At 41.6% G+C, this 71706-nt stretch overlaps 3 protein-coding genes across 9 annotated transcripts in view; 1 reads left to right on the forward strand and 2 right to left on the reverse strand.

Annotated features, from left to right (window-relative positions):
* LOC116523035 (uncharaterized LOC112694756 homolog) overlaps positions 1–5008 on the reverse strand; it is a 6375-nt gene extending 1367 nt beyond the window's left edge. The window contains exons 1-4 of one of the 6 annotated variants that reach the window (XM_032238196.1): positions 4764–5008; positions 3833–3885; positions 2295–2432; positions 1301–1447 (exon numbers count right to left, since the gene is read on the reverse strand). In XM_032238196.1, the coding sequence (XP_032094087.1) occupies positions 1301–1447; positions 2295–2432; positions 3833–3838 (291 nt within the window). In that variant the 5' untranslated portion in view covers positions 3839–3885; positions 4764–5008. Of the gene's footprint in view, positions 1–1300; positions 1448–2294; positions 3156–3832 lie in introns of those variants that run through there. The other 5 variants (XM_032238193.1, XM_032238195.1, XM_032238194.1 and 2 more) reach the window with 5 other exon arrangements.
* Positions 5009–16000: 10992 nt separating this feature from the next.
* TLCD3B (TLC domain containing 3B) lies at positions 16001–22161 on the forward strand. Its single transcript, XM_032238206.1, has 5 exons — positions 16001–16125; positions 17311–17394; positions 19784–20009; positions 20194–20289; positions 21759–22161. Exons 1-5 carry the CDS (start codon positions 16001–16003, stop codon positions 22068–22070), a joined length of 843 nt encoding a protein of 280 aa, XP_032094097.1. The 3' UTR covers positions 22071–22161.
* Positions 22162–26027: 3866 nt separating this feature from the next.
* On the reverse strand, positions 26028–59924 carry MVP (major vault protein). Of its 2 annotated transcripts, XM_032236784.1 has the most exons (18): positions 59840–59906; positions 59660–59704; positions 59012–59146; positions 53896–54091; positions 52707–52830; positions 50182–50313; positions 49987–50081; positions 46436–46672; positions 42043–42168; positions 41781–41939; positions 36332–36570; positions 33754–33951; positions 32147–32282; positions 30849–31060; positions 29971–30087; positions 29255–29381; positions 27153–27341; positions 26028–26324 (listed from the first exon to the last, which is right to left on the reverse strand). In XM_032236784.1, exons 3-18 carry the CDS (start codon positions 59131–59133, stop codon positions 26202–26204), a joined length of 2532 nt encoding a protein of 843 aa, XP_032092675.1. In that variant the 5' UTR covers positions 59134–59146; positions 59660–59704; positions 59840–59906; the 3' UTR covers positions 26028–26201. The 2 variants fall into 2 exon arrangements, with proteins under 2 accessions (XP_032092675.1, XP_032092676.1); XM_032236785.1 differs by lacking the exon at positions 59660–59704 and having other exon boundaries at positions 59840–59924.
* Between the last annotated feature and the right edge of the window lie 11782 nt (positions 59925–71706).

The following is a 71706-nucleotide window of genomic DNA, read 5'->3' on the forward strand; positions in this document are numbered from 1 at the left end:
ATATATTTATAGCATGACTGGTATATTCTTGGATAATCTGGTTCCATCATAAAATGAAGGCCACTCAAGAATACACGTAGTCCTCACTTAATAATGGAAGTTGGGAGAAGCAGCCCCATTGCTAAGGGATACAGTCATAAAGTGGAACGTCATGTGGCCATGACAATTTAAGACTGGGGCAGACTTCTCCACCACTACATGTGAGATGGAACTTATGCGGATGTTGTTTGGGGATGGTTGCATAGGCATTCCTTTTATATGTCAGTAAATTTGTAGGAGGTCCCCAAACAGCAAAGCACAGAAGTGGAAGTTGGATCAACCAATCAACATACAGGATGTGCATCTCAGCACAAACACGCAGTTGGGATTTGGGAGGTGTTTGCATTGACGCATCTGCAGCCCTCTGCAATCTCCACTTACTCATCAACCCCTTTGCCGTGTAGTATGTGGCAATGGCTACAGGCAGTTGTGAGCAACTCTAAATCGGCAGTTGCGGCAGTCTCTCATTTGTTGTCATTAGGTGAATCTTGTGCAGTTACAGCATCAATGCAGTACTGCCGGCAGTTCGATTCTCACCGGCTCAAGGTTGACTCAGTCTTCCATTCTTCCGAGGTTGATAAAATGAGGAGCCAGATTGTTGGGGGCAATATGCTGATTCTGTAAATCGCTTAGAGGAGGCTTTAAAGCACTATGAAGCGGTATATAAGTCTAAGTGCTATTTCTATTTGCAACTTCTTGTCAGTTTCCTCATTGATTTTGCCCAGTGAAACTCAGCAGTGAAGGTCACATTACTGCAGGATGCTACAACGTTGTAATTACAAATCAGTGGCCAAGTGCCTGAATCATAATCACATGACTGCAGGACACTGCAATGGTTGCAACCAGGAAGACCTATTACAAGTGCCTCTTGTGCAGCACTGTTGTAACTTTGAATGGTCACTAACAATGGTCTTCAATGAGGACTATCTGTATAGAGAAATAAAGCTGCTCCCCAATTTAAATCCAACACCAGCCTTGCCCTTTGGATATTGTCTTGGCCCAAATCCAGAAAAAAACATAATTTCCAATCTTTCGATCCTACTGATCTACAGCCGTCTGGAATAATTTTGCAAAATTTAAAAAAGACACAATGTTTTTGTTTCAGATTGGACCAAAAATACATTTTCCCTTTTATGGACACCCTTAACATTTTGTAAAGGCTGGAGGTTTTTCTGTAGATATTCAACACAGCCCTAACAATTGATTATCTAACCAGCTATCTTCTTACTCAAGAAAAAAAAAGGGCATTGAGAAAACTCACATTAGCACAAGAACAGCAGTGATCTAGACAATGGGTTGGAGTGGGAAGGGCACAGTTGCATGATTCAGCACAAGCCATACAGCATTCACACATAGTTGGCCAAGACCGCTTCTCACAGGAACAGCAATTGGCACAAAAACCTCTGGCCTGAGAAGCAGTATTAAAAAAGCAAAACAAAAGGTATATCTTAATTGCAAAAAAAAAACAATTCCATCTCTTATTGTTGCTCACTGGTCAAAACTCATTTATACTCAAAACTCATTATATAGAATTATTTTTCTTGGATTTTACATATTGCAAGTTACAGTACCCCTCGACTTGTGACCACAACTGAGCCCAAAATTTATGTTGCTAAGTGAGACAACTGAGTTTTGTCCCATTTTACAACCTTTCTTGCCACAGTTGATAAGCGAATCATTGCAGTTTTTGAGTTAGTAAGATAGTTGCTAAATGAATCTGGCTTCCCTAATGACTTTGCTTATCCAAAGGTTACGAAAAGTGATCACATGATCCCAGAACACTGTGACCGTCATAAATATGAACCAGTTGTCAAGCGTCTGAATTTTGATCACGTGGTTATGGGGGACGCTGCAACGGTTGCAAGTGTGAAAAATGGTCACGAGCCACCTTTTTCAGTGCCCTTGTAACTTTGAATTGTTATTAATCAAGTGGTTGTAAGTCGAGGACTAGCTGTAATCCTTAAGTGTCTAAGCAGCAAAATGCATGTTGGCAATCTTTGGAGAAAAGCTAAGGTAAGACTAAGTAAGGCAACAGTGGAAAACAGATCTGACTATATGGAGTAACTGATGCAATCTGCGTGAATGAGAATCCAGTCAGGATTTCATAAGATTAATGCCTAAATGTATTATTTTTGCTCATTTTCTAACTGCTGAAATAAGAGTAGTATTAATATGGAAAATAGCTCAAATCTTATCTATCCTTTCTTCTCTAAATCCCCAACTGCTGACTGTCTCTTATCGTTTCTCCCAGTTACCAGTAGGCATTGTCTGAGGACCAGGACCAGAATGAGGAGCAGCAGGTAGGAGCCAACAACCAAGAAAACGATGGCAGGGAGGGGCAGGAACAAGGTGGCAGCAAAGGGGAGATCTGGTGGAGGATTCAGCGGTGGAGTCTGCAAGATGGAAAAAGTCAAAAGTAGGTTGACAGTAGGAGGGGTGAGGAGTAAAGGAGGTATAAAGGGAGTTGCATGCAAGACCATTTAAGTCCAATATCTGATTTTTATTTACTTATTTATTTAGTGTGTATCTCACCTTTATTATTCTTATAAACAAGTCAAGGTGGTGAATAATACCCAGCATACCTTTCTCCTCCTATTTTCTTCACAGTAACTCTTTGAGTGGGTTGAGTTGAGAGGAACTGGACCAAAATCACTCACCTGGCTTTTTTAACAAAGGTGGGACTTGAACTTGTGGTCTTCCGCTTCCTAGATTGATGCCTTAACCATTAGACCAAACTGGCTTGTTTGGTAAACTTCAACTAAACATTAACAAATCAATCAGCTTTGACTGGATGTCTTTATACCAAATGTATAACTCCTCCAATAATCAAAAGTTTGGAAGTCAGGTAATCTTTCAGCTTAATGCTCTAAATACAACTGTAGCACATATTATGATATGCTTAGTGCATTTTGTGTCATATGTTAAATATATGATATGGTTATCAATGCTTTAAACTGAGATTATTTCTGATTCAGTTCTACACAGGAATTATTGAATCTGTCATCTGTACCTCTATAACTGCCTGGTTTAGCTCTGCAACCAAAGACAGACACAGACTTCAATGGATATCAATAATTAGAACTGCAGAAAAAACAATTGTTACCAACCTACCTTCCATTGAGGACCTGTATACTGCATGAGTCAAAAAGAGGGCTTTAAAAATAACTACAGACCTCTCACATCCTGGACATAAATTGTTTCAACTTCTACCCTCAAAATGACGCTAAAGGGCACTGCGCACAACAACAACTAGATACAAGGACAATTTCCCCCTGAATGCCATCACTCTGCTAAACAACTAATTCCCACACCAGTGTCAAATTATTTACTAAGTAATTACTAATTATTTATTAAGACTGTATTACTATTATTCTTCTCATCCTTCATTTTACCCATGTCCTCCCTCTTATGACTATAACCATGTTGCTTGTATCTTTACAATTTATACTGTTTCATTTGTTTTTGGTATGATTTGATTCTTATTAGTAACCTATGAATATCACTAAGTGCTGTATCTTATGATTCTTGATAAAACAAAATTCTTTTTTCTTTTTATATACACTGAAAGCATATGCACCAAAGACAAATTCCTTGTGTGTCCAATCACACTAGGCCAATAAAGAATTCTATGATATTCTATTTCACAACCCTCAATATTCAAAATACTTAGGTTTGAACTATGGGCTTCTAAGATAAGTGATGTGTAAGTATATTTATGAAATGCAGTTCCATTCCTATGGCAAGCTAGAAAACGAGAATTACTGAACAGATCTAAGATAGGTGCTGCACTTACTGCCATTCCTCAGTTGGAAAATGTGTCTGGAGGCTCCATAGATTTCAAACAGCCTTAAGAGAAATAGAATATTGTCAATAACTTGCACCACATAAACATAATGGGACTGATAAAAAACCAGTCAGGACTTAAGACACAATTAATCCAAGTTCCTATTTGCACATACATACATTCTTCTCAAGTAGCATAAATCTGAAAAAAGGCAAGCCCTATTCAAAAGCAGAGTACCAGTGACCTTATTTATAACTTTTATATGCATCTGAGATTTTAATAATGAATTTGTAATGAAAATATAAAACATTTTTCAGATCCATTACGATTGCTGGATCCAAATTAAACCGCTGTCTTTACTGGGCGCAATTTCCTAGCCCAAATTGCTGCACAATTTCCCAAATTGCTTCCCCGGTGGTGAATATTAAATAAAAAATATCAAATAAAATATTATTAAATATAATAATATCTATATTAAATATTATTGATGTGTTAAATATATTAAATAAGATATTAAATTAAAAAAATCGCACCCTGGAATGGTGTTTTTCAATTTAGCCACTTTTAAGCTATATAAGACTTCAACTCCCAGAATTCCCAAGGCAGCAATGGCTGGCTGAGAAATTCTGGGAGTTGAAGTCCACATACATCTTAAAATTGTCAAGTTTGAAAAAAACACGGCGCTAGAAAGTACCAAAGCATCCTTAACCCGGCCTTTCTTTCTCAAGCCCCATAACTGGTTAAACCGTTTCCTATCACAGCATTCACCCTATGGATGTTGCTCAAGCAAGATGCTTAGGGAGAATCTATAAGCATCGAGATTGCACTATGCGCTTCGCGAGCCAATCAACAACCCCGCAAGGAAGTTGCCCCGATTTCCCTCCAGGAATACTTTAATGCTTCCCGAACTTCTCCGGATCGCTCCTTCTCTCGGCCTAACCTCACATGGTTGCTCCGGAGAAAAGGACCGAGTTAAAAAAAAACTGGATCTAAATTAAAATCGCGTTCCTCCGTCACCAAGGTAACTAGTTCCACCCCAACGCTATGGTAGGTTCCTACGGGTTCCCATCGCGACCAAATGTCTGAAGTCGTGTTGGCTCGCGGAAGAGTCCAAGGAAGCAGTGATGTCATTGAGAAATGCTTCCCATATATCAGTTCTGGGTCATCCGCCATGTGAAGCGGAAAACTCCGTTCCTCTTACGTTTTGGCAACTGCCTCCGAAGTGACGTCAGTGGGGAGTGGCAGGAAGAGGAGGATTTTTTTCATCGATTATCATAAAGGGGAGGGCAATATTTCAATGTTTATAGAGAACAGAAACTTTTCCTATTCCATCAGCAGCGTAAATTATATATTTATTCTTATATTTCTAAAAATTCAGGACAAAGGATCGTTGTTTCTTTACTGTTTAATCTATACAGAATGCATCAGCTCTTTTTTTTTTTTTTACAAACCCACCCAGCAACAAGACTGCTCTTGGGCGGGCCCTTCGAGCATTATGGCCACCAATCATAATCCCAGAATGATGGGGTGGGGAAGATACAAAATATGTGTTTCAATTGGGAGTTCGTAGCGGCCTCTGGCGGCTGTTTCTCTGCATGCCACGCCTGAGCATTTGCCTCGTTCTAAAGCAGCTCTCCGTTTTTACGGTACTGCGCAAGCGCTTACCACTAAAGATTCATTCTTTTAAGTAGAGAAATACAAAGAAAGCCACTTTCAGATTTCATTCTGACATTTTCCACGTTTCTCATTCTGTAGGTTTATATGCAAGTCTGCAAGCTACACCGGTTTTAACTTTTGCACGTTTGAGTCTTACAGTTAACCAGTCTTATCGATATTAGATCGGTGCAAAGTGAAATGGGCGGCATATAATTACATATAATCCTAAAATAATTATTTTTACTGTCTACATCAAGACTCTCTAGCAAAAATAATAATAATCCTAGAATGGAAACCCTTTTCAATGCTTTTACATATATGTGAAAGCTGTTTTTAAGGTGAAAATGGTTTCTTGGGTGAGGTTAATGCATTTTGCTGCCAAAAGCTTCGAAGTGCTAGTCATTAGATAGAAACTACGCGCTACCGTGCTCTGCCTAAGAAGAACTTTGTCTTATATGCAAGAGTTTTCTGCATGGTAGCATTGTCGACTTAATAACTCATATGGAAGGAAAATCTTAAAATGGATACAAAACAACAATTTCAGTACATTTTGAATAGTATATTGTTTATTATTAAATATGAAATATTTCCGATGTATCTATCAACATTAAATGTATTCTTAAATGATATTTGCTTTATTGATTTTATAGAGGTTTGATGGTGGTGAGGCGCCCTATAGTGGAGGCATACAAGTTTAATCCATTAATTTCTCCTATAGAAAGAAAAAACCTGTTGATCTTCCAGGTGGCCTATTCAATCACCCTGTGCGCCCAGAACATGAAGCCAAAAAGAAACTCAGGGAAACAAATGACATGGCGACGCCACTTCTGGTAGAACCATTGGTTCTTTTAACTTTTCCAATCTCTACCTTGAAGAGAGGCTACCATGTTGCGCATGCGCAAAAATCGTCTTCCCGCCTCTCGCTGCAGCACTTTGTCGTTGCTATGGGAACGGCAAACTTTCACCGTGGCGGCCACAGGGTATTCTGGGATCCGAGAGAGGCTCGTGGCAGGTGGGCGGGAGGGTAGAGAGGAGCGGGCTTTTCATTGGCCAGCATGTTTAAGGGCCCTGAGGCTGCTCCGCAGGAATTCAAGTGTGCCAAACACCACTCGTTTAATGAGCCCCCTAAACTGGCGGAGGCGGGGAGGAGGCGGGGCTCACGATTCAAATTGACTCAGTCGGAAGGGAGGGAGAGATGCTTTCCCGATCCTTAAAAGCCGTTAAGCCCCAGCACATCTGGCTATGACGTCACCTCAGGAAAGTGTTTAGCATTGCATCACTTTTCTGGAAGGTTGAATTCCTTGAAGCATGATTCCGACTTTAACAAACAAATGCATTTGTCTGGAGGGTTCAACTTTTCTATACTTTTTGGTGTTTTCTACGCTAACATGGTAGACTAATCATGTACTAATCATTTATTTAAACAATTTTGTTAAAGGTTACAAATATGAAGATAAAAAACTAATCCAAACGAAGAAAAATCTAAAAGGTAAAGAAAAAGAGAAGTGCAAAGAGATAGAAAAAAATAAAATGAATAAATGAAAAGAGGTATTAAAAAATGACTTCTCCCCACCGTTCTCCAGATAAGTAGAAACCGTATAGCAAATTAATACCTTCTCTTTTATTTCAATTTTAAAAATTATCTCATATCTCATTCCTTATCAATGATCAAATTATAAAAACTCAGGTTTTTTAAATATATTTTTATTTTGAATACAAATAATACAAACATAATACATCTAAATACAAAAAAGGAAAAATACAAATATTGCACCCCCAGACCAATTTTTCCTTATATTTCTACAAGTAAGAGATATACAATATATTCCAATTGTGCTCTTATCCCCTCTAAAACAACATATATTCTTGACTAAACTTATTCCCTTTGCCTTCCACAACACTCTATAAAATACCCTCATATTTCATTATAATTGTTTAATTGCCCCTTTTTAAAATTTAATTTCTGTTGTTAATTTATCATTTATTACATTCTCCAGATTTCATTATATTACTAATTTCTTTGAATATCCCAATTTCATCCCCAATATTTAGCCATCACTAATCTAGCTGTCATTGTAAAATTTATAATCAACTCCTGTTTGTTTCATTTATATCCTGTTTTTCCACCAGCAACATTAATGCAATCCTCTTGAACATATCTAAATTTACATTCAAAAGTGCTCTAATTTTCCTAAACACCATATCCCATATTTTTGTGCACTGCCACAATCCCACCACGTATGTTTATATGTTCCAATCTCTTTCTCGCACCTCCAATAAAATATTTGTATATTTAACATCTATTTGATTTAATTTACATGAAAACTCAGTTTTAATCAGCTAAAAGTCATGAAGAGTTACCACAAATAATAACTTATTTTAACTTTAGTCAACTGAATCCATTTTGTATTCCAAGTTATCACTTCCTCTAAAAAGAAAAGCAGAAGGAATCCCTCCCCATTTATACACACATCTTTAAAGCCTTATCATTCAGTCCTGGTCATTAATAGTAAACAGGAACCACAATGCATATATTTTAACCCTGATCAAATAAGTTCACTTAACTTCCATTTATTTTTTAAAAGCATAATCTTTAATCCAATCATATGATATCCCACAAATTGATTTCTTATCACTTTATCTTCTTTCAGGAACAGCTTCAGTAGTTCAACAAATCCTTTTTATAAAACCAAATAAGGCTTTCAAAAATTATTCTTCTGATTTGTTATTTGTATGTCCTCTTTAATTATTAAGACATTAGCTGGTTTCAAATGTAAACCCATTATAGCATCCCTTTCAATACCATTCTTGTTGCTTGGTATAAATCTATTTTGAAACCCACAGCATCTTTTTCCATTTTGAATCAGCCCTAGTATCTGTTCAGTAAAATCTGTCCTTCTATATCCTCTGATAAATTCATTTTTATTGTATCAGACAATCTTGTAACCACTTTCTGAGTACATTGTTCCCAAACAACCAGTTTCTTCTGTAGTCAAATATTATTGCTCCATTGTATTTAATATTTTAATTGTAAGGCTTAATTCTCTCTGGTTCCCTCTGTCAACCTTCAAAGTTCCCACATCATATGTTTATTTTCCAATTCGCATTTTTCCCCATGGGAGGATATTTTACAGTTAATTTGAAAACCTTCAGGTATTTTTAATAATATTCTAAAACACCCCACAGAAAATATTCTTACAAGTCAATCTAGCTCTTTAACTTTCAGAAATCAACATTCTAATCCCACTTTTGCTGTTTTCAAAAAATTACCATTTTTATTTCTAATCCTTAAACTTACATAAAACTTATTTCATTAAGGGTAGAAGTAAACTCTGCTGGCATGATGATATTTGCCATTCAGAAGATTCTTAACATCTTGAAAATCAATAACGAGAAATTTCCTAAACTGGTGGGATTCAAAAATTTTTACTACCTGTTCTGTGGGCAAGGTGTGGCTTGTGGGCGTGGCTTGGTGGGTGTGGCAGGGGAAGGATACTGCAAAATCCCCATTTCCACCCCACTCCAGGGCAAGGATACTGTAAAATCTCCATTCCCTCCCCACCTCACTAACCTGCTTTCCATCTCCTCCGGTGCAGGGCAACAGAAGAAGACCCAGCTGATCAGCTGGGACTTGAAAGGCAGCGAATAGATGGGGGCGGAGCCATCCAGAAATGGTATTTGCTGGTTCTCTGAACTGCTCAAAATTTCCACTACTAGTTTGCCAGAACCGATCAGAACTGCCTGAATACTACCTCTGTTCCTAAAGTAGATAAGAGAGGAAATGGGTCAACCATGGATTTGTTTGAAGGCGCTAAACCTGGACTTAGACAGAACGAGACCTGGGCAGTTTATGGCTGCCAGGCCACATCCAGCCCTTTGGCTGTCCCTCTCTGGCCCACATGAGTTCAATCGGAAATTAGAAATCAAATGTAAATTGGAGGGGCAGAAGAAGCCGAATCAGGTCTAGCTCTGCACAGTCATGGTGCACTCCTTGAATTGGCTGGTGATTGCAGGAGGGTAAGGGGAGAAAATTCTTGTCTGTGCCTGTGTAGCCTTTACCCCTCACCCAGAGTTCAGCTGATAAGAGTTTGAGGACACCAAATCAAGTTACATTGGTTTAGCCCTTCACCAAAGTCCCAGTTTCTCATGTGGTCCCTTGGGAATATTAATTGCCCAACCTGGGCAAGATGATTTCCCCACTGCCTTTTAGAATGTTCAAACCCATTGGAGAATTGCTATTTTGCAATCTCATTGAGGGTAGACTCTGCATGGAGCAAGCCTGTGGATGGTTCTAGTCCTTTCCTTGAACTGGAGTTTCAAGGAGTTCTTCCATTAAGTGGCTCCTCTTTTTACTGAGATCTTTGGTTCTGTGGGAACAGTCAGCCACTGCTTCCCCAGAAGTCAAGCATTAACCATTTCTCTTGCATTTAATAGTTTATTTAAAGATGCATAAGTCAGTGTCAGTGTAAAAACTGCAGAGACCATTTTATCCTTAAGTATTCCTAAATAAATTTCAAATAGATATAGGCCTGTGATGGCACAGTGGCCAGAATGCAGTTCTGCAGACAAAATCTACCCACAGCCATGAGTTTGATCCTGACTAGCTCAAGGTTGACTCAGCCTTCCATTCTTCTGAGGTTGGTAAAATGAGAACCCCGATTGTTGGGGGCAATATACTGATGTTGTAAACTGCCCAGAGAGTGCTATAAAGCACAATGGAGCAGTATATAAGTTTAAGTGTTATTTCTACTGCTATTCAATGAGTCTTATTGCCATGGAGGCAGATCTAGATTGCACCTTGACTCTTAATAGAAAAATGTAAATTTTCTTCCAAGTCTCCTGGTGATTTCATGAATCGCCTGTAATTTGCTTGGGAGGAAATAGAAAGGGATGCTATTGCCTTCTACTGGAATTCTTTCAACCACTCAGCATACCAAACACCAAACAGCCTTGATCCTGTGCTTCGTTTCTCAGTTCAGAGAAGGAGGCCAGGAAACTGGCTCTTTCACTGAGCAATTCAAAATTATCTCTTGCCTTGATGGCAGACAACGTCAGACCTCCTAAATTGCTATTCTCCATATTTGTATCAAGTAAACCTTCCCACCATTCCCACTGCCACCTTAATGGAAATGAAAAAGCACTATAAATAATACATTTGACAACCTAGTCCTAGTGTTATCAATCTGTGCGACATTACTTTGGGTGGCCACAAGCGGGTAGCAAAGCGAGGCTAACCACAACTCTTTGCTGCCATCTAGTAGTCATTAGGAGATTTGCAGCCCAGGTATCGTCCTAGAGCAGTCATCAGGTTGAAATCTAAGCTCTGTGATATAGTAGAAGATATGCTACAAGTACATTCCAACTATTAAAAATATGTTGGGACAACACTTAGAAATCATGACATATCCCCTATCCCCTTTCCCACAAATATTCAAATGCTAACATGGTCCACCAACTTTCAGTTTGGGAAATCTGGGAGCTGTAATCTAATACATTGGGGAGCACCGGGCTACAGTATATTACATTATATAATTTTTATGCTAGTCTTAACATTTAATTCTCCATTAAGGATAAAACATTTGAACAGTTGCTTCTGTGATTATGTGCTATCAAGTCATTGTTGACTCTTAGTGACCACATAGATTGTCTCCATGATGAAGTTTGCCTTTAGGTCTTCCAACATCACATCCATGCCCATCTTCTCTTTCCTTCCACATTTCCCAGCATTGGAGAGCTAGATCTTCATGTAATGTGTCCAGAATAGTCTGAGCCAAGTTATTTGTGCCTCAACCACTGGGTTGATTTGTACAGTGATCCATTGGTTTATTTCCTTGGCTGTCTGTGGTATTCCCAGAAGCCTTCAACACCAAAGTTCAAAAGCATCAATACTCTTTCTAACCTGATTCTTCAAAATCCAATTTTCACTTCCATAGGGTGTCATAGGACACACCACTGATTCTATGATTCTGGTTTTTGTAGCTATAAACATCGCAGCATTTGAATACCTTTTCCAAGACCTTCATGGGCAGTTTACCATTGCTGGACTGCAGCGTACTGTACTTTATGACTACTTCTTCCTTGCTGATAGTTGATCCTAAAAGGCAAAAGCTAACGACTACATCAATATCTTAATTGTCAAGTCTAAGGCTAGTTATTGTACCTGCTGTCATTAATTTGGTTTTCCTTATTTTAGTGCCATTGTTTTCATTGTGATCCTAGACTTTTATTACTAGAGCTTGTGGATTTTTTTGCATTTCAGTTAATTCTGTCATACTTTATCAAAATAACTAAAAATTTGTTATTAGCAGAAAGTCCATTAAGGCATCAGGCTAGAAAATGGGAGACCGAAAGTTCTAGTCCAGTCCTGCCATAAGTATGAAACCAGCTGGGTGACCTTGGGACAGTCACTCTTAATTCTAGGAAGCAGGCAATGGCAAACCACTTCCAAAAACTTTGCAAAGTAAACTGCAGGGACATGTCCAGGCAGTTGCCAGGAGACATAAAGCACATACATGTATTATTAGCAACAAACTGTCCTGCCCCTAAAATCCATTAACACACAAGAGAATTAAAAAACATAAATCATTGCTTCACTGGTTAATTGTTAGATCTCTTAAAGAAATGTAATCAGTGAAGTGTGTGTATGTGTGTGTGTGTGATTTCTCCATGTTTGCTTTTGCTTTCTGTAACTCTTAAAGCTTCATTGAGTTGAAATGCAAACAGAAACGGATAACAAATACATGCTTAATGTTTATATTTCAATAAATTATAGGATTAATATCTTAAAGGCATAATCAAGAAAGGTATTTTACACAAATTCCATGAGCATATCTAGGTCTTGGAAAATTGGCTCTTTTTGTCCTTCCTGGACTATATTCAAAACTCATCTAAATCCTCCAGGGCACTAAATTGATTGCATGTTGTGCTAAAATAAAACTAATCCTTTGCAACTCTACTTTTAACGCTAGTTGAGTTCACACAATAATTAAACCATTTGCAAATCATGGTTAGTTGCTTGAACTACAGTGAGTGGCTGTTCAATGCTCTAAACAATTGGCCACAATCGTTCACATACAACACCTTAAGGTGAAGTAAAGTAAATCACATTATTGCTGCATTAAGCAGGTCACTGTATATAATTTGGAGGGTAAATTAATATAGTATCTCCTGCCCACTTTCTTAATAATTCTTATCCCCTTGTTATTTTTCAAGTCTGAAGCAACAAACTTCATTTCAGCTTAGGTCAACAGTAATGTATTAGGGAAGGAATTTCCTGCTGCAAACATAAAGCATCCCAAATCAAGTGCAAGGCCTGAATTAAAGATAAAAATAAATATACCTACTAGGATCAGAGAATAGGGAATTTATTCAGGCAATGTGGTGAACATAGCTTGGACTATATTTATCTACTGCACCCATAATTTCTGCATCTCTGGTCCTGGCCAAAGTAAATCAATCCCAGTACCATTATTTTCAAAACAATTGATTTTTGTTGCAATTCTGTATTGACACATGTAGAGCAAGTTCCTACATGTGAAATGTGCTTAACCAGATAGCACTGGAAATAACTTGATCAAATTAATGAGATTTAGAGATTAGCAGTTTTTGCTAAACTTTGTGTTTTGTTACGATCAAAACTGCTGATTACTCCTTATTTCTCATTCCCCACACAAATACTTATTTTATTACACTTTATCACATTCTTCCTTCAAGAAATGTATCCCTGGGCGGTACCATGTCTTTCCCCAATTTAGAACCACAACAACCCTATCAGGTAGGCTGAGCAAAGATTTGACCAAAGAATCCTCATCACAGTGTAGGGATTTGAAATGCCATTTAATTATTTTGTGCTATTCTGATAACTGTTAGGCAGTCGTTTCTTCCACTGAATTAATTAACCAAATGTTCCAATTTGATTGCTTCATTACTATAAAAAGTAAAATCCTTCTATCTTATGATATTTCAATAGTGTCTTAATTAGCCCCTCAGGGAAGCATCTTGACAACATGAAGTACCCTCCATAGAGGACATATGGAATAACATGGATGTCATTTCTCACCTTTTCTGGGTTCACTAGGATGGCAGAGGAACTGGTGAGTCAATCAGCTAAGATCCAATATGTATACATTCCTTCTAAATTGGTATCAGAAGCAGTAAAGGATGAGAGAAGCTGGCTGGGCTTATATAAATGTATATTTGTATATTAGCCACGGCTTGCCTAATCAGTTTATTAAATAAGCCACAATTGGATGGGTTCACTAACACGCTGAGCTGTTGATCGTGTCTTAGAAACCACAATGCCCAACGCAAATCAAACAAATGACATTATGGATCAGTAATGTGATATGTGAACCCAACTGATCTCTTAACTGAAGTAGTTAAAGTTTTAATCCACAGTAGAAGGAGAAAGGAGGAGAAGATCCTCTCCCAGACACAGTGGTTGGCTATCTCACTGTGGAGGATCCCCCAGCTTCTCAGGTGATTAAATCCACTATTAAATGTTTGTATCAACAGGGAGGTCTTAATATTTCATCAAATCCCTGTTCAATTAATCCTTGTTTGGGGCCTAAATTTGGAGCAACCAAAATAATTGTTTTCTGTGTAATTTATGGGACGATAATTCAGATACTTGCCTGTTAGGCATGTCTTCAAGGTAACTGTATACAAATCCCTTCATATTTTTCTTATAATGCTGGGAATTGTTTAATTGTTTATGCCTCTTCCAGGTGGCATACAGATTTCACAATTCTTGATAGGCCTCTGACCTGATCCAGCAAGACAGGTCCCAATTATGTATTTAATCAACCAATATTTAAACAAATATTAATATGTTTAGTCAATGCCATCACAACCTCACTTTGTTTATAATGAGCTGGTTATTTAAGGGCTAAAAAGGCCATCTCCTTTGCTGGGACTATGGAAAAGACAGTGTATAATTGGCCTGTAAATTTCTGAACTAATTCATAAACAGAGCAAACTGATACTAATTTATCTGAGTTTTTTAAAACCTATCAGAGGTCTATTGATTCCTGTGGTAGAAGTGAAGGTGGAACTGGTTAAATAGCTCGTATAAATTGGGTCTCCGTGCATTTATGCCTAAAAAAATATTTAGCCAATGGAACAGTTTTGCTCTCCTGAAAAAGTGGGCTGTTGAGAGTGTTATTAAGAAACCAATAAAACCCACCATATGGAACTGATGCTCGAAGTGTCTTTGTGGTTTAGAAGGGAAAGCAATAAGACCAGTGTTGCTTAGACAGAAATTGGTTATCTTAACTGTTGAATCCTGTCCTTTACTCTGGCAGTTCTCCTACTTCTTCCTTCTGGGTTTGGTTGCTTATCCCAGTTTCTACTATATCCTGCGTTGGAGCCTGGTGCACATCGGGAAAATGGAATTCTGCTTTGCCGTCTATATAACTGCCAGGTGGGAGGCTTCCTGCAAACCTAGAAGAACCACAGGCTCAAATAGTAGGAGAGAGAATCCCCTCACAGCTCTTCCAGGAACGTTCACCCACCCAACCCGGCCACTTCTGCCCATCCCTGTTTTACAAAGCCAGCATGCTATAATGCTCACAGTCAGCCATAAGGTGTCACTGCTGATTTAGTTATTTCCTCCTGGTAGCCAATTGCTCTTTTACCTATCAAAGGTTGTATCAGGGTCACCTCTTAGTAGGTGGAAGATTATCCCTTAATGTGTTAGGAGGGGGAACAGGTTAGCTGCCCCATAGTCTCTTCCCCCCTCCCTTCACAAACTGAGCTGAGATTATAGGCTTAGCCAAATTTCCAGCGATCCTGCCAGAGAAGAGAAGAGGCAGAGCTCAAGGAAGTTAGGCTTTGGTGTTCCGGGGGTTAAATGATGATGCCTGATTAGCTGCCTTGGAAAAGGGGGAGCGATGCTCAACCGGCTTCCAGATGGGAAGAAGCAACGGATTAATTTAGCGGATTCTGCCATGGGATGTTAAGGACGCTGATATCTGGGTCTCCAACCTCATCCCTCTGAGATATCCCAAACCTCCAGCTCAGCCTTCCAATCCTGAATCAGATCCATCCTACCCAGCTTCGCCCCCCAACTGGCAGATCCTCCACAATCCTTCTCCACCCATATATAGATCTCATCTTCCGCCTCCCACCATGCCTTGCAAGCTGGGCCCTGAGCTTCTTTAGCTGTGATTATTCAACGGTGAGCTGTGCTACCCTGCTCTTCTTTCTGCGGGTCCATCTGCACAGCGCAGTCCACTGTCTCTTTAAGTTGCTCCCGCACTGTGCTGACAGCTGCTCCCCCTCCCTCCCTCCCTCCTTCCCTGACTGTGTCTCTCTCTGTGTCTGTCACAGCAGCTCTGCTAGGGACCAACCCTCCCACCGCCATCCCCCCTTCCCTCTCCATCCCCCCTCGCCCCCTGGGGGACCATGAGCCTTCCTCGTGGACACCCAGAGGGATCCCAGCCCCACTGACCCTCCCCATCCTCCGCTCTGCCCTCCTTCCTCCTCCTCCCCCCATCACCCCAACCCTGCAGCCTGAGCGAGATGTTTCACGCCTTGGTAGCAGGGACCATTGTCTTTCCTGGCCTCTTCCTGTTGTCCAAGAACGGCCTCAAGTGGCTACCGGGCCTGCGATGGGAGGAGGCTGACGCGGTCATCATCTCAGCCAGGTAACCACGGATGCAGGAGGGGATGCCAGTAGGAATCTAGCAGTCCAGAGGGTGGGCAGGAAGGAGGGAAGGAAGAAGGCCTCAAGGATGAGCTGCTGGGCACCTGGATTTTTATAGGTTTGTTAGTGTGATGTGGGTGGTTTTAAGGAAAAGAGGGGGACTGTGGGTTCTGGGGAGATGGAATGGGAAGGGAGAGGGATTTTGGGGGGGGGAGGGGGAGTGGTGTCCTCATCCCTAGCAAGCTTTTTGGTAGCTGCAAAAGGAGAGGTTAAAGCTGAAAACCAATTCTTGGACTGACTGGGAATAGAGTAGGGTGCATTGAGTTTCAAACTCTCTTGGACATGTACGGGATCTCTATAAATAGAAAAATGTGCAGGATTTTCTGGGAGAAGCATTATATTAAGGTCGTGAGCTAGTTGATGTTCCTAGGATCCCACAGTGGGAGTGGGATCATTGTAAGAAAAGCGACCAACACAGTGAGAGCTGAAAGGGTGTCACTGCTGTCTCTTGATAACCCAACAGTAGTGATAACTCAAGAATGTCAAGTCTTATCAGGGTATGTTGAGCCTGGGATTGAGGTGTCACCAAATGAGTTATCAGAGCCACTGTAAGTTTATTATGCAGTGAATTAAAGTACCCATAGCTCTGCGTTCCAAAATGGAAATTCTTCTGAAAATATGAGTCTTTCAGGAGGTTAGATGTTCTGTTGGGGTATAGTAAAAGATGCTTTCAAAAAAGTGCCATGTAGTGAAAACCCTGGGGGTGTCTTCTAAGATGAGACGGGGGACACCCAATTGTTCTCATCACTTAGGATGTTTTCTTTTAAGCATGGAAGCCTTTCTGTTAACTGACTTCTGGAATTATTTAAGAATGTAGCAGGGTCAACGGGCAGCTGAACCATTTAGCCATTGGTACTTATCTCCAAATATATCCAGCCAATGACGTTATGGGATGGGTGAAAGATGCGTGGGTTGGAATTAAAGCTGTTGGTCAAGGCTGGCAGTATTCGGGAGCAATTTAATAGTCCAGGCCAGCTCCCAGAATATTAGATTGGGATTGAGAACTACTGTTCTGGCTTCATACCTTCATACCGAAAATGGGAATAGGATGCTAGAATCCAAGATAAAAGGAAGGAGAAACCAGAGTTACTTAAACTTCTTACCATTTCCCATTCTCCTATCACAGACTTGTCTCCTCAGTGCAGGCCATTATGGCTTCTACAGTTGGCTACATCATCTCCACATCCTGCAAGCACATTATCGATGACCAGTAAGTCAGCATTTATGGTGTAATGCCAGGGCAGCACTGTGGTGCAGTAATCTCATTCCCACCCCAACCTCATCTCTACCTTATTTTCTGAGTGCAGCTCAGCCAGCATCTTGGCAAGGTCACACTACTGAGAAACTTGATACCTGCGCCAGGAGTGGCACCAAATTTAGAACAGGATGACAGTGATATGTTCCAAGCAGATGTACCGCAATGAGTAGGCTGGATCAGGAAGCTTGGAGCAGGGCAGAGAGTTTGGGGCCACCAACAGGAGTGCTATGGTCGATAGCAGTGTAGAGTGAAGCACTGGGTTGTGGACCCAGAGAGAGCGTGTTCAGGATGAACACTCTGAAAAGAAGTGTTTCAGGGTTATGGGAGTGGTGGAGACAAGATGCTTTGCATATAAAGATTGCACCCACCACAAAACTTAGTAGAGGTGTTAGGGTAAGTAAGACAGAAGTAGCAGGAGGGCAGATTCCAAGCCTTATTGAACAATAAAGTGCTGTCCATGGTGCTGGGAAAAAAAAAACAACCAATGGGTCTCTGAATTGGTACCCTTTCAGCACCATGGACAGCCTCATTCAAACTACAGCAAGCCTTCCCATTCCGGTCCTGTACTGTATTGCTAAATCCTCATACAATATATGGGAGAGTTGATTTCCACAATATGCGCTGGAAATAAGCTCCAGGATCAGATTTGTCAGTCCCTCTGGCTTCTGGGAGGGCTGCCAGACCTCAGTTTCTGCAGAATCCAATTTGGCAGTAGGGCAGTTCTGCAGGACAAGAAGAATTGGAAACGCAGCACAAGTCCACACTGAGGAATTCTGAGGACAGGGCAGGTAGAGAGGAAGTGTTTGGGGTAGCTGTAAGATATGGCAGGAGTTGTCATTGGATCTATTTCTGTCATATCCTTTCTTGCTTCTTTTTCCCAAGGATGGTTTAGTTTCTCATTAATGAATTTAGTTGGGATTAATTCCCTCCCTGGGCGATGTTAGATAGGCATGTGGGAGCATCAGAGGGAATTAGACCAAAGGAACAGCTGCTTCCATTGCTGATTTGCATTCTGTGTATGTGTAATTAAGCTTTATTGGGCAGCCAGTGACTGGGAACTCCAGGGCCCTTAGGAGAGGAGGAGGTTAAAAACGGAGGGAAGTTGGATTGTTGGGTCCTCTGCCATGAGTTCTGATTGGATATGCACAGAAGGAGGGAGCTATGAGATAAGACTTCTCTTAAGGTTGTAAAAACTGCCTCAGCATTTTTATTTTCACAAAGATATCACAGTGTCTCTTACACAGCAAATCTTCTTCTGGGAAATAATGTCAGGTTTCCCTGGCAACATTTCAACACTTTTGAAGTATCTTCTTTATTGACCCTTATGCCTAAAAAGCAAGAAAGAACACTTCCTATGCAGGTTTTTCAGCATGGAAATCAACTGCTGTACCCATCCTCAAAGTATCCAGCCCAGTCCTCCTAAATGTACTTCAGTCCCAAATGCCCTACTTTTTTTTAGGTCTGGACTCCACAAGGACGTTTGAGCTTAGTATCCTGCATTGCACTGCTGCTTTGGCATTTGGCCTAATCACCTTGCATGGAGCAGAGAGTATCGTCAGCAGAAATGTTTGGGAGACGGGGAGAAATAGCAAAGAGAGCTGAGCAAGGAATTTGATGGTTAAGAAGTTGGGTCCCATCTGTAAAGAAACTCTGTTTTATTTATCTCTATTTCAGCTGCTCTATAGCATTTTCACCAATGAGTCCAGACCAAGACATTCTTTTTTTTAAAACCCCTATATTTTAAGTCATTTTAAGTAGAATGAGACTAAGTTCAATGTTCTGGATCTCGGTATCTTTTTATAGAGTTGGTGGGTTTCTAAGCAAAGTTGAAAGCATGAGCCCAAGGCAGCCAAAGCAGCCAGTTCATAAAGGCCAGGGGGAGTAATATGGTAGGATCCGATAAGTAAGGTGGAATTGCTAATAGTATACGTACCCTAGGTGCAGCAGTGTCTGGAATACCTTAGAAATAAGGTGTAAGCTAGTTAAAACTGGAAATAAACCACATTTGCTCCAGGAGGGGAAGGTTGTGATCAGGATCAGAGAGTGAGTGAGTGTGTGTGTGTGTGTGAGAGAGAGAGAGAGAGAGCAAGAGAGAGGGAGAGGGAGAAGGAGAAGGAGGGAGGACGAAGTGAGCAAGGCAGAATCTATGTTACCATTGTCCTTGGGAGTGAAGCACATCATCATGCCATCAATTCCTCATTGATTGTGGCCTTGAGTCTGTTCCAGAGGGGTGGAGAGTGTCCTGCTCTTCCACCCTCTTTGCTCATGGCTCAAGTTATCTGCAGGGATTACTGAGTCTATTAGCTGCTTATATTCCTTTACCCCTTTTCACCTCTTGCAGGCACTGGCTGACTTCCAACTACACCCAGTTTGCAGTCCCTTACTTCATCTACGATATCTACGCTATGTTCCTGTGCCATTGGCACAGGTACCACGTCAAAGGGCATGAATCAAGATGTGTTGAGACCCAGACACTGCACACTGCCATCCGTGCCTACTTGCACAAGGAATCACTGATGGTGATTCACCATCTTTTCATGGTGTTGGTTTGCTTCCCTGTGTCTGTGGTGAGTGGGACTGGAGGGGTGGGGGGTGGGGACAGGTGACCCATGTGCACAGATGAGGATAGGAAGGGAAAGGATGAGCTATTAATCCATGCAGCAGAAGAACCTGCAAATGAGGATGCTGTGCTTTAGAAGATACTGCCCCACCTGCCCAGGTCTGTCATGCTTATCCCTTTCCCCCCTTCAGCTGTGGCGTCAAGGCAAAGGTGACTTCTTTCTGGGTTGTATGTTGATGGCTGAACTCAGCACCCCTTTCGTCTGCCTTGGGAAGGTTCTCATCCTGGTGAGTATCACCTGCGGCTGAGCTTTTTTTAGGGGAACAGAAAGGTTTGGATTGGTTTTTAGCTTGGTGTGCATTACAGGTAGGTAGCCCTCGACTAATAACCAGAGGTCGTCCTCAACTTACATCACATTTGAGCCCCAAATTTTGTGTGGCTAAGTAAGAAATTTGTTAAGTGAGCTTTGCCCCATTTTACGGCTTTTCTTGCTACATTTGTTAAATGAATCACTGCAGTTGCTAACTTAGTAACATGGTTGTTAAGTGAATCTGGCTTCCCCCTTGACTCTGCTTGTCAGAAGGTTGCAAAATGGGATCACATGACCCCGGGACACTGCAACCGTCATAAATGTGAGTCAGTTGTCTAGCACTCAAATGTAAATCACGTGACCATGGGGATGCTGGAAAGGTCTGAAGTGTGAAAAATGGTCATAAGTCACTTTTTTCAGTGATGTTGTAACTTTGAATCCAGAGTTGGTATTCAGCCGGTTCAGACCGGTTCACTCGAACCGGTAGTGGAAATCACGGGTGGGCCTGCCCACACTCTATGCTGTCCTATTTAGGTACGTTTTCAAGCCATGCACATGCGTTCAAGCCATGTGCACAACCAAAGCGCATGCATGGAAAACCAAGGGTATGCATGGATGTGGTGCATGCGAGCGAAGAGGGAGAGCTCACCCGCCCACATTTGCTCACCAGATGAACTGTTGTAGGTCGAGGACTACTTACATTGACTTAGAGACCATTCAAAGTTATAACCGTGCTGAGAAAATGACTTACAATCATTGCATCATCCCCACAGTCACATGATCATAATTCGGGCTCTTGGCAACTGGCATGTATTTACGATAGTTGCAGTGTCCTGGAGTTGTGTGATCGCCATTCGCAACCTTCCCAGCTGGTTTCCAGTTACATAAAGTCAGTGGGGAAAAACGGATTCCCTTAATGACTGTGTCATTCACTTAACAACCGCAGTGATTTTTTTAACAATCATGGAAAAAAAGGTTGCAAAATGAGGTGTGACTCACTTAACAACCCCCTTGCTTAGCAACAGAAATCCTGATCCCAATTGTGGTCATAAGTCAAAGGCTACCTGTATAAGTTTTATATATTGATTGTTTGGTTTGTGGACATTTTAGATGGTGTTTTAATTGATTAGATGCCAAGAGTTGGTAGGGTAATATGGGAGACCATATATAACTACTCTGTTTCCCTGAAAATAAGCCCTCCCCCGAAAATATTGCAACACAGCAGCATCCATGAGGTGACCATGCTCACCAACTCCTGCACCTCAAAAATAATAAGACCTCTCCGAAAATAAGGCCAAGCACTTTTTCTGGAGGTCAAAAGAAAATAAGATCCTGTCTTATTTTCGGTGGAAACGTGGTAAATAAAGACATAATGGAAAGGTGGAAGAGTTAGCCAACCTGACCTGCATTTGCCTTTCAACCCTCTTTTTTCCCCTCTCTCTGCAGTACAAGCAGCAGCACACCCTTCTCCACAAGGTGAATGGCATGGCCATGCTAGTCACATTCTTCTTCTGCCGAATCCTGCTCTTTCCATATATGTACTGGGTATATGGGCAGTATGCTGGCTTGCCCTTCTACCGTGTACCCTTCTCCATCCCTGCTGAGTACAACTTGGGATCGGCCATCCTCATGGCTCCCCAGATATACTGGTTTGGCCTCATCTGCCGCGGAGCTTTCCGTGTCTTCCGTGCCCGGGGTACCACCAAGGAACAAGTATTGCGAAATGGGCACAGGATGGATAGCCAGGCACAGGACTAATGGCTCTCTTGCCCCCTCCCTCAGCTGCAAATGGACAAGCCGCCTTTCCCACCATGACTTATTTATTGGGGTGATGGGAGGGAGTGGGGAAGCTGGCTCCTGAGCCAAAAGGGAAAACGGGAGGGTCTGGGAAGGGGATAGTGGTGGTGTCTCAAAGGAAGTCTTTAGAGGGCATGAAACCAAAGTATTCCTTGGTTTGCTATGTGGAAATCCTTTGTGCAAAGGAAACCCTCTAAATTTGCAATGCTGTTGTTGTTTTGAAATGTCTATGAGTTGGGTAGGGTTTGAACCAGAGTGTAGTCCTAAACCAAAGGGGAATACTGAAGTTATTATCTATGTCGGGGAGATATTCAGGCCTGTGGGGCACCACATCAAGAACCAACTCAATGTGGACCTGTAGAACAAAACCAGATTTTGTAATGTATCAGGGTTCTGCCAAGCTGACAAACGCATAGTGGTTATTGCTTGCTAGACTATGATTAGATCTCCAATCCTAAGATTTTCTGAGCATGGCTAGCCAAGGAGGGACCCATGTGGCTTGCATGGGGGCGATGCTATTACCTGAAAGCAGGAGTTATATACCGTTGGATAGGAAGATTAAGTCAAGTTCTCTCCAATCCTATTTTCTTTAGACTTGCAGAATCTCTATCACATGTAAACACGATGGAGAAATAATACTGGGTTTGGATTGCCCTCACCCCAGGCAGCAATAGGGGAATCTTATCAGCAGAATTAGTTATATTTGTAGAATAACCAATAAGGAAACACTCTTTATCATTTTTTTGGATGCTAGTAAAATAATATGGTCTTCAGTATTACTGGAATGTCATCTACCCAGGATATTTAATTCATTCATATGTGGATGTGGGTGTGATCTCACACATGCACATACACACGTTTATCCTCTGTAGCAAGATGATCAGAGGGGTGCTGCTTAAAGAACACATGCCCCCCTCCCCATAGCAATAACCAAGCAGGGGAAACACCCCCCCTCTCCTCTTGACACCTTCTCCTCTGTTTCAGCACAGAATTCCTTCACTGCTCACTCTTAGACCCCCTCCTCCTCACTTCATAAGGCAGGAATCTAGCTGTAAATAAAGAGCGGGGGGGGGGGAATGTATTTATATAACCCAAGGTCTGCCAAGTATTAAAGGAGCCTTTATCTACTGTCAGTGGAGGGGCTGTGTGTGTCGTTTATTAATTCCAAACTCCCAAATGTGTATTGCAGAGCCCTGCATTCTGATCAATCTTTACCTAAAACCCTTGAGGACCCACATAGCTGTCTTTACAACTCTCTCTCTCTTTAATCTTATTTTATTTACCTACTTATTTCTATCCCACCTTTATTATTTCTACCAATAACATAAGGTGGCAAACATATCCAGCACACCTTCCTCCCCCTCCTTCTATTTTCCAACAACCATAATATGTGGTGGGTTCAGTTGAGAATGAGTGACCGGCCAAAAGTCATCCATCCAGCTTTTGTGACTAAAATGGGGCTTGAATTCACAAACCTCCCATTTTCTAGCCTCATGCATTACTCCTTCATCAATGAATATCTTGCAAATGCATACAAATTCAAAGGACTTTTACTTAACAGGAAGGACCATGGAAAGGAACAGAGGACAAGCCACTCAGGAACTGTAGTCATCTTCTCAAATGTGCTGTTTACGGAAAAGCCTGAAATGGGGAAGGTTAGGAAATCAGACCCTGGAGGAGATGTGTGGGCACAAAACGTGTCTCTTAACACCCCACCTCCCAGGGGAAGGGGCTCCAGCCAAGGCCCAGCAGATGTGGGCTGGTGCAACACTTACGCTTGGACAATCTGAAAAACAAAGAATAGCAGAATGAGGAGAACGGATCCCACCAGGATATAGCGCAACAGCTGAGGGAAGGTGCCTGGAAGAGACAAAGAAAATACCCTTCTCATGGGCCACTAGCAGAGAAAAGCCCACTATTCAGAAACAAGCTGAGAGGGCTGTTTACTGGCTTAGGATCTAACAAGAGAAAATCCTGTTAAAAAAAAAAACAGGGCAGGGATTTGAAGGCATAATCTATGTGTTGCGTCAAGCAAGTGATCCTCCCTTGGACTTCTTTTTCTAATAAACAGGTTTAGAAGCCCCAACATGGAGGGTGGGGGAGCAGAAGGGAAGAATTAGGGCTGTAAAATAAGGGCAGATACAACACATACATGGGCAATTTATGCTTCTTTTAGCCTGATACTATAATTTTCATGTGTTGCCTGATTTTGGTCTTCCCAGAGGAGATTCTGGCAATCCCTGGAACAGTATTTCTCAACCATAGCAACTTGAAGATGGGGGAGTTCAACTCCCAGAATTCCCCAGCCAGCCATGCTAGCTGGGGAATTCTGGGAGTTGAAGTCCACCCATCTTCAAGTTGTCATGGTTGAGAAACCCTGCCCTAGAGGGTATACAAACTGATGTCTCACTTGGAGCAATAAATTCGGGTTTTTCTCCAATAAACTTATAGACAGCTAAGATCTTCTCTTTATCGGAGTCAGGGTAGTCAAACCAAGGTGTCTCATGGGATAAGGACTCCATCGTCTCGTTGATATGTAGTTTTTCCACAGGTGCTATGGGCCAAAAAAATAAACACACCCATCAGAGAACACAGGAAAGCATTCCTGATGTCAAAGGGAAGTTACACTTCTTAAATTAGTTCATATTATTACTGATAAAGGAGAAAATATCTTTCCTCCCTTACTTTTATATCTATTTTCAAAGCAGGTGAGCTAACCACTCTATTCTTCAAACAATCATCCTTACATTCAGTCATAATTTTTATATCTATCTTCTCTCCTTTAGTATTTTATGGAAGGTCTCTCTTAAGCATTTAGTACCCATCTATTATGTGGCCAATTAATTGTTCCCCAAGTCTTTCTTTAGAAAATGAGCAAACCTTTTCCTGACTACAATGCATATGGCCAGGAACTAATGAAAAAGTGCTTAAGTTTATCAAAATGTTTTTTTCCCCATATGTGGATACCGCTATGATAGTAAGCTCTAAAAGTATCCCAAGTCATTCCAACATCTCTTTTGTAGTTTAAAAGAATTAACCACTTTTAAATAGTGTTAATGGGGAACTAGAATCAACTTTGGTCTGGCACTGAAGCATCTGTGCTGGGGACTCTACCTAAACACAATTCTGAGGTGAAAGCCATATAGTTGTAGAACTGTATTGTGAACAGATTTTTTTCAAATGTGCACAGGCTCTAAGAAGCTGCCTGACATTTATGCTGAGAACTTCAAAAAAGGGATTGATTAACAATAAAATAATCAGTATATTGACTTTACATTTTTGGAGCCTGGGTTCATTCCTCATATAATACTGGATGTTATGTGGATGATTTGGCTCTAGTTTGGTAGGTTGAATGGAATTATTTTGCCAGACCATAGTTGGACAAACCATAGCTTAGTGATATATAAACCCAAACTAAGATTGAAGTTTCCTTTTAATTAGCTGCCATAGCTTGTCTGCAAAAACATGGATGGCCACACGATGGTAGCAGATCTATTCACATACGGCCACTGTACACCAATCTAAATTTTCTTTTGCTGCAGTAGGTGTAACTGTAGAATTAAGATGGATAATACTAAATTTTAAGTAAAAAGGGGAAAGTTGGGCAGGAGAGCCTGAGCTCACCTTCCATTAGTTGATCAATCCATTTCTCCTTGGAGAGATTTGCAAAAGTGCATAAGATGCAGAGAAACAAAGATTGCACTTGGCTCGGCATAATGGCTTAGTCTTGCCTCTCTCACATCCAAACACATATATATATACTTAATGACCTCACAGTGCATGCTTCTTTCCTCACATTCCAGATGACTTTTCTGCCACAACAACCAAGATTCCAAACACCTCCCTCCTCCAATCCACGTTCTATCATTGCTCTCAGGAGCAATCCTTCCAAAAAAAGATGAATAATAAAGCAGAGAATGGTATGCAACAGAAAAAGAGGTTTATTTTATACTTTTGCTCCCATCAAAAGATTCATACATTTTGGAGAAGCACATTATTATATAACCCATGGTGCCCTGCCATGTTCTTGTAAGGCACTCATTAAGTAATAATAGAGAGCATTCATCTAGAGTGCTTCTTTCCCCCTTCATTTCATGTCTCCGAAGGCTTGGGTAGAATCCCCAGGAGTCCTCCAGCAGTTGTGAAGAGGTTAATAGGAGAAGAACCATCCGTAATGAGGGTGGACTGGATTCCCAGACCTTGGAGTATTTTGACCTGCAAGGAAAAGAAAGCAAAAAGTCGTGCACCACGGTTTAAAAATCTCAGATGAATATTTCTAACCTGCTATCACGTTGGGGCATCTGAGATGGGTCTGAGGAGAGCTCCTGCTCTTCTATAGGTAGTCCTTGACTTACATTCATTTTGTGACCGTTCTGAAGTTATATTGGCACTGGAAAAAGTGACATGAGCAGTTTGCAGCATCCCCATGATCATGTGATCAAAATTCGGGTGCTTGGAAACTGGCATGTATTTATGACAGTTGCACTGTTTGGGAGGAGGTGTCACGTGATCACCATTCATAACTTCCCCAGCAGACGTCCGACAAGCAAAGTCAATGGGAGGCAGAAACCAGATTCACTTAACGATTGCACGGTTCACTTAACAACTGTGGCAAAAAGGTCGTAAAGTGGGGTACAACTCACTTAACAACTTAGCTTGCTTACCAATGGAAATTTTGGGCTCAATTGTGGGTTGTAAGTCAAGAACTCCCTGTAGTTTATTGTGCCCTATGCTTTCTCTTAGATCAGTAGGAATGTTCACCCCTGCCTTACGTCTTCATGCAGTTTGGCCCAGCTTGGTGTTCTCTAGATATAGTAGAATTGACCCTTCCAGAATTCCCAACCAGAACTAGAGGAAAACCATATTGGGGAAGGTTGATCTGACCCTCACTGCCAGTGGAGGGGTGTAGACAAGAAGCCACGGTCCACAACCCCTTGTACTCTTGCATTCTAACGCAAACCGAATAAACTATGAGTTCAGGCACACCCATTATTTGGAAGAACAATGTTCTCCTAGTCCCTCCTTCCTTTCTCTGCTTCTCACCTGCATCTCTGGCCCAGCCACTGCAATATCGCGGATCGTGCTGGGTCCGAGGGATTTGATCACAGCTTCAAATTTCTTGACTTCAACAGCAGCCAGAGCTTCTGCCCTGGTCACGTCCAAGTTGGCTTGCTCTTTGGCGAAGCGCAGCTCCTGTTCCCGGGCTTGTGCAAGACGCAGCAGTTCTGATTCCTGGAAAAGATTAGAAGGAGGGAGGAAGAAAGGTGGACACACAGGCAAAATCCAAACATTAAAGTGAAAGAAAAGGAGCAACCAATGTGATTTTTAAAATACTCTGAAACAATTCATACAACACCATTGCATTACACTTTTTCCTCTTACTTCTTATTAGAGAAACTATATCAACCAATGGGTCTTCTCTAATTTGCCTTTACTTTTCCCACTAAAGTCCTAATATAAAGTTTACTAAGACACCCATTCTATGAGCAAAATTTATTATCTGCATATAAAACAATGGATGTCATCTAAAGACTTTAAAATTCAGCACGTGCTTCTTAGTCTGACAAACAGCTATCATCTGTCATCTAGCAAGTGCAGACACCTGCTGGCATCTACAGCCCATTGAAGAAGTTTGAAGAAAAGATTAGACGGACAGTTGTCCGCGGTGCAATAAAGTTTGCTGCCTTGGGCAGGGGTTGGGCTAGCAGACCTCCAGGGTCCCTTCCAGTCCTATGATTTCATGGTTCTGTAAATTGTTATGGCAGAATAGTAAAAAGTCACAGGCAGAATCTGACTCTTCTTTGTTATATATATGACCAGAGATAGTTTTGTCTATGAGAAAAACCAAATACAAAATCCAAATTGATGCAATGCTTTTTCTAGGAACAACCAAACTTTTGATTTCTCTAGAACTCTTCATCAAACAAGGAGATACGAACGGCAGGAATGGAAAGCAGCAGCAAAGTTAAAGAACAAGGCCAGGAATTGTAGCCTACAAGTGCAGTTCAGAGCTGGCTACAGGTTGGAGGCTGAACAGAGAGAGCATCTGTCATCAGAAGATGCTTCATATATTTCAGTTATAATTATGCCTAGAATTCTGAGTGGGGAAAAAACCATATCCCATACAGGCTTTGTTCTGAAAATTAAAAGCATTAAATCATGCTTCGACTGGGATCAAGCACGTGAAAGCTTCAGTGGCTAAAAGCAGAGGAAGGAAGGAATTTAAGATCACATCACAAAATTCAGGGGCTACAGCTCAACCTCCTAATTTTCTCTAAGGGTGTTTCTGGTGCTTCTCAGCACTTTCTGGACTTTTGATGAGTGGGGAGATTCTGGAAGTTAAACTGACCTGAAATTGGTATCTTTTTTTTTCTAGGCCACTTTTAGGTACCCTATTTCCCCAAAAATAAGGCCTCCCCAAATAATAAGCCCAATCAAGCTTTTGAGCGCATGTGTTAAAATAAGCCCTTCCCTAAATATAAGCCCTCCCTGAAAATATTGCAACACAGCAGCAGCCGTGAGGAGACCATGCTCACCACCTCCTGTACCTCAAAAATAATAAGACCTCCCCGAAAATAAGGCCAAGCGCTTATTTTGGAGGTCAAAAGAAAAGGAGACCCTGTCTTATTTTCGGGGAAACACGGTAGTTTTCGTACAAGAAGGAGGGATGGTTAAGAAGGACAGGCAGGAATGATTGGCAAAAAAGGTCTACTTCTTCACCAATATTGAAAAGGCCCCAAAATTGAACTTTCAAGCCATTTATGGATGAAAATTGGTAACAAGAGGTCTTCTGCTCCTATCTTCATCTTTTTTTTAAGGAAAATAATCAAACAATATTCCCATTCCCAACCCTAATCCAGTGAATTTCAAGAGTGCAGTCTTGATACGGGTGCCCTATTCTGTCCATGTATGCTCTACTTAACTGAACCGTTAGCTCGGGACTAAGTACTAAACAAGAAAAAAAAAAGGGATGGGGAATGCTTAGAATAGGTTGGAAAGATGCAAAATCAGTTACTCTATTTTTCAGATACTATGTTTTCTTCTAGCTCATGATGCTCAGCACTGGAGGGCAGATTAACATTCACAGCCACCATCAAGAAGCTAGTTCGCCTAAAAAGGTTTGTGGGAGGACTGGCAGGACTTACTGTCTCTATGGCAGTAGCTTGAGCCTTCAGCTTGGCCTGCAGAACTGCTCCTTCTCCTTCAATTCGGGCTGCCTCTGCTCGGGACTGGGCCTCTGCCTTGGCAGCTCCTGTGCTCTCCACAGCCGTGCTGGGAAAATGGGAAAGGGGAAGCAGAGTGCCCTTTAGAAATACTATCTCAATATGCAGTCAAAAACTAGATCAGCTTCCCCAAACTTGCAACCTCTAGATTTAATGAGGAGTCCATCTCTCACAATTCTTAGGTAGAGCTGCCTGGGACCTCAGATAGTAGGAAAGAACTAAGTTTGGAACAAATGTCCATGAGGTAAAAGTTCCCACACACATATGTGCTTGGCGTTTCCGATTCTAGGGGGTGGTGCTCATCTCCGTTTCTAAGCTGAAGAGCCAGTGCTGTCCAAAGACATCTCCGTAGTATATGGCCAGCATGACTAAATGCCATAGGTTCATGGAACGCTGTTACCATCCCACCAAATGTGGTCCTTATTTTTCTACTTGCATTTTATGTGCTTTCAAACTATTAGGTTGGCAGAAGCTGAGACAAGTAGCGGGAGCTCACTCCGTTAAGTGGCGCTAGGGATTTGAACCACTGAATTGCCAAACTTCTGATCGACAAGGTCAGCGTCTTAGTCACTGAGCTACTGCGTCACTATAAATGTCCATAGTTGGGCCTTAAAACAACATGGATCCTACACGCTCACCTCAGTGCTTCCAGCTCTAACAGCTCCTTCCGGGCTCGTTCTGCCTCAGCCTGATCAAGGATTTTCTGCCGTTCAAGACGACCTCGAGCCTCTTGTTCCAACCTCTCTGCCTCATGGCTGGAGAGGGAGAGGGAGAAGGAGAGGGGGAGAGAGAGAGAGGGAGGGAGAGGGAGGGAGGGAGAGAGAGAGAGAGAGAGGGACGGAGGGAGGGAGGATGGGATCAGGGGAAATGAAAACCACAAAGGGAAACAAGTTTACCTAAGATGCATCTCTTTATTCCAGGAAAAATTCTCCAGATATAAATTAGAAGAGACTTTGTCAGGAAGGAAAGAACAGGCTGTTTCCATTTTTGTTTGTTTTTGAGAAAACAAGAAGCTGGAGAAAAACACCTTGGTACTTAACTGCTTTGAAACTCATTGAATTTGGTACTCAACCCATTTTGATATAAAAATTTTGTCCCGGTATTCACTGTTGTTTGGTACTCAATATATAAGCTAGAACGTGTCAATGTGGCTGCCTTGTTCCTTATTATTCCTTATGGGAAAAAATTGTTTTGGTACCCATCATTTTTAGTACTCAGCCTTAATCATCAGGAGACTGTGAGTTCTAGTCATTAAGTCAACTGGGTGGCTCTGGGCTGGTCACTCTCTCTCAGCCCAACTCACCTCTGAGTGTTGTTGTTGTGGGGAAAATAGGAGGTGGAAGGAATGTTAGGTATGTTCACCGCCTTGAGTTACTGATCAAGTAATAAAAGTGGAATAAAAATTAAATAAATAAATTTAAATTCCCCAGAGATTCTGGGGCAAGTTACACATATTGTTAATAATAAGAAGTGAATAGAGGGAACCTGGTTGCTTCCCACCCCAAATGCTCCATACCGAGCAGCAGCTTCCTGAGAGTTGGTGGTGATCTCAATGGCGAGCTGCACACTGCGCTGAAGGGCGTCCCGTGTCCGTTGGTCCACCGGCTCCACACTTTGAATGTCAACGCTGCTGATGACGAGGCCATTTGGGGCAAAGCGCAAGGAGTGACGCAGGGTCCCTTCTCCATCAAACCCAAAGACGGCAGCACAGATCAGACGATTTGAGTTCTAGGAACATCAATTTAAGTAAGAAAATTCACAAACAGAAATATTAAATATTAACCCCCTCAATAAGTCTGTCTTCACTTCACCTCACAGTGACTTCCCTCAAGGTCACCTAAAACAGCATTTTTCAATCTTGGCAATATTTAAGATGAGTGGACTTCAACTCCCAGAATTTCCCAGACAGCATACTGGCTGGGGAATTCTGGGAGTTGAAGTCCACTCATCTTAAAGTGGCTGAGGTTGAGAAACACTGACCCAAAGTACCGTATTTTTCAGAGTATAAGACGCACTTTTACCCCCTAAAAATGGCTGAAAATTTGGGTGTGTCTTGTACGCCAAATGTAGTGTTTTCAAAGCTGTTTTTGAGCCCTAATGAAGTGCTAACAAGCGATCTTCCGTGCTTTTCCTGCTTTTCTCATTGCTTCTCTCTCCAATGATCAGCTGTGCTTTTGAACTGTTTTTAATCCCCAACCATGGAATAAAAAGCACGCATGGGCATGCTCAAATCTAGCAAACCTATATTCTGAAGCTGACCAGACTAAGGAAACTAGCCAGATGAATACCTGGTAGGCAGAATCCCCCCCCCCCTATTTTCCTCCTCAAAAACTAAAGTGCATCTTATATTCTGAAAAATACAGTACATTTTTCCTCCAGCGCGCAGGTCACCCCATTCCCATCTGGAAAGTCCTTTCTCTCCAAGAAAACAACCAAGCTAAGAGAGCAGCAGAGTGGATTGCTACGCCTCAGCTGGGCTCAGTTCACCAGCAATGACCCCAAAGGTGGTCTTTGTGTGCTGCGCGCATAAATGCTCTCTCTTAGAACCGGTAAGAAAATATTTGAAATCCCACCACTGATCCTTAGTCACACATCTCACTTTTTCTAATCTGTGTTCATGGATAAACAAAACCTCAGGGACGGGAAGCTGTATTTTTAATAGTTGGTTTTGAAGGGCAGTATACCAAGTTTAAAAGTAAATAGGGATTTACACGTAAGAGAGAGAGGTCACCAAATCCTCAGAATGTTGAGGGCTAAATGGCAGAGTTTCTGGTGGGACCAGAGTCATGGTGGAGAAGCTAAAGTTAAGCTCACCTTATGGAAATCATCAAAGGTGACAGCAGCCACAGCTCCCCGAATGCGTGAGGCCAACGTCTTACAGGCATCACCTATAAAATCTGGGACTGAGAAAAGGCGGGTTGCTTCAGCCGCTGAAGGAATCTCAAAGTGCCTAATGGGAAAACAGATCCATGTTACAAAGGAAACCTGAGAAGATTGAGAAACCACACGTCGAAGGAGATTCTCAGTCACCCAGGTCATGGTTGTCCCAAAGGTGCTTTTTTTCAAGAGGCAACTGGACTGTCTTTGTTTTTCCTTGAAGATGTTTCGCTTCAGAGCCAAGAAGCTTCTTCAGTGAAGATTCTTGGATGAGAAGTGAAACGTCTTGAAGGAAAAACAAAGAAAGTCCAGTTGCCTCTTGGGAAAAAAAGCACCCTTGGGATTTACAAGCCAGTTAAAATCAAACATCACTTAGTGTCATGCAACAACTCAGACAATATTTAAATATTTTCAAAGCAGAAATTTAAATAGTTCATTAAGAAAATAAGACTGGAGAATTAAGGCAATTAAATATATTTGATAAAGCAGATGTACCATATGGCATTGGCATACTGAGGATTAGATCACATTTAAAAATGGAAGGAGCTTTAAGATCTACTGGTAGCTGAAATATATTAAGGATAATTTAAATAGCTAGATGGTCTCATGCTTTCCAATTGAAAAATATGCTTCTAACCCAAAGGCGTATTTTTAAAGTCATCCAAGGTTTATAAATGTTGTACAGATATTGGTAGATGAGAGAAACCATCTTTATATTCCCTTGGTAGAATAGTTTGATAACTTAATCACTTCTCAAGGAAGAGAAACAATATTTTTAACACTTGGTTTTGAAGGGCAGCATACCAAGTTTAAAGTTTAATTTTTTTAAAAATTGCAAAGTATAAAACCACATATAATTATCACTTTCTTCCATTTCAAGGTAAGGAATATTATGCAAAAACAGTTCAACAAACGGTGAGCGAAACACAGATAGAAGGAAACCTAAATAAAATTAATACTGTACTGTTGCCGTCTATTATTTTTTTGATCTGTATATTTATGGAACTGTATCAGCTACCCCAATCTGCTATGACTCTTGCCGGCTTGCAAAATACAATGGTAAAAATACTGAAGAAACACCAAACCATGCAAAGTTCTGGAAATCCCATAGAATTTTCCGACAGTAGAACTATCATGCCTGCCTCCCAGAGTTGAGGGTTCCCCATTTCTGGATACTTTTGAGAAAAGAGTGGACAACCATTTATCTGAGATAGTATGAGGACTCCTGCCTTAGGTAGGGATTTAGACTATAATACAATAGAGCTGGAAGGGACCTTGGAGGTCTAGTCCTTGAGCTCTGCTCAAGCAGAAGAGCCTACCATTTCAGATAAGTGTCTGTCTAGTCTCTTCTTAAAAACCTCCAGTGATGGAGTGCTCATAATTTCTGCAGGCAAGCTGTTCCACTGGTTAATTGTCCTCACTGTTAGGAAGTTTCTCCTTAATTGATTCTTTATAATCTTTATAAAGACCAAAACACAGGTAAAGGATCTCATTCTAATCAAGACCTGGCCAACTTTCAATCCATCCAGTTACCCTTCACTCACCAGTTATAGGCCAGCTGGAGTTGGAGACGGGCATGATCAGCTGTTTCAATAGTGATAATGTCAGTGCAGAAATCTGGCCCCAGGAGGAGGCACAGAGAACGCCGTGTGTGGGGGCGCTTGGGCCGGCCCCCAGAGAGACTCAGGACTGTGAATTGCTCATCTGGACCCAGTAGCACGAGTTCTGGTCCAAAAACCACCCTGGAGGAAGGAGAAGGTCATATTAAATCCCAGAGGTTCAAAACAGCATTTGATATTGTTATTTTAGTCTTCATTATTAGCATTTTTTTAAAATGAGCGGCGTGGTGGCCTAGAGATGAATACCCTCACCTCCCACTCCGAAGGTTGAGAGTTCAATCTTAGGTACCCAACAATTAACATGCTGTGAAGTCTTCTTGAAGGCCAAAGTTCTTTTGCAATGCTTATTTTCATGTTTCACATCTCATTTGTTGAAGAACTCCTTCTCTGTCAACATCATTTCCTTCTGAACAGTAGATTAAATTTTATTCTTTCTGTTCCCCTAGGACTATTATAATGAATCCATTTTCAACTTAATATAATTATATTAACTTCATAGAAGTATTAAGAGCATCTGTATTCTTTTAGGAAAAAAATACATTTAGTAAAATGTAGGGAGAAAAGGGAGGGAATCAGAGACCTGAGCCTATCCACTTCTCAGCCTCATTGAACAGGAAGAAACACAAGAGGCTGAATTGTTGAAGAGAAGATTTTAGTAAAGATATGGCAGCCCTTTATTAAACCTTTAAAGGACTCTATTGCCTTTAATTTTGCATGTTAAAGTTGCAGAATTGAGAGCACAAATTGGTCTCTTTATTGAAATGTGCTGCTAATAATTAAGTCAGAGGGGAAAAAACCACAATGGCAAATGCAGTGAAATGCAATAATGTGGCTATTAATACTGGGTGACATTAACTGGGTGACATCTGGGTTATCTGGGCTAGCCATCACAAAATTAATCCCATATGTATATGGAAGAAGGCCAGAAGGTAGTAGTATTACATTACAAGTAGTATACTTATTGAATAAAAGACGGAAAATAAATGAATAACAAGGTAAAGATAAAAGTTCTCCTCGCACACATGTGCTAGTTGTTCCTGACTCTAGGGGGCGGTGCTCATCTCCGTTTCAAAGCCGAAAAGCCAGCGCTGTCCGAAAATGTCTCCATGGTCATGTGGCCAGCATGACTAAGCACGGAATGCTGTTACTTTCCCACTGTTCTGTCCACCAATAAACCATCTTTTGAAGCAGCCTCCATGTCTCCAGTGTCTTTTTCCCTACTTGGGAGCCGAACCCAGAAGGACATTTCTTTCAACACCCCCAAAGGTAGTTTATATTTTTCTACTTGCATTTTTACTTGCTTTTAAACTTTACATGCTCATTCTGTTACACCGGCACTAGGGATTTGAACCCCAGAACTGCCGACCTTCTGATCAACAAGCTCAGCGTCTTAAGCCACTGAGCCACTGCATCCCTCAAATGAAAAATGCAATATCACAAAAGAGAAAGAAGCAATTCTTAAAAGTCAATCAGGCACCCTACTTTTCCTAAAGTCTAAGGTCTGGAATGGGCATGCATATTTCTCATTCCAGAGGGAATTCAATATCATTTACTGGGGCTCCACTTTAAAATCAAAGAATGACCAGATTACCATATTCGGGGCAGACAAGAAACTGAATCCACTTTCCAACAGCAGTCAAGCCTGTTTTTCAGGAACCATTGGAACTTGCAGTCATAATTTCCTGAGCCCAATTGTGAGTGTCAGCAGCATTCTCACAAGTTTATCCAGCAAGGTGGAGAGAGGCAACAACAACGGGCCCAGAAAGCCGATTCTTAAGAATGTGCCATCCCAAGTCTGGCTGAGAAAGAGTACAGGTAGTCTTTGACTTATAACCATTCATTTAGTGACCGTTCAAAGTTATAATGGTGCTGAAAAAAATGACTTCTGACCAGTTTTCACACAACCTTTCAAGCATCCCCTGTGACCAAAATTTGGTGCTTGGCAACTGGCATGTAATTATGACTGTTGCACTCAGTGGTGGGATTCATATTTTTTTACTACCGGTTCTTTAGGTGTGGCTTAGTGAGCATGGCATGGCTGGGGGCGTGGCTTGGTGGGTTTGGCAGAGGAAGGATACTGTAAAATCTCCATTCCTTCCCCACTCCAGGGGAAGGTTACTGCAAAATCCCCATTTCCTCCCGATCAGCTGGGACTCGGGAGGCAGAGAATAGATGGGGGTGGGGCCAGTCAGAGGCGGTATTTACCGGTTCTCCAAACTACTTGAAATTTCCGCTACCGGTTCTCCAGAACTGGTCAGAACCTGCTGAATACCACCTGTGTTTGCACTGATCCACAGTCATGTGATCACCGTTTGTAACTTTCCCAGCTTCTCAAAAGGCCAGGCCAAATGGGGCAAGCAAGATTCACATAAGGACTGCATGATCCACTTAACAACTGTGGCAAAAGATCATAAAATGGGGCGCAACTTACTTAACAACTGCCTTGCTTAACAGCAGAAATTCCGGGCTCAACTGTGGTCAGTCAAGGACTACCTTTTCTCACCTGGATTTACGCTCCTTGTAGTCGTAAACTTGCACAGCCGCGTTGTGGGGAACACGGTAAGACACAGCCCGTGTCTTATCACGGGGCAACACAACACCCTTGTCTGAGCTGTCTTTGGAGCGATCAAGAAGAGGATCCCTGCCGGTAGTCAACAAATCTTCCACATGGCCAGGTAGGTGTTTCTCCCATAGTTCCTCATCCTGAGACAGCATGTAAGAGTGGCCAATCACAGCTCTAATCTGGAAGAGAATGAGGAATGGTAGGAAACATAAGAATACATAACATCCCCATAAAATTAGTAGCTCAACATTAAGAAAACTAAGGATCATGTCATCTGGCCCTCTCAGTTCCTGGCAAACAGATGGGGAAGAAATGGAGGAAGTGACCGATTTTATTTTCCTGGGCTCCAAGATCACCACAGATGGGGACTGCAGCCAAGAAATTAAAATATGCTTGCTCCTGGGGAGGAAAGCTATGGCAAATCTAGACAGCACACTAAAAAGCAGTGACATCACTCTGCCAACAAAACTGCGTATAGTCAAGGCTATGGTTTTCCCAGTTGCATTGTATGGCTGTGAGCGGCAAAGTATTGAGGCCTTTGAACTCTGGTGCTGGAGAAGACGCCTGTGAGTCCCTTGGACTGCAAGGTGATCAAACAGGTCAATCCTAGAGGAAATCAACCCTGTCTGCTCTTTAGAAGGCCAGATCCTGAAGTATGGTCAAATATTTTGACCACCTAATGAGAAGGAAAGACTCCCTGGAGAAGAGCCTAATGCTGGGAAAGATGGAGAGCAAAAGAAGAAGGGGACGACAGAGAATGAGGTGGCTGGATTGAGTCACCGAAGCAATAGGTGTAAGCTTAAATGGACTCAGGGGGATGGTAGAGGACAGGAAGGCCTGGAGGAACCTTGTCCATGGTTCACGATGGGTTGGATACAACTTTGCAACTAACAACAACAACAAATTTAGTAGAATTTCCTGGGCAATCTCCTTTATTTCAGAAGCGTTATGCAAAGGAGGTCTCTATTTATAGCTTTGAAAGAACGAGGATGTCTCTATGTTAGCAACTGTTTTCCCCATAGCAGTAGGGAAGTGAAAGTTGGATTTTTCAAGAAATATATTAACCCTTTTGAACTTCAGTGTTGGAGAAGATTTCTGAGGATAGCCTCAAAAGCAAACAAAGGGATGATAAATTATTGTTCTCACTCAAAGCACAAATGATTTAAATCTTTGTATTTTGGAGAAGTTATGCAAAGATCCGGTTTCCTTAAGAAGCCCATAATGTTGGGAAATTTGGGAGGAAAGAAGTGAAGAGGATAACCAGCAGCAAGGTGAATGGATGATTGCGGTGGACTGTTGGAAGACTCAAGGCTGGAGACATGATATCCTAGAGAAGGTTTATCTATGTGATTGCTGAGAGTCAGCGCTAAGTTAATGGAATAAGAAGAGAATCAACCTAGAACTAAGGAGAAATTTCCTGACAGTTCACTAATATAATTAATCAGTGGAATGACTTGCCTTGAGAAGTTTTGGGTGCTCTAACACGGGATGTTTTTAAGAAGAGATTAGGGAACGTCTAAAATGGTATAGTATTTCCTGCCTGAGTGGAGGGTTGGACTAGAAGATCTCCAAGTTCCCTTCCAACTCTGTTATTCTATCAAGGTAATACAGAAACCAGGAAATTTTCTTCAGCGAAGAAGCGAGATTACAAATAAGATTTTGCACACTATTTAAGATAATAACACCCAGCACTGCCTTTCTCCATTGTCAAGACTCCCTTACAATGTTTATTTTCAAGCAATTTTGGGGGGACATTTCTTTCTAGCCTTCTGTGAAAGGTTCTTTTTCGCAGGGTCTGGACCTTTATTACTTTCATTTCAGGTTTAATGAAGATTAGTGATAAATTATTTTTATGCAAATCAGAAGTAGGTAGAGGCATTATTTGCTTCCTCGATTTTCGAATAGGAGGAGGAAGAGAAAGAGAAGTGTTATTATAGTATTTTAAAAATGGAACTAGAGCCCACTCATCCTTTGCCCTTATATGGATATGCACAAATAAATTTACAATCATTCAAATATATTGAAATAAAAACCATGATGGGATTTTGATGGCATATCAATCTTTTAACACCTCAATCTTGGTAGTCTTTGACCTACAACCAAAATTAAGCTGAAAATTTCCACAGCTAAGCCAGGCAGTTGTTAAATATGTTTTGCCTCATTTTATGACGTGGAATAACAGAATAAGAGTTGGAAGGGACCTTGGAGGTCTTCTAGTCCAACCCCCTGCTCAGGCAGGAAACCCTATACCATTTCAGACAAATGGCTATCCAACATCTTCTTAAAGACTTCCAGTGTTGGGGCATTCACAACTTCTGGGGGCAATTTCTGTTCCACTGATTAATTGTTCTAACTGTCAGGAAACTTCTCCTCAGTTCTAAGTTGCTTCTCTCCTTGATTAGTTTCCATCCATTGCTTTTTGTCTTGCCTTCAGGTGCTTTGGAGAATAGGTTGCCTGCCTCTTCTTTATGGTAGCCCCCTTAGATATTGGAACACTGCTATCTTATAAGCAAACCATTGCAATTAAGTGAATCATATTGTTGTTAAGGTGAACCTGGCTTCCCCCATTGACTTTGCTTGTTGGAAGCTTGCTGAGGTGGTTACAAATGGTGGTCACATGACTCCAGAAGTGCAACTGTCATAAACACATGCCAGTTGCCCAGTGCCTGAATTTTGATCACGTGACCATGGGGATGTTGCAATGGTTATAAAAAAACCATTTCACGACTGAGCAAAAATCATAAGTCATTTTTTTCCCAGTGCTGTTGTAATTTTGTTATGGTTACTAAATGAATGGTTGTAATGCAAGGACAACCTGTAGCTCATAAATTTATCTGATTTTCGTGCGTGCGTTTCTGAGAGGGTTTTTTTTTAGGGGGGGAAGGGGACACAATGTCATTCTTTAGACCAGGGGTCTCCACCCTTGGCAACTTTAAGCCTGGCGGACTTCAACTCCCAGAATTCCCCAGTCAGCGACCCCTGCTTTAGAAATCAAACCTCTTCCTAAAATGGATCCTGGGTCCCATGTGCCTTTGGAGTCTAGGCCCCAGCATGCTGTGTGGACTCTGGTGCAACTCTCAAACTGACCAAATGTATGAATTCCAGATCTTCCTCCTCCTTTATAAATTCATATTTCTTAACACTTCACACTAGAGAACTGTGGAAATTGAACTTTAGAGGTTGAGAAACACTGGTATAAGCAGGGGGGAAAAAGGCGAATGTAGGAAAGAAGTCATATAGGAGCAACTCAAAGTCATCTAAGCTACAGAACTCTTCAAAGCTCATTGTCAGGCCCAGCCCAGGAACTATCCAGCCCAAGTTCAATTCTTTATATATTGACAGAATCCTGCTAAACCAGTCCTACTCTCACCTGAACAAATATACCCTGGGGAATTCTAGGCAGTAGCTGCCCTAAATCTCTTCCTCTGTCTCCAATGTCAGCCCTGGGCTGAATTGTCTCTTCCCCTCCTCCCGCACCCCAAATGTACTCTCTCCTTCTTGGAAAACAGGGGCCTTACTTTAGTCCAAGGGTGTCAAACTCATTTTCATTGAGGGCTGCATCAGGGTTGTGTTTGACTTTTGGGGGGGGGGGGCAAGGTGGGCTTGGCTAGCTCAGTGTCACTCATGTTTGGGGGCGCTTGTGGGCTCTCAAGCTCCATTTTCAGCTGCGACGGCTTCCTGTAACCCTCTGCAAAAACAGAGCTGCCTATGGCCCTCCTGACCTCAGTTTTTGCTGGCAGAGGCACCGCAGGGCAGTCCTTTCCTGTTTACAGGGTAGCCCCTCAGGCCAGATCTAAGCACCTCGTAAGCTGGATCTAGGCCCCGGGCGTTGAGTTCGACACCCCTGCTCTAGTCCATCACACCACCTTCCCCTTCAAAGTCACAATCCATCACATCTGTCCCAGAGGTGGGTTCCTACCAGTTCAGACCGGTTCGGCCGAGTAGGTAATAACTCGGTTTGCTACGCCCCTAAGCCGGTTCTATTGACGGCGGCACCATCTTGATTTTGGTTCTGTATATACGCAGAACAATCTTCATTGCAGAAATTTGTTTTTTTTCCATTTTCCTCGATCATTTTTGTATCATCCACCTAAGCTAGCATTCCAAATTTCTTACATAACAGCAGCCAGTGAATTACTGCTACCAAAAGGTGAGAACCACAGAAACAATCTCCCTGCTTCCTGTTATTCTTTTAGTTACAGGAAGTCCTCAATTTACCACCACAACTGAGCCCAACATTTCTGTTGCTAAGTGAGACGGGTGTTAAGTGAATTTTGCCCCATTTTACGGTGCTTTTTGGCCACTGTTGTTAAATGAATGGCTGCGGTTGTTAAGTTAGTAACACAGTTGTTAAGTGAACCTGCCCTTCCCCATTGTCTTGGCTTGTAAGAAGGTCACAAAGGAGAATCACTTGACCCCGGGAACTCTGCAACCATCATGAGTCAGTTGCCAAAAGTCCAAATTTAGTTCTCATGACTGTGGGGATGCTGCAACAGTTGTAAGTATGAAAAACGGTTGTAAGTCACTTTTTTCAGTGCGGTTGTAACTTTGAGCAGTCAGTAAATGAACTATTGTAAATCGATGACTATCTGTACACATTTGGTAGCTAAAAGGTAAAGGTAAAGGTTCCCCTTGCATATATGTGCTAGTCATTCCTGACTCTAGGGGGTGGTGCTCATCTCTGTTTCAAAGCTGAAGAGCCAGCTCTGTCCAAAGACATCTCTGTGGTCATGTGGCCGTCATGACTAAATGCTGAAGGCACAAGGAATGCTGTTACCTTCCCACCAAAGGTGGTTCCTATTTTTTCTACTTGCATTTTTTACGTGCTTTCAGACTGCTAGGTTGGCAGAAGCCGGGACAAGTAATAGGAGCTCACTCCATTACGCGGCACTAGGGATTCGAACCGCCGACCTTTCTGATCGACAAGCTCAGCATCTTAGTCTCTGAACAACAATGTCCCCAATTTGATAGCTAGCTTTCATTTAAAATATAGAAGACACCAGAGCCTTCATGACAAGCAAAGCTCACTGAAGTTGTATCACTGACATCTTATTTACATTGTCCTATAACCATCTCTGTCCTTTCAACAGTGGCCAAAGCCCAGAGGAAGAATACAAGGGGGGAAGGGAACCACGTTCTTGCATATTGGTTTATTTTGGAACAGGATTGAAAAAAATAACCAGTGCTGAAGCAGAAACATATCCTTTTCACATCACTGTGATTTCCTTTTGTAAGGAAAGGAATTTGAGTTTGAGTTTTGTCTAAAGAGCAGTTAATAAGTAATGTAATAAACCACATTAGAGAAATGCTGTCCTTTTGACTTCTAAAAGTCTGCATTTCCAAGGATTGATGTTCTTCTTTGGTAACCACTGCTAGATCTACCACTCACCTTCCCTGTCTTAATATCCCGGACATAAAGGCCTTCATTCTCAGCCAGGGGAATAGAGTGACGTTGCTCCATCACTTCGACCTCCGCAGGTGGTATGTACTCCAAAGGGCCTCGGATCAGCCAGCGGTCACCTGGCTTGCGTAGAATGTCCTCGTCGTCCTGGGTAAGAGACCACGTAAGAGGAAGAGAAGAAGTGTCACGTCCACCTGTAGCAATCCATCCATCCATCCTCCCTGGCCAACAGAGACTCAGGACCTCCTACCTCATTTTTGTCTTCAATGGGGCGAACTGCACGTAATAAGAGGCCATCTTCTTCAGACAGGACATAAATGTCTTGGATCCCGTCTTTCAACCATTCTCCAGGCTGTAGGAAGAATGATATCTCGCCCTGCAGAATGAGAAGCAAGAATTGACTCAAGAATGATTGTCAGTCATTGGTTTTGTTGTGGCCCACCCGGGCCAGTGGACCTGGCAGCAGATTCAGACAGTGAGGAGGTTGGGGAGGAACATGGGCCAGTCATGGAGTCTGGGGAAGTCTCTGCCGAGGGCTCTGCACCGGTGGCAGAGAGGGGGGCCGGGGCCGTCTGGGAGTTATGTGCTGCCTTCAGAGTCAGACATCAGTGAGGCAGACAAACAGCTGGAGCCTGTTCCCAGTGTACACATGCACAGAGTTGCCAAACTAAGGGAACAGCTAAGAAACAAGGATCGACTCGAGAGTAAAGCCACAGATGGACGATGAATGGGCCCTCCCTTAGGGAATAAAAGAGGAGCGAAAGGAGAGTAGAGCTTGCAAGAGACCCCTCATTCCTGCATTCTTGCCAAGTATTGAGGTGTCTGAAAGATATCGGCCTGGTCACTCTCTAAGCTTGATAAAGGTCGGCAATTGTGAACTATCCTGAAAGACTGTGGGACAGGAGGGACGCTGCTAGAGAGGAATTCACTGTAAATTAAATAAAAGGGGTTTATCAGGACAAGGACTTGGCTTCATGCTGCTGGGGAAGCCTAGGTCAAAACAGGTTTAAAAAAAGGAAGGGGAAGCTTAACTCTATTTATTAAACTGTAAAGTGGTTAATTTGATGTTGGTTAATTACCGGAATGGTATCCTCCAGTTCCAATCACTATCACCAAAAATTATTGGCAAGTTGCCTGCCATTCTTAGTTTGGAAACAGAAACTATAGTGCAGCGTTTTCAACCAACTTTAAGATGCATGGACTTCAATGGGAGGTTCCTAGCCTGTTCACTATTGGTTCGCTTGAGAGACGGCATTTTGCCTCATGTGTCCAGCAGGACTAGCCACATAGAATGTGGTACCTATTTATCTACTTGAATTTGCATGCTTTTGAACTGCTTGGTTCGCAGGAGCTGAGGCAAGCCCAGGAGCGCACCTTGTCACACAGCACTTGGGCCTCAAACCTAGGCTGTCAGCTTTCCAGCTGGCAAGCTCACAACTTTAACCACTGAGCCATCGTGCTCCCCTGTTTTCTTGGCAGCATTACACAATTAGTTTGCCACTCCCATTTTCTGGGAAGTTGTTTTGATTTTTCAAGTCTAGTGTGCAGTTCCAGAATTCTATCCAAGTACTGATCAAGTCCAACCTTGTTTAACATCAAAGCACAGACAAGGCTGGGTAAATGTTATCACTTAGTTTGTCACACACATTAATCAGGAGGACAAAAGTGAGCAACTGATCTGTGACTTTTCTAGATTGAAGCATGCCTCTGCAAATGGCAACTGTGAGGTGAGGGACACACACCGGATGGGAAAAATGGAGCAAGTGTTATAAAACCTATAGGATTTTATACATAGTGTAAAAGCCTCACCAAACTAGCCAGGAACACAATGGATCACTTTTAACTACTGTTTAAAGGTTCCCCTTGCATATATATGCTAGTCGTTCCTGACTCTAGGGGGTGGTGCTCCTCTCCGTTTGAAAGCCAAAGAGCCAGCACTGTCCGAAGGCGTCTTCGTGGTCATGTGGCTGGCATGACTAAACACCGAAGGTACACAGAACACTGTTACCTTCCCACCAAAGGTTGTCCCTATTTTTCTACTTGCATTTTTACGTGCTTTCGAACTGCTAGGTTGGCAGAAGCTGGGACAAATAATGGCAGCTTACTCCGTTAGACAGCATCAGGGATTCAAACAGCCAAGCTGCCGACCTTTCTGATTGACCAGCTCAGCATCTTAGCCACTGAGTCACTGCGTCCCTTTTTAAAGGGACGCATGCTCATGTCTACTCGGATATAGAAGTAGATAGAAAGAAATAGATAGAGGTGAAACAGAATTGGGAGATTCTACGAGGTCCTCATAGGAAAATCTTAACTATTTCAAAATTACTTCTCCATTGTTTAAATTCTCAGTTCCTGTAACAGTAAGAGAAGACTGTACGCAAAAAGCCTTTAGAATAAAAAAGATGTAAGGATGCATGCAGGGTACAGCTATTATATAAAAGAATACAAGTCTATATTTCTTGTTAATTATACTAAGCAGTAACTGCAACTGATGTACTAAAACACAAATGGGTTGATCTGAAAAGCTGGCAGGGGGGGACGGGACGAAGGCAGCAGAAGACTGATCAGTAACATGGTTATATAATCAGAAAAAGATAGCCATTTTCCCCCCCAGCCCACAATTAGCACTTTGGAGAGAGTTTAAAAGAGGGAATAAGGAACTGAAGCCTTCAAGAGGCCTCCCCCATCCTCTGAATTCCCCAAGCTGAGCCAAAATCCCATTACTGAAATTAGACTGCAGTGTGGCTGAGATTCAGGGCTGCCTATGCAACAAAATTTGCCAGCCAATTTCAAATATCCCTAATGAAAACAGAGAAAACGGAGCTTAATACAGGAAGTCCTCGATTTACAACGACAACTAAGCATCAAATTTTGTTCGTTAAGTCGTTGTGGTCATAAGTAAGTCACCCCGTACTCAGACTCGATTTTATGAACATTTTTATAACTGTTGTTGAACACGGCACTGCAGTCATTAAGCGAATCACATGGTTGCAAGTCCAAACTGAGCTTATTCAAGGGGTGATTAGCCACAAAACACGATCATGTGGCTGAGGAACAATGCAGGTGATTGTAAACGCAAGCCAAGCCCTCGAAATGTAATGACATGGGTAGTATGACACATCGTAACTTTTTTCAAGTCTATCACAACTTTGAATGGTCATTAAGTGACAGGTTGTAAGTCCAGGACTACCTGCATTTTTTTTTTAGCAAAGAAGGGATCACCGCTTCATTTCTTAATGAGTTCATTGCCAATTTCGTTGTATTTATTTTGTACAATGACAATAAAGACTATACTATTGCATGCTATCAGAACTGTGCTTTCTGGCAAGTTTATCCTAATGTTTAGCCCAAATTTGTTCCGCTTGCAATCGCTTTCCTGCTCTCTGGAGTAACATGGTTTAAGAGAACAGGAGCTGTGGATACTATCAAGGTTACTTCCCAAATAATTTACCATGGATGTAGCATCTAATAAAAAAACATAACAGCTTCCTGATCTGCCTCCCAATAGGAGCTTCTCTTGAAGGATAGACTGCTTTAAGGAGTTATGTTATAATCACTAGGGCTACCCTACTGAATGATAGTACAGGCAGTCCTTGACTTACAACCATTCATTTAGTGACCATTCGAAGTTACAACGGCACTAAAAAATTGACATATAAACATTTTTCTCACTTATGACAGTTGCACCAGCCTTGTGGTCATGTCAGAGATGGGTTGCTACTGGTTCACACTGGTTGACGCAAACCAGTAGTGGAAATTGTGACTGGGTGGCCAAACTGGTAGGGATGGTAGCCTGGCCATGCCCCTGAACCAGTTCCCCGGTTGCCCATGCCGTTGCCGGCATGTTTTTTAGTCCTAATTTAATGTTCTGCGCAATGGCAGAACAATTTATAAGCAATTGCGCGCGCAGTGAACTGGTAGTAACGCCGGCAGCAACCCACCCCTGGGTCACATGATCAAAATTCAGATGCTTAGCAACTGATTCGGTTCCACCACAAATCCGCGTTAGACTAAAGCGCGCTCGACGAAAGTGCGTACGTGACGTCATCACAGCGCGACGAAAACGGCACGCTGTGAGTGGTAAATTTAAAATTAATGCGAAAACCTTACCCTAACCCCCCCAAACCTAACCCTAACCCTAAGCCTAACCCTTAACCTAACCCTAAACCTAACCCTAAACCTAACGCTAAACCTAACGCTAACCCTTAACCTAACCCTAAACCTAACCCTAACGCTTAACGTAACCCTAAACCTAACCCTAACACTTAACCTAACCCTAACCCTAACCCTAACCTTTATGTGAATCGGCTTGCTTTAATTTTATTTTAATTTTAATTTAATTTATTTTTAATTTTATTTGTCGCGCTGCTGATGACGTCACGTACGCGCTTTGATCGGGCGCGCTTTAGTGGACCGCGGTTTTGACGGGTCACGACTGATTCATTTCCATAATGGTTGCAGTGCCCCCAGGTCATGTGATCACATTTTGTCACCTTCTGTCAAGCAAAGTCAGTGGGGAAGCCAGGTTCAATTAACAACAGGCTCACTTAGGAATGGAAATTTTAGGCATAATTTTGGCCGTAAGTCAAGGACCATCTGCATATCATTAGAGCCCTTCATGCTTCCGAGATAAAGATACATACCTTAATGACCTTCTTCTGCCCAAGCTGAGGTTTGCCATCTACACCTATCGGGTCACAAACTACACAATACTGGCAACTGTTCAAGGTGGTGATGTCAGTAATGCCCAGCATTTCCTCATAAACATCAGGGATGTGGGCTTCGGTGTCCGCCATGGTGACCAACCACTCTTCTCCGGTTTTCCTCACGATACCTTGAGAGTCCCGAAACGTTTTGGTGGCCCGGAGGTGCAGTGCTTTCTTCAAAGAGCAAAAGAAGCATATATATATATATATTACTGGAAAGGCCCCTTTTTATGATTTAACATTATCTGTTATTAATCTGACTCTTCATACAAAGGATACATCTTGTAGGGTTTAAGCCATAGCCAAAATGTCGCTTCTGATTAAATTTTACTAAGAAACAGACAAGAATGCAAATATTAGGCAGCAATGGCAACTGTGCACCCTCTCAGAAAATGTTGCCAGTGGCGGATTAAGGTTCACTGGTGCCTTAAGCACTGACAAATCTTGGCGCACATTATACAAATCTTCATTGGGCTTTTTTTTCTTTCTCAACTTTGAGGTGCACCCTTTGGGCCCGGTGCCCTAAGCACATGCTTCGTCTGCTTAATGGTTAACACACCACTGAATGTTGGTCTGCAAACTCTCTGTTCATCAGTGGTGTAAGACTAATCTATCAGCATCTGATAACATACAGTGGAACCTCTGGTCACGACTGTAATCCATTCCAGGACTTCAGTTGCAACCCGATTTGGTGGTGACCGGATGCAAGACTGATTGCGCATGTGCATACAAAAAAAATGGCATGGAAGGGGAAATTGCTGCAGCTGTGTTTGATCATCACCCGAGGATGTGTTTGTGACCAGAGTGAAACATTCAGTGGATTTTTTGGTCAGCACCCGATTTGGTCATGGTCAGAAGCGTTCGTGACCCGAGGTTTTAAAACAGCTTTCTTCTGCTTGCTCACTCAAGGAAAAAAGGCCTTGCAAAGCAGGGAAAGACCACAAGATCCATACAAGAGAGTCTCTATCTTGTTTTGAAGTCCATGAGTCATAAAGAGGCCATCATTTCCAAACCTTGTCGCATCCAACCACACATATTTTAAGCGTACAAGATGGGACCAAAACCCCTCCCTTCTTTAGGCTTGCCTTTCCTCCAGCAAACTTGTGTTTCAGTACCATGTGTCCTGGTCAATGTTCCCTCTAAGCTGCGCGGCCGCACATGTGTCAGGAAAACGCCGCGCAGCAGTTTCCAACTGCTGTGCAGTGTTTTTTTAGCGTGATCAATCTTCAGCTCTGCCAGCTGCCTTCCTTCCCTGAAACGAAACTACCCAGCTGGGGCGAGCAACGAAGCTGAAATGACGTCATGCAATTCAGGACTGAGAGGAATTGACAAGCCGGGCAGGTAAAAACCCTCTCCCACTGCCACCACCAGCAGCTTCTGGTCCAGGACTCTATTCAAGCTTGTCGAGGAGTGGTTGCGCTACCAAGCCAGTTCCGTTTTTCGGCAGGCCCAGCCAATCACTGCACGAGCAACTTAAAGGCGGTCATGAATAAAAGGCAGAAGCGTCTCAGGGGTAGACTCGGCCTCCGCAGAAGGAAATGTGCGATGGACGGGAGGGAGGTGGGTGTGGAAAGGGAATAGTGGCGGCAGCGGCTCGTGCCTCAGTTCGGATGGGCACATTGCATCCATTTTGCCATGTGGCCTGGCGGACACTGTGACTGCTCCTGATGATTGCCTCCTCCTTCCCTCTGGGTAGAGTGGAGCACTTCAATTGCCCGGCACCTGCAGCCCCCGTCACTTATTGGCATCTATCCGGGACTTTTTTTGAAGCTGTGAGCGCATTAAGGCAGGCGGCGAGTCCGCAAATTGTTTTCCTGAAAGTAATCTCCACTTAACAGAGCGGGGCTTCCTTGTGATAATCGTGAACAGGACCACCGGCCCCGAAGGGCTGCTGGAAGCACACTAGAGCACTCTGCCTTTGGGGAAGCAGTTGGATTTCAGGTTCCTGGTCGGTCTGTTGCACTTATGTATTGCAAAGTATAGGCGCAAAACACACAGACACGTTTAGTCTGGGAGGGGATTTCTTTCTGTTTGATTCTGAAAGTGCAGGGTCATATACCTCTTTCCCTTATCTGTCAGGGGAAGGCTTTGCTGACACTTGCATGCTGTCAGTATGCATTTTCTTTTTAAATGCTTTGAATTAGTCTTCTGTTTTTTTACCAATGGCACAAGAGAAGAAAGGGATAATTTTCAGGAAACAGAAAACTGACCTACGGTATTGGTTCGCATCTTTTATGCATCTTTGTATTTTTACGTCTGAAAATTAGCACTTACAAATCAACATTTCATCACACATTCCATGCATTTTTATATTATTTGCATATGAAAGGGCTGTATATAAAATGAGTCATTTAATATATTGAAAACCAACTTTATTTTCTGTTGGTTCATCCTCTCAAAGGTGACTGATCAGATTTCTTTAGCAAGTTCAATCTACCTCCATGTAGATTGTTTTGGCAGCAGTACAGAGTCTACTAGCTTTTTTGGGGATCAGTCATGGTCAGCTAGGTGTTACCATCCATAGTATTGATACATCAAATGGTTCCAGTTCTTGGATCATCATATAAAAACAAATGGTTAAATATACTGTAGTTTACAGCCAGCCGATATATAAATGTTGTATGCATGCAACTCAGTAAATAATAGGTTCGTTTCTTTATAAACCCAAATTGCTAATCCATGTCAATTAATAATTTATTCATAACTTGATAATATCACTGCAGACTATTGGATAGTAAGGGGGAAAGTATAAAGCATATAAAGTAATTCTCAGTATGGAAAATGTGGATAGAGGGAAGTTTTGATCCTTTTCCCATAGAGTGTCATCCATTGAACTTGAATACAAGTAGTCTTCAACTTACTATATATTATATAGTTATATATTATATAACACTTTTAATTAAGAGGGTACATTGAATAAACAACTTTGAGTTTCAAATAACACTGATTTTGTTGTTGTCTTGGGTGAAAACAATTCAGGTGCTCAGGCATAAAAATGTGTCAAACACTATACTTTTCCACGCACACTGGAAAAAAATTAGAGGGAATATTGGTACTGGTGTCTAGTTCAAACATTCCCCTGGGAATATTGTCCTATCGTATAAGGCCCTAGAGTCACTGGGCAAATCGTGCTCCTTGGAAGCTATTTCTTTGTCTAACTAGTCTAGGATATTGTCTTTCGGAGCAATTCACACAATCTCTAAGGCTGTGCCAGGCAAAAATCCTTCCGTACATCTTTCCATCCAACTAGCCTTGAAAAAGGAGCTTTGTTCAAACGTGTTAGGCAAGGGATATTTTGTTGTGGCCCGTCAGTGGCCAGCACAGCCCGCCAGCGTTGGACAATGAGCAGGTTGGGGAGGAACATGGGCCAGTCCTGGAGCCTGGGGATGGCTCGGACGAGTGCTCTGTGTGGGAGGCAGAGATGGGGCCAACAACCCTACTTCCCTTAACCACCACCTACCACTAGAAGTTACAAAACTGTCACTTACTTTTTCAGTCAGAATGACAGCATCAACAATGTCAACTACTTCTTCAAATACACCTGGCAAGTAAGCCCCAACCTTCTTCACCATCCATTCCTCACCTGTGGGAGTGGGTGGGAATGGGAAACTCAAGATGTAAGCACACAACACACATTAAAGCTGTCCTTTCATAGGATCGTGGATAAGAAATCAGAAAGATACCTGTCACACGTTTGTTCCCCTCCCTGTCTCTGCATTCCTTCCGTGCCTGAAGTTTGATGGCTTGGTTGGGGCGAATGATGGTGGCCAGGATTGTCTCCACAATTTCAACCTCTTTTCGTGGGATGTAGGTTCCTGGAAATGACAGTGGTTTACTAGATGAACTAACTGGGCTCCAACTCAGTTATGGCAGAGGAGTGATGGCAAACCTTTTTTGGCTCCCATGCCAAATAGCAATAGCAATAGCAGTTAGACTTATATACCGCTTCATAGGGCTTTCAGCCCTCTCTAAGCGGTTTACAGAGAGTCAGCATATCGCCCCCAACAATCCGGGTCCTCATTTTACCCACCTCGGAAGGATGGAAGGCTGAGATAACCTTGAGCCGGTGAGATTAGAACAGCTGAACTTCAGATAACAGTCAGCTGTAGTGGCCTTCAGTACTGCACCCTAACCACTGCACCAGGGGGGTCATGTGCTGGCGTATTACACCCCTAACGCACTCCCCCCGCATGTGCACATGACCAGCTCCCCCATTTTTGCCACAGTTTTTTCGCCCTCCCCAGGCTCCAGAGGCTTTCTAGCCTCCCCCGCACCCCCAATTCCCTCTGAAGGCCTCAAGAGCTCCCCTGAAGCTTCTGGAGGGTGAAAAATGGACCTAGGAGCAAACTGGAAGTCCGTTCCTGAACTTCCGATTTGCCCGTAGGGCTGCTTTTTCGAAAAACGGCCTCAAAAGAAGGCCATAGGGTGGTGGAGGTTGGAAAGGAGCGCAGGTTTCTGACTTGGTCAAGTCAAGCCAAAAAACACAGGAAGAAAAAGAATGCAAACTATTTTTCCTGGTTCCGTGCATAGGGGGGAGGGGAGTCCTTGTAAAATAGGCTAAGGTATTTGGGGAAGAAAAATCATATGAATCCATATTTTCATTTTAATACTGCAATTATTCACAAACATATTGTGAAGAGTCCTTTTCAATGTTTTCTTTTTTACCATTGACACTTCTCGAGGTAGCCCTTGACTTATGATAAGCGAGCCCAAAATTTATATTGCTAAATGAAAATTTTTGTTAATTGACTCCATTTTACAACTTTTCTTGCCACATTTGTTAAGTGAATCACTTAACAGTTGTTAAATTAGTAACACGGTTGTTAAGTGAATCTGGCTTCCCCATTGACTTTGCTTGTCAGAAGGTCACAAAAGGTGATCACATGACCCCGGGTCATTGCAGCCGTCATAAATGTGACCCCGTTGTCAAGCATCCGAATGTAAATCAAGTGACCATGGGGATGCTGCAACGGTCGTTAAGTATGAAAAATGGTCTTGTCACTTTTTTTTCCGTGCCGTTGTAACTTTGAATGGTCACTAAATGAACTGATGTAAGTCAAGAACTACCTGTATTGAGATTAAAAGCCAATCGGGATTTTTAAAAAATAGAAAAAATACATTCATATGGGATGCAATGAGAAGGGGAGAATTCAGAGGAATATTTTGGCACCAGGTTTCCTGGAAAACAATTGGGTTTGACTGACTTCAGTTTTGCCTATTTGACTGGCAAACGGCTTTTGTGGAATCTCAGAATTCCTCACTTTTCTTCATACCCATTTGTTTCAGCTAAAGATGCTGGCAAGTGAAGCCATAATCTTCTGCAAAGATCTACATGTGTCGTCCAGGGGTGTGGAATCTATGCTCCCCACATTCGGCTGAAGTAGTGCATTCAGGATTCCCCACCATTGGCTATGCTAGTTGGGGTTATTGGGATCAGTTCTTCAGCCAGATATAGAGGACTAAACATCTCAAAGGGCTAGTCGTAACTTATAAAGCCCTTCATGGTATTGGACCTGGGTACTTGAGAGACCGCCTGCTGCCAATTACCTCCCACAGACCCATTAGATCGCACAGGGTCGGCCTCCTCCGGGTTCCGTCTACCAGCCAATGCCATCTGGCTACCACCCGGGGGAGGGCCTTCTCTGTGGCAGCTCCGGCCCTTTGGAATGAACTCCCCGCGGAGATTCGGACCCTCACCCCTCTCCAGGCCTTCCGGAAAGCTGTCAAAACCTGGCTGTGCGGGCAGGCCTGGGGTTGATGAGTTCCCCTCCCCTCTCGACTTGTATGGCTGTATGACTCTTGTGTATTTTAATTACATGTACTGTATTTGTATCCCCTTTCCCCTTTGGAGTTGTTCGCCGCCCTGAGTCCCTCCCGGAGAATAGCAATAGCAATAGCAATAGCAGTAGACTTATATACCGCTTCATAGGCCTTTCAGGCCTCTCTAAGCGGTTTACAGAGAGTCAGCATATTGCCCCCAACAATCTGGGTCCTCATTTTACCCACCTCGGAAGGATGGAAGGCTGAGTCAACCCTGAGCCGGTGAGATTTGAACCGCTGAACTGCTGATCTAGCAGTAGCCTGCAGTGCTGCATTTAACCACTGCGCCACCTTGGCTCTTCCAAGGGCGACATACAAATAAATTAAATCTTGAATCTTGAATCTCACCTCCCAAGCCATGTTTACTTCCTTGACAATTGCTACTTACCAGGTCCTTCAAACAACCATTCATCTCCAGCAACATATTTGGCTGCCTGGTCATCTTCAAAGTCCAGCAGAGCTTTCAAATGCAGGGCGGTATTAGCCAAGACAATTTGTAAAGGTGTAACATCCTAGAAAAGCAGATGAACAAAAGAGCTAGTAACAAAAGCAACGTCAGGGAGTGGTCAAGCCTTGGGAGGCTGGCAAACACAAGGAAACATGATTCCTGGAAAGATCTTTCTTAGTGGTCAAGTAAATTAAACAGAGCAAAAATGTCAATAAAATTGAACCGAATAAACAGAAACAGAATCTTGAAACTTGCCAAAGTAATTCTCCAGCATAACTTATATAGGTAGTCCTTGACTTGCAGCCACAATTGAGCCCAACATTTCTGTTGTTAAGCAAGACAGTTCTTAAGTACGTTTTGCCCCATTTTTCGACCTTTCTTACCACGGTTGTTAAGTGAATCACTGCAGTTATTTAGTAACACAGTTGTTAAGTGAATCTGGTTTCCCCATTGATTTTGCTGGTCAAAAGGTAGTAAAACATGATCATCTGATCCTGGGACACTGTAACCTTCATAAATATGAGTCAGCTGCCAAGCATCCAAATTCTGATCATGTGACCAAGGGGATGCAATGTTCATAAATATGAAAAAATGTCATGCCACTTTTTTCAGTGCTGTTGTAACTTTGAATGGTGACTAAATGAATGGCTATAGGTCAAGGACTACCAATCAGCCAGAATTACTCTGAGTCTCTTTCTCACACTTCCCTGCTCCCCTGAACTCAACAATCCCTTCTGTAATGATTCCATCCTCCTCCTTAAGTGTCCTATCTTCTCACATATTCTCTTATGCCAGGGGTGAAATGCTGCCGGTTCAGGCCAGTTCGCCTAAACTGGTAGTAAAAGAATGCTAAAAACAGTTTGATCAGCTGTGTGGCCATCAGCTGTGCCAAGCAATCCCCAGAATATTTTAAAAACTTTTTTGGCATTTTTTTTACTACCAATCAGCTGTGCAACAATCAGCTGTGCCTGATTGTCTGTGAGGTTCCTGCTTGTCGCAGGGGACATTTTGTGTGAAGTCCAGCTGCTTTTTACATTGTGTGTGAGTCAGTTGTGCAGCCACACCCACCCAGTCACACCACCAAGCCACGCCCGCCATTTGAGGAAAGGAGAAATTAAGACTCCCTTACCTCTTTTAGTTCCTCTCCTGGATATAAAGGGAAAGGATCCTGAGCCATCCTGATCTCCAAGTCAGCATGTGCGAGCCGGACCTGCCCCAGAGCATCAAGATGGACTGCCCCATCTAGTCCACGAACCACCGGATTGAGGATGATACAGTAATGTCGTGGTGGAACCATCACCATCTTCTTTGGAGCTAATATGATCCTGGAGAAAAGCAGAGTTTTTGTTTTTTTTTAAATAATCAAAGGTATAAGTACAGATAGGCGAGAACCTGCCTCAAATACAGTAACTGTGAGGTTGATCTTGAACTCCTAGTGGGATATATTTGAATATATCCCACTAGGGATATATGCGCAGCAGCAGTCAAAAAAGTTAATACAATCCTTGGTTGTATAAACAGAGGCATGGAATCAAGATCACGTGACGTATTAGTACCACTTTATAAAACCCTGGTAAGACCATACCTGGAATACTGCAACCAATTTTTGGTCACCATACTCCAAAAAAATGTTGAGACTTTGAAAAAAGTTCAGAGGAGAGAAACTAAGATGATCAAAGACCTGGAGATTAAACCATATGAAGAATAGCTGCAGGTTTTGGGTCTGGCTAGCCTAAAGAAAAGGAGAATTAGGGGAGACATGATAGCAGCGTTCCAATATTTGAGGGGCTGCCACAAAGAAAAGGGGGGTCAACCTATTTTCCAAATACCAGAAGGCAAAACAAGAAACAATGGTTGGAAACTGATCAAGGAGTGAAGCAACCTGGAATTAAGGAGAAACTTCCTACAGTGAGGACAATTCAGAAACCGTGCTCAGTCGCTGGAGGTTTTAAGAATAGACTGGACAGTCACTTGTCTGAGATGTTATAAGTTCTCCTGCTTGAGCAGGGGCTGGACTAGAGGACCTCCAAGGTTCCTTCCAGCTATCACTATTCCCATTCCCTCTTCCTTCCCTTCCCCAGTATGGTGGAGGAAATGGAAAGGGAGAAATAAATATTGGGTTTCTTGGTTCACGATTAAGATGATGAGTTCAAGCTTCACCTCTTCAGGTTTTGGCATATGGATAGTCCTCGGTTTACAACAGTTCCTTTACTAACCATTTGAAGTTAAAACAGCACTGAAAAAAGTGACTTATGTTTTTCAGACGACTGCTATAGAATCCCCATGGTCACCCATGCAAAATTTGGATGCTTGGCAACTGGCATGTATTTATGACGGTTGCAGTGTCCCAGGATCACGTGATCCCCTTTTGCAACCTTCTGACAAGCAAAGTCAATGGAGAAGCCAGATTCACTTAACAACCAGGTTACTAACTTATCAATTGCAGTGATTTTCTTAACTGTGGTAAGAAAGGTCATAAAATGGGTAAAAGCTCACTTAACAAATGTCTCACTTAAAAACATAAATTTGGGGCTTAATTGTGCTCCTAAATTGAGGACTACCTTGAAGCCTGCAGGCTTGATGGGCAAAGAACTTGTAAGAAAATTTGAGATGGAAAGACATACTAATTCCCACAATGGAAGAATTGTTTTTGATGGATGCCACAAAATTGACCATTTTTGGCTAGAAATTGTCAAAACAAAAATTTACTTCTGAACTTTTTGCTCAAAACTGGGGGAAAAAATCCTGAAATTTTGATACCCAATTATTTTGTAATTACGGAATGGTTTGAAATGTTGTGAAATGGAAAGCAAAAAGTTGAGTTTTTGCATTCCACTGCACTGAAAAAAGTCAGAAGTGTCATTTTTCCCCATTTTTTTCTAAATTTTTCTTTTTCTTGTTATTTGCAACAGAATATTTGTATCTTGCAATGAAAGTTAGTAAAATACATTGGGGAAAAAACCTTTCTTTACAGTTGCACAACACTGTTTGTCTATTTCTCATCTCAAAACAATGGGAAACTCAAATTCAAAAGTATCAGACATGTCATTGGAATGCGAAATCACAAAACTGCATCTCACTTATTTTGGCCATGTCTTGCAGGGGAAGTACAGGTTCAAGAGCTGAGTGCCATCCTCACCCCAGCTCCTCCTGCTAACCTAGCAGTTCGAAAGCATGCAAAGGTAGGTAGATAAATATCACTTTGCTGGGAAGTTAACAGCGCTCCATAATATCATGTTGGCCATATGACTACTGTTGGAAGAAAAATCCAGATCCAGTTCCAAGCCGCGAATAAAATGGAGGCTGATTGGAAAGAAAGATTCTATTTATTGATGAACAGGCAGCTTGTGGTTCTGGGCAGCTGACAAAATGGAGTTCAGAGTGGGTGGGTTTTTTTATATCTTCCTTGATTCCTACAGGGTCATGGATTATTGGTGAACAGAACCAACAGACACACAGCATGCAATTCTGGAACTGCTGACAAAATTGAGCTCAGTAGGGTAGGTCTTTATACCTTTTTTATTTCTAGGGGGCCATATAGGGATCATGGCTGGCTCTATAGCTCTATAGGCAAAAGGGGAAATGCAAATCCTAGGTGTTTGTCTGAGGTAATCTTGTCTTGCCTAATTGCTTATCTGGAGTTTCGGTCTGACCCAGTCTTTTTGACTGGATTGCCAAATCTTCATTTCTAAAACCAATTTCTAACCACTTTCGTTGTATTTATTTTGTACAATGACAACAAAGACTATACTATAAAAGCTGGCCTCCTCCGTTTCTGCTTAGGGCAGGGAGGCTGGGGCTGGTTTCTGCCTCCCTTTTTATTCTATCCTGCCTTTTTAATATTCCCCAAAATATTTCATTCTCTAGGAAGGTGGGTGGGTGCTGACTTTCTATACAGAAACCTCTTTGGTCAGTGCTGGCTCAGCGGCCTTGAAACTGAAATGAGCAATTTTTCCTATAGTCGTCAATGACTAACATAGTAAAATATATAGGACTCCTTTATCTTTTACACGTGGGAGAATTCACCACAAAAAGCAATTACATTTGCAAGAGTTAGCAGTAAAAGGAAACCAGGAAATCAAATAACATGGTGGCTTTGAGTGGTAACACTACTCAAAGCCGACATCAGCCAGAGCATAGAACAACTCAAAGAGGTAGTGAAAGATCAAGAACTGTGGAAAGACCTGGCCCATAGAATTGCCAAGAGTTGCAAATCTCTTGGTTTTGCAACTCTTGGAAAACTTGCAAAATAGCTTTCAAGGTTTCAGGTGCTCCGGAAGCTGCTCTTTGCTCATCCTGGTGTAAGAAGGGTTACTCAGGCAGCCAAAGTGGCTGCAAAGAAAGTGCCAACAAAGGTAATAGAAAACCAGAAGAGAGTTAAGGGATCCAGTCATTCAAAACCCAAAGGTGAGGATTTGTCCCAAGATAAAGAAACCATGACTTTTGAAACCGCCTTTTGATGAGCAAAGGAACTTTGCACCAGATAGGTTCACTTCCTCAAAGCAACTAAGCCCCAATTTAATCTGCCAGTCCCACCCAAGATTATTGATTCAAAGGTCTTGTTAGCACATACTGTACAAATAGTCCTTGACTAACAACCACAATTGAACCCAAAATTTATGTTACTAGGTGAAACATTTTAGTGAGTTTTGCCCCCTTTTCATGTCTTTTCTTGCCACAGTTAAGCGAATCATTGCAGTTGTAAAGTTAGTGCATGGTTGTTAAGTGAATCTGGTTTCTCCATTGACTTTACTTGTCAGAAGGTTGCAAAAGGTGATCACATAACCTTGGGATACTGCAGCCATCATAAATATGAAACCGTTGCCAAGGATCTTAATTTTGATGTGAGCATGGGGACGCTGCAACTGTCGTACGTGTGAAAAATGGTCATGTCACTTTTTTCAGTGTCACTGTAAATTTTGAAGTCACTAAATAAACTGTTGTAAATAGAGGAATACCTGCATTTGCATTCTGGTTCCTAACTTATTTCAATTTTATAGTATGGTAATTGTTGCAAATGCTTCTGTCTCTGCTTTTATGACAAGGTAAGCAGCCTAGAGAGGAATGATAATGTGATGGGCAGTATATAAATTTAATAAATTTAGAGCAGGAGTCTCCAAACCTGGCTACTATTAACACGTGTGAACTTCAACTCCCAGCATTCCCTAGCCAGCAGCTGCCTGAGGAATTCTGGGAATTGACATGCACAAGTCTTAAAGTTGCCAAGTTTAGACATTCCTACTCTAATAGCAGGGACACAGTGGCTAAGATGCTGAGCCTGTCGATCAGGAAGGTCGGCAGTTTGGTGCTTTGAATCCCTAGCGACATGTAGCAGAGTGAGCTCCTGTTACTTGTCCCAGCTTCTGCCAACCTAGCAATTTGAAAGCACGTAAAAATGCAAGCAGAAAAATAGGAACCACCTTTGGTGGGAAGGTAATAGTGTTCCGTGCGCCTTTGGCGTTTAGCCATGCCGGCCACATGGCCACGGAGATATCTTCCGCCAGTGCTGGCTCTTTGGCTTTGAAATGGAGATGAGCACTGCCCCCTAGATTCAGGAACGAGCATATATGTACGAGGAGAATCTTTACCTTTAATTGTGATAAGTGTTTCTGTCTCTGCTTTTATGACAAGGTAAGCAGCCTCGGGTGGAATGATAGTGTGATGGGTGGCATATAAATTTAATAAATTTAGAGCAGGAGTCTCCAAATTTGGCAACTTTTAAGATCTGTGGACTTCAACTCCCAGCATTCCCCAGCCAGCAGCTGCCTGAGGAATTCTGGGAATTGAAGTTCACAAGTCTTAAAAGTTGGCAAGTGTGGACATTCCTACCAGTAATAGTAATTTCTATAGTAGCCCAGTCCCTGAAAAAAATCAGCAAAGACTACCCCACCCTCCCTGCCCCTTCTCCAGCTCCCCCTGAAGATTAATTCTTGGTCTCAGCGGGAAGACTGAGCAACTGCCCCCTTGCGGAAAGTTTTGAGAAAAAAGCAAAAAGAACTGCTTTTACGCACGCGAATAGAAAACCTCTATTTTGTTGCAAAACTTTGGACAAATCGGAGCGGTCCTCCCGGCTGGAGCTTCGCAACAGGAAGCTATTGAGTTAGTTACCTGTTAGTTACTGTTACTATTGAATTAGTTAATGGAAGAGCGGTAACTATTTTCCCAAGGAAGGAAGAGGTGTGAAAAGTTGCCTAGCGGTTATAGTATCATATCACCCGGATTAGGCTCTTTCTGCCGGGACTCACCTCTCATTATCCTGGCGGATATAAGTCTTGGGCCCGATTTCCACGCGGGTGACGTTGGAGTTCTGATCCAAGACATGGATGTAATGATAGGGAGGGATCCGGATAATCGACTCGTTCGCCATTTTGTCTCCCAAGCTGCGTTGCAAAGAGAAGAAGAGCAAAGGGATTTTAGAAATTCTGCCAGAAAATAATCACGGCAAGAATGCCTGCTCAGTCATTCTCCCGTGCTTTCCTCTCAACTGCGAGGGCTTCTGAAGGAAGCCTTTGCAATCTCTCTCTTAGCCACCAAGCTCAGCAAGGCGCTGATTCCTTCCAGAATCCAGACTGGCTTACTCAGCAACCAGCGCCCTCGGGGAAGGAAAGCGACACACCCGCTTCATAAATTCATACCCCTTTGGGCAGTTACGGGAAAACCTAGCTAAAGAGCTGGGCATTCAAGGTGGGCAGATGATCGTTGCCTAACGTGGCTGTCAGGTTTGCTATTCTAGGTGAAAACGAAAAAGTCACACAAACGTTCCTGTTTTGGGGGGGTTGGGTTTTTGAGTGTGCAGATGTTGACCAGAGAGATCCACCCTAAAACTCTCGTTCCTCCTTGACAGAGTCTTCTTACTACTGGACGTAACTGGTGAAAAAGTCAGTTTCACTCACTATCTTCAATGCTGCGCTTTGGGAAACTTCTTAGCTCAAAGAAGGCTAGTTTGAAAAAAAGAACAGAAAAGAAATCTTAGCATGACAAAAGGAATGGAGTGAGTGGGGGGCTACCAAAGGCATGGCCCATCCCAATCTGGAAATAAGGAGGTAAGGATGAAGAAGGTGAATTAAACTTACCAAGTGGAGTTGCTTTGTGTAGCTAAGGGGGAGGCCCTAGACTTGGAATCCCTCTTATATAGTAAATTTATTTCCTGGTTTGAGAGGTGGAGCAAACTACATCTGTTCAAAAAAAAATGTTAAAGGAGAAGCAGAGTTCAAATGCATCTAATAGTCATCCAGAGTTTTGCAACCAAATAATAGCCCTGCCAAAGTACAAGTAGTCCTCGACTTACAGCAGTTTGTTTCGTGGCCACTCAAAGTTTCAATGGCACTGAAAAAAAGTCGCTTATGACCCTTTTTCAAAGTTACAACCTTTCCAGCATCCCCATGCCCATGTAATCAAAATTAAGATGCTTGGCCAGTGGTTCATACTTATGACCCATGCAACATCCCAGGGTCATGTGATCCCCTTTTACGACCTCTTGACAGGCAAAGTCAATGGGGGGAGTCAGATTCACAAACTCTACTAACTTACCAACGGCAGTGATTCACTTAACAACTTGAGTAAGAAAGGTTGTAAAATGGGGGCAAAACTCACACTAACAAAGGTCTCACTTAACAAGAGAAAGTTTGGATTCCAATTGTTGTAAGTCGAGGACTACCTGTATTATGGAGAAGTGTTGGTTCAGGGCATGATTGCAGGTACATTTTATTGCCAAAGGTGAAGTAATTATAAATAATTTCAAAGTATCATAGTCCAACAGAATCCAGGAACCAGAGGGTTATACCTGATAATAAAATAAAAGATATATACCTGTATATTGAGGTACAATTATGTAAACCCTGAAGCTATGAGAGGTTATGATAATAAATTCATCAGATTTTACAATTAAAATAGTAAAGCTTATTTTATTCAACCTTGGCTGATTATGGCAGAAAACCAGTTTTAAAACAACCGATGAAGTGTGAGCCCGCTTGGAAACACAGCGTTATGAAGAATTTACCTGTGGAAATCCTGCCTATTACACATATGAAAGATGTAAGAATTGATCCTGAAAAATCCTTGCTCAATAGTAGCAAATGTGAGAGAGATCTTGGAGTCCTAGTGGACAACCATTTAAATATGAGCCAGCAGTGTGCAACAGCTGCCAAAAAAGCCAACACAGTTCTAGGCTGCATAAACAGAGGGATAGAACCAAGATCACTTGAAGTGTTAATACTACTTTATAATGCCTTGGTAACACTTGGAATACTGCATCCAATTTTAATCGCCACAATGTAAAAAAGATGTTGAGACTCTAGAAAGAGTGCAGAGAAGAGCAAGAAAAAAGGGCTTATGGGACTGGAGACTAAAACATATGAAGAACGGTTGCAGGAACTGGGTATGTCTAGTTTAATGAAAAGAAGGACTAGGGGAGACATGACAGCAGTGTTCCAATATCTCAGGGGTTGCCACAAAGGAGAGGGAGTCAAACTATTCTCCAAGGCGCCTGAGGGCAGAACAAGAAGCAATGGGTGGAAACTAATCAAGGAGAGAAGCAACTTAGAACTGAGGAGAAATTTCCTGATAATTAGAACAATTAATCAGTGGAACAGAAATTGCCCCCAGAAGTTGTGAATGCCCCAACCCTGGAAGTCTTTAAGAAGATGTTGGATAGCCATCTGTCTGAAACAGTGTAGGGTTTCCTGCCTAGGCAGGGGGTTGGACTGGAAGACCTCCAAGGTTCCTTTCCTTTGTATTGTATTGTATTGTATTGTATTAAAGAAAATGATCAAGTTTGCCAATCAATCTGAGATCAGAAATAGGATTTCCAGCACAATTCCTATTCATACTATTTCAAAGTAAGCCCCTGTTTCTTACAGACACTGTAGCCTGATTTATTCATTTATTAGCTTTAAAGACTACCTTCGCTCAGCATTAAGGCTGGTCTTCCAAGGTTCCCCTGCAACAGCTACCCTATGAATGATGCTGGATTGGCAGAGACTGAATGGCACAAAGCCCCTTAGTAAGCATGCTAACTGGGAAGTTCTAGGAATTGAAGTCCGGGTTCAATAGGTTCCTTAGTCCTAATCCACCCCTTTTGTCATTACAATATGCAGATTCTATTTCTGAAAATCATTAGAAACTGCTACTTGACCAGAGAACAAACTTCTGCATATGGATTGTATTTCTCAACCTTGGCAACTTTGGTGGACTTCAATTCCCAGAATTCCTCAGCCAGCATGCTAGAGACACCTACAGCTAGGTATCTGATTTGTAAGGTAAAGGTTCCCCTCGCACAATGTGCTAGTCGTTCCTGACTCTAGGGGGCGGTGCTCATCTCCGTTTCAAAGCCAAAGAGCCAGCGCTGTCCGAAGATGTCTCCATGGTCATGTGACCGGCATGACTAAACGTTGAAGGCACACAGAATGCTGTTACCTTCCCACCAAAGATGATCCCTATTTTTCTACTTGCATTTTTACATGCTTTCGAACTGCTAGGTTGGCAGAAGCCGGGACAAGTAACGGGAACTCACTCCGTTACACGACACTAGGGATTCAAACCACCAAGCTGCTAACCTTCTGATCTTAGTCTTAGTCACTGAGCCACCGCAACCCTTATAGTGAACCATAGTGATGTCTTGCCATGGCACATATGCACCCGTGGTTTGTTGACCACAGTGATTTGTAAGGTGTCCAAACATCCAGCCAGCAGAGCCAATAATAATAGACACTGGGAATTTTGCTCAGCCAACAGTGGGAAGGCTGAACATTGCAGGTAGTCCTTGATTTCCAACAGTTTGCTTAATGACCTTTGAAAGTTACGACACCAAAAAAAGTGACTCATGACCATTTTTCATATGTATGACTGTTGCAGCATCCCCATGGTCACGTCATTTACATATGGATGCTTGACACCTGATATTTATGATGGTCACAGTGTCTTGGGATCAAGGGATCCCCTTTTGCAACCTTCTGACAAGCAGTCAATGGAGAAGACAAGATTCACCTAACAACTGTGCTACTAATTTAATAGGTGCAGTGATTCACTTAGCAAACGTAGCAAGAAAAGTTGTAGAATGAGGCAAAGCTCACATAACAAATTTCTCAGCAACATAAATTTGGGGCTGAATAGTGGTCCTAAGTTGAGATGACTACCTGTGTACATGTTTGCTCTATGGCTTAGGGCTAAATCAGGGTTGTCCAACTTTGGTTTGTGGACTTCAACTCCCAGAATCCCCCAAATTTTAAAAGTTGCCAAAGTTGGACACCCCTGAGCCATGTGATTCTAAACAATTCATCTGATTTATTCAGTAAATTATAATGAAAAAAAACCAAGGGTTGGCAGAATGTATGGACTCAATGACAGAATTTATCATCTACTCATTTAGAAATTCCTGATTCGATAGTTAGCTTAGTTGATTTAAAAAATGTCATTTAATACAATGGAGGGGAAAAAATTGGAACTTCAGAAAGCAAGTATTGAGAATATTCTGGATAGAAGTGGGCTTGAAACTTGTAAAAGCTCTTTTAAAATTCTGCTGGGCTGTGGATTTTGACAGGTGTAGGCAAATCCTGCTCGCAACAAACACATTAACAAGTTTCCTTGCCTAGGATATGTCAAAACACCTTCATTTTAACTGCTGCGTAAAAGAAAAGAAAATCAGACAGCTGATCATGCAGGACAAACCTGGCCCAGCTATTATAAACATAAGCGTTATCAAAAAAAAAAAAAAACCCAGTAAACTACAGTTCAGCCAAGGTACTTCAGATCAGAAAATAGACTCCATAAAAAGACTAAATGTCTGATCGATTGAGATAAATTATAATAACAGAATCTTGCAGGTCTGCCTCTGTTTTCCCTTCTCTCCTCTATACTTTTCCCCTCCCTGGTGCTTCCTCTGCACCTGTTGTCTTTACAGCTTCTGGATGGTTTCTCCAAGGTCATCTCCATGACTACCTCTGCTAACATTTATTCAGCTGGGTAAATTGATCACCATTCAGGTTAAAGAAGACTTCTTCGTTGAAGAAGACTGAAAATGGTACTGTTATAGAATCATAGCACTGGGAAGGACCTAAGAAGTCATCAGCTTCAACCTCCTGCACATTTACAACAATTTTCCCAATAGATAACTACCCAGCCTCCATTTAAAAACCGCCAGAGAAGAGGAGGAAACGAATTCCACTGATTGATGGCTCTTATTGCCAAGAAGTTCTTTCTCATATCTAATCTGTATCTCTGTCCTTGAAGTTTCATCCCATTAGTTGTAGTCTTACCCTCTGGAACAAGGGAGAATAAATTTGTGCTCTACAATTTAACAGGTCTTCAGATATCTCTCCCCTCTTTTAAATACATACATACATACATACATACATACATACATACATACATACATACATACATAGTCGTCCAGTAGTCTCCTTCCTGAAAAATTACAACTTCATAAGTACCTATAGCAGATCACCAATATACAATATTTGGGCTGCAAAAATGCAGACAATTACAGTATGAGAAGCTAGAACTATAGCAATAGCACTTAGGCTTATATACTGCTTCACAGTGCTTTACAGCAGTTTATGGAGTCAGCATATTGTCCCCAACAATCTGGGTACTCATTTTACCAACCTTGGAAGGATGGAAGGCTAAGTCAACCTTGAGCCTAGTGAGAATTGAACCCCTGGAAGTTTTCAGAATTAGCCTGCAATATTGCATTCTAACCACTGTGCCATCAAGTTTGTTTTCTGAATCTCAGTGCAGGTAGTCCTTGACTTAAAACAGTTCATTTATAGTTACCATTCAAAGTTACAATGGAACTGAAAGACATGACTTTTCACCATTTTTCACACAACCATTGCAGCATCCCCATGGTCATGCAATCAGAATGGATTTACCTGGCAACGGATTCATCTTTATGACAGTTGCAGTGACCCAGAGCCATGCATATTTTGTAACCTGACGAGCAAAGTCAATGGGGAAGCCAGATTCACTAGAAACCGTGTTAGTAATTTAATAACTGTAATGATTCATTTAGCAGTAAGAAAGATCATAAAGTAGGGCAAAACTCACAAAAAATGTGTCACTTAGCAACATAAATTTTGAGTTCAATAGTCATAAATCAAAGACTACCTATACAAATCTCAGCAGAATTCTGCTAAAAACAAAAGAATTTGAAACCTTCAATAGAAAATGAACAATTAAAACAGATATAGTATATGGTTGGTATGATTAACTGACTGCAACATCCACAGGCAGGAAAAAAAAGAATTTGGTCACATTAAAAAACAAAATGCCCAGCTCTACATATATCTGGGGAAAGCCACATCTTAATCCCTTTGCTACCATCTAGTAACTCTCAAGACTCTGCAGTTTGGACATGACATGCCAAACAAAGCTTATCATCCTCCATTCCAACATTTTATATCATATACACAAAGTGGATCAACTCTTCTACTTATTTATTTTATTTATTTATTCATATTCCACCTTTATTATTTTTATAAATAAAAGTGGCAAACATATAGGTTTCTCTTATTTTCCTCACAACAGGAGGATGTCTCTCTGTGTGTGTACATATATAAATTTAATAATAGAATAATAGTTGGAAGGGACCTTGGATGTCTTCTATCCAATGCCTCACTCAAACAGGAGATCCTATACTATTCGAGATAAGTAGCTCTCTTTAAAACTTCCAGTGATGAAGCACCCTAATTTCTGAAGGCAAGCTGTTCCACGGGTTAATTGTTCTCAGTGTTAGGAAATTTCTCCTTAATTCTAGATTGCTTATCTCCATGATTAGTTTCCATCCTTTTTTATTATTTTGCATTCTGGTGCTTTGGAAAATAGGTTGACCCTCTTTTCTTTGTGGCAGCCCCTCAAATATTGGAACACTGCTATCATGTCACCCCTAATCCTTATTTTCACTAGACTAGGTATAAACCAATTCCTGCAACCTCTAACCCCCTAATCATTTCTGTTGTACTTTTCTACATTCTTTCCAGAATCACCACCTCTTTTTATAATATTGTGACCAAAGCTATATGCAATATTCCAAATGTGGTCTTATTAAGGATATATATACATATATATATATATATATATATATATATATATATATATATATATATATATATATATATATATATATATATATTTATTTGTGCTGATAAATAAATAAAGGGAGACTAGTATAGATCTATTTCAAGCTATTTAGCTCTCATCAGCTAGCCATACCCTTAAACAAAATGTTGTGATGGACTCTTATGACGAGCCGATTGACAGATGATGGAAGCAGTTGGCTTCCTCCCATAATTGGGGCTTACCAAGGGTTGTAAAAATCTAATAGATACCTTTCACCCTGGCTTCGCTGATAACGGATAAGAGCCTGTGGCCTAATGGCTAAGATCTCTGCCTAGTGTGCCTAGTATGCCATATAGCCCAGGTTCAAATCCCAGTAAGGGTATGGCTAGCTGATGAGAGCTAAATAGCTTGAAATAGATATATACTAGTCTCCCTTTATTTATTTATCAGCACAAATAAAAAACACACACACATATATATGACATATATAACATATATAACCTAGTACTTCATGTGATCTTAATTCTATCCTTCTGTTAATGCAACCTAGGACTGACTGCATTGGCTTTTTTGGCTGCTGCCACAGTATGCTGGCTCATACTGTCTTGATTCTGGTGGTCCTTGGGTTATGATGGCAATTGGGATTGAAACTGCCATTAGGTGACACATGATGTCATATGATTATATCACTTAGCAATGGCAATTCCAATAGTTCCAGTTGCCATCATTAAGTGAGGGTTTCTGTGAGTCATTGAGAACTTCATGTAACCACATTTTATTTTGCAGCCTAAGGAATCATGTCGATTATATGTGACTAAGGATCCAAATTCCAATCGCTAGGAATTTTGAAGAAGGTAAATGGGAAAACAATAGTACTTAAAGGACTATATTACAGTAAGTCTATAATATGTGGGCTGAAAATAACATTTTTTGTACATCTCTGGTATTATCCATAGATCGTTTGGATTATTATGCATAAAAGCCCCAAATAAAGTTGTGGACCACCAAGTCATGGGATTAAGAGCAGTTCCATGTACATCCATAAACTTTGAATGTAGGCTAAAACTACTTTGAAAAGGATTTGAAAGATGTGATTCAGAACTTCCTGTAATCCTAGCACCTCTTTGCTGTTAATTAAGGCAATGTGATTTTCCCACACTTTGATAGCTGCTGTTTTAAAGAATCTACTTCATAAAAGTTAAAAATGACTTCTAAAACACCTTTTGATTATTTGAAGTATGGAGACCTCCCCCCCCACAAATTATGTTCTATTTTGATTAATGGTGCAAGAACATTATAAACTATAGAGAGAGATTGCTCGGGATTAATGATATTCAAAAGCTGTTCCTGGTGATAACAGTTATGTGGAATGCATACTTTAAATCAGTTAATAGGATTAAATTATACATTTTTGTTATCTGAGGTCTGGCAGCATAATGCTCACTTTCATCAGTTCTGTTGCTAATATTATAGAAATTATAGAAGATAATAGCATTATCTTCTCCTGTGAGGTTCTCTTGACTTCCCTGACTCCTACACTGTAGTCTCCAAATAATAATTCTTCTCCCAATATACAACATACAAAGAGTATTAAGTGTGCTAATTGTAACATGACATGACAGCAAGACTTACTTAGAAAAAAAAATTCTGTTCATTAACCTGGAAAAGCTACACTTGATGGAATAAATTCAATTTTCTGGAATTTGGAAACACCACAATCTCAACTTTGAAACTCCTTTTTTTCAAGAATGGACACCCATAATATGATTTTGGAATTCTGTTTAAACAATATACCAAACTGTGTATTACAGGTAGTCCTTGACTTACAACAGTTCGTTTAGTGACTGTTTGAAGTTACAACAGCGCTGAAAAAGGTGACTTATGACTGTTGCAGCATTCCCATGGCCAACGTGATCAAAATTCAAAGGCTTGGCTCATATTTATGACAGCTGCAGTGTCCAGCAATCTTGTCACTTTATGACAAGAAAGTCAGTAGGGAAGCTAGAATCACTTAACAATCATATTAGTAACCTTACAAAAGCAGTGATTCACAGTGACAAAAGATCGTAAAATAGGACAAATTTCACTTCACCATGGTGGCATAGTGGTTTGAATACAATACTGCAGGCTACTTCTGCCGACTGCCAAGAGTTTGATCTTGACCGGCTCAAAGTTAACTCAGCCTTCTATCCTTCTGAGGTTGGTAAATAAGGGCCCAGATTGTTGGGGGCAATGTAATGACTCCATAAATCGCTTAGAGAGGGCTGTAAACCACTATGAAGCAGTATATACCATAAGTCTTAAGTGATATTGTTAATGCTATTAACAACTGTCACACGTAGTAACAGAAGTGTTACAGAGGGTCAATTGTGATCGTAAGATGAGGACTACCTGTATTTATCTATGGATTACTGAATTCACCTGGTTGGCTATTTCATAAAACATACCGAATCCCAAATAAACATACCACATGTTAATTTAGTATAATCTGTGAATTCAGGTGTAGAGCTCACCAGAAACTTGAGAAATTTGTTTATTTTTATTATTTCCAACTCAAAGACTGTTGAGGTTTAATTCACTTATTTATAGATTAAAATATAGCAAGAAAACAAGAAAAAAGGAAAGAAACATGTTTTTTGCTATTATTAAAAAGCCAACTAAAAAAATAGAAAGGATATCCCGTAAAAAGGCTGGTGACTTTATTGGTCAGCAAAATAACTCTTTGAAAACAGCATTGGACAAGAATTTAATGAGAAATAGGAGGAAATAACAGGATTATGTTACTAAAGGATGGGTGAGAGCCAGCTGGGGACATGGAAAAATAGAAATCCTGTAAAATTATTTATCTTCAGTGGGAAATGCCAATGGGAGGTAATACTGTTCCAGTATAAGCCATTCTTCTAGTCATATGACAGAAAATAGAGGACACAAGGCAGTAGGCAGTTTAACCTGTGCTTCACTTGTATATCTATATGGTAGGCAGACACATATACAGCGATAACCATGGTATGTTGCACATCAGTTACACCCTTTCCTGGATTGAGAAGTCCTTCTTTCAGTCCCTCATACCCTGATCATCTCCTGTATGGACTACTGCAATGCACTCTACCTCGTGTTACCTTGGAAGAGTATTCGGAAACTACAGCTGGGTACAGTGAGCAGTGCAAACAATCTTGGGTACCTTTTGAGTTGTGCATGTAACACCTCTGCTACAGGAGCTACAGTGGGCTGCCAATTTCCTTCCAGGTTCAATTCAAAGTCTTGGTTTTCGCTTTTAAAGTCCTTTATGGCATGGGGTCGGGTTACCTGTCTCATTCCAAACACATTGTCCTGTACCACCTGGTCCCGCAGGGAAGGTATGTTGCAAATCCTATCAGTTAAAAGAATTTCAACTGGTGGGATTCAAAATAGCAGCCTTTTCTGTGGTTGCCCACCCCCTTCTGCTCTTTGGACTATCAGCCTCAGAGAGGAGGTGGAGCCCCACTCATCTGGCCTTCCAAAAGAGTGTTAAAGACCCAATTGGCATGGGGGTCGAAGAGTGTGATTAAACTCTGTGGATGGTTGCTGATATGACGATCATTCCTCTGCCTTTTTAATATTTTAATTCTAATGTTCTCCTATTTTATCTCAATTTTTTTATTTATGCTTTTATACCACTTTTTATGTTTTTATTACAGACTGCCCAGAGTATGTGAGATGGATGGTGTAGAGATGTGAAAAATAAATACAATCCAAGAGAAGAGCAGAAGATAGAGGAAATGTAAATAGGCACTCCCTAATTAATCCCTAGGGATAAAGTACACACAGTTGACATGTTGTTTCATTTCAAAGAAGAAAATAAGAGACCCAGTCATTATCATTTCTAGTTAGAGAGGATTGGAAAGAATTCCCAAAGTCAATTCCCAAATTCCCAAAGTTGGAATTTCCCTTCTTTATTTATATTTTAAATTTGTATTTCTGTATTTTTATTTTATTTACACAGTATATTCTTATATTTATTTTCCCCCCACAAAGTGTTGGAAAGAAATTACCTAAAGGAAAGTTAGGACTTTGCTTGTTTGTCAGCAAGTTAACAGAAACATTAATAGAATTCATAAAGTTTTGTGAGGGGAGGGAATTAAAAAATGGACTACACCAGAAAAGATTGGGGCTACCAAGATAAATATCACCTCTGAGATTTTATATGCTCAGAGAAGGAAGTTGAAAGTCATTCCTTTTGTATATTTTTGTTTTCTTTTTCTAAGTTACTTTTTGCACATCTCTCTCTTTCTTATTGTTAGTTTATGTTAGTTTTTATTTGTCTGTTCTGTAAAAAATGAATTATAAAATTATTCATAAAATTAATAAAACAAATTAATAGAAGACAATCCCCCCTCTGAGGGGTAGTTTGGTCTTGACTTGGGATCTGCTTACACGCCATTTAACACACCATCACTGCCACCCTAAGATAGCCCCAAATATGAAGAATAACCCAGCGTATGAACCCAGAATAATCCAGCACATGAAGCAACCTACTGCTTCCCAGTGGAAACAGGGGCACTGCTAGTAAAGGAGTTGTAAAGAATTCCATAAGCCATGCTGTGCATATTTTCTTTACCTTATTTTTATATTGCCCTTTCTGATATCACCTATATACCCATATATCTTAAATTATCCTATTTATCCAAAATACAACCTATGGGCGATGGTTTATAAGCATAATATTTTTATTTCCATTTCATTCTATACAATCACATGTTTACTGTGCATAACCGGGGCATGTAACATTGAATAATAAACACAGCCCTCACTTATATAGAAAATGCCCCCTACAATACAAACCCAATATACCACCTTGGCCCACCATACACCCTCTTTCAACCCCCTCCAACTTTCATTCTTCCTTCTTACATACCCCTCTACTACCTACTTCCCCTCCCCCTCTATCACTCCCTCTCTTAATCCATTCCCTCCCTCCCTTCTCCTCCTCCTCTCTCTCACCCTCTCCACCCTCCTTCTTCTTTCACTCAACTCCTCCCTTCGGTGTACTTCTATTGCCTCCAATATATTCAGCTTGTTCTATTTTAACACTAACATTAAAAAGCCATAGTATACAAGTGCAATCATGTACTTTAGAATTTAACACATATTATATTTCCCCCCTCCCCCCCTCCCCCTAGATCCCCACCTCCCTTCCCTCCCCCCGACTTCCCAGAGCCCATACACGGTATAACTTTTTAACAATCACAGTCTAAAATATCTCTACATTGAGCTCAGCTTCTTACTGTTACCCAAATTTTAAACAGTTTAAGTTGTACTGATGTTAAGCATAAGCTATCTGGAGTTTCTTAGTCCCATATTTACTTTGTGTATAATCAATCCATTTTTTCCAGTCTCGTTTATATCTCTCATTTGAATGTTCTTTGAGATATGCTGAAATTTTTGCCATTTCGGCTAAGTTTATAACTTTCAAAGTCCATTCTTGAATTGTAGGCAAGTCTTTCTTCTTCCAGTATTGCGCCACCAAGAGTCTTGCTGCCGTTATTAAGTACAGAACCAAATTAATCTCTGCTGCTGTAAAGTCAGTACATATACCTAGTAAAAACAGCTGGGGGGTGAATTTTATCCTTCTTTTGAAGATATTTTGCAGAATCCACCATATTTTTATCCAAAATGCCTTAACATTACGACATGTCCACCATATATGAAAATATGTAGCATCAAGAGAGCCACATCTCCAGCATTTAGGCTGAACTTTCGGATACATAGAAGCAAGCTTTTTTGGGATCTAAATGCCATCTATAAAACATCTTATAAAATTTTTCTCTCAGATTTTGTGCTTGTGTAAATTTCACATTTCTTACCCAAATTCTTTCCCATGTGTCCAGCATTATTGGTTCCTCAATAT

This window comes from Thamnophis elegans, chromosome Z, assembly GCF_009769535.1.
Source record: "Thamnophis elegans isolate rThaEle1 chromosome Z, rThaEle1.pri, whole genome shotgun sequence".
Lineage (NCBI taxonomy): Eukaryota > Metazoa > Chordata > Lepidosauria > Squamata > Colubridae > Thamnophis > Thamnophis elegans.

What these genes read in the sequence shown, in the direction of transcription:
- TLCD3B (XM_032238206.1), top strand. Translation starts at nt 16,001, where the DNA reads ATGTTTCACGCCTTGGTAGCAGGGACCATTGTCTTTCCTGGCCTCTTC. An exon ending in AAGCACATTATCGATGACCA is followed by an intron (nt 17,395 to 19,783) that starts GTAAGTCAGCAT and finishes CACCTCTTGCAG; the next exon opens with GCACTGGCTGACTTCCAACT. An exon ending in TTTGCTTCCCTGTGTCTGTG is followed by an intron (nt 20,010 to 20,193) that starts GTGAGTGGGACT and finishes TCCCCCCTTCAG; the next exon opens with CTGTGGCGTCAAGGCAAAGG.
- MVP (XM_032236785.1), bottom strand. Translation starts at nt 59,133, where the DNA reads ATGGCGAACGAGTCGATTATCCGGATCCCTCCCTATCATTACATCCAT. An exon ending in CTCCAGCTGGCCTATAACTG is followed by an intron (nt 32,283 to 33,753) that starts GTGAGTGAAGGG and finishes TTTTCCCATTAG; the next exon opens with GCACTTTGAGATTCCTTCAG. An exon ending in AAGCTACTGCCATAGAGACA is followed by an intron (nt 27,342 to 29,254) that starts GTAAGTCCTGCC and finishes AATCTTTTCCAG; the next exon opens with GAATCAGAACTGCTGCGTCT.